At 33.2% G+C, this 72,089-nt stretch overlaps 2 protein-coding genes and 3 long non-coding RNA genes across 10 annotated transcripts in view; all 5 read left to right on the forward strand.

The window, feature by feature from the left end:
- Positions 1 to 5,033: 5,033 nt before the first annotated feature.
- On the forward strand, positions 5,034 to 8,932 carry LOC140016306 (uncharacterized). Its single transcript, XR_011822685.1, has 2 exons — positions 5,034 to 5,495; positions 8,608 to 8,932. It is a non-coding gene; the product is annotated as an uncharacterized lncRNA (long non-coding RNA).
- A 4,218-nt stretch (positions 8,933 to 13,150) lies between these two features.
- LOC113713413 (uncharacterized) lies at positions 13,151 to 17,064 on the forward strand. The gene is made up of 2 exons (XR_011822551.1): positions 13,151 to 13,612; positions 16,034 to 17,064. It is a non-coding gene; the product is annotated as an uncharacterized lncRNA (long non-coding RNA).
- A 13,148-nt stretch (positions 17,065 to 30,212) lies between these two features.
- LOC113714358 (uncharacterized) lies at positions 30,213 to 33,240 on the forward strand. Its single transcript, XR_003453693.2, has 3 exons — positions 30,213 to 30,486; positions 32,299 to 32,376; positions 33,067 to 33,240. It is a non-coding gene; the product is annotated as an uncharacterized lncRNA (long non-coding RNA).
- A 17,428-nt stretch (positions 33,241 to 50,668) lies between these two features.
- LOC140015633 (protein ILITYHIA-like) lies at positions 50,669 to 56,098 on the forward strand. Of its 2 annotated transcripts, XM_072068357.1 has the most exons (7): positions 50,669 to 50,847; positions 52,044 to 52,179; positions 53,030 to 53,145; positions 54,420 to 54,571; positions 55,134 to 55,182; positions 55,328 to 55,687; positions 55,769 to 56,098. In XM_072068357.1, exons 3-6 carry the CDS (start codon positions 53,076 to 53,078, stop codon positions 55,420 to 55,422), a joined length of 366 nt encoding a protein of 121 aa, XP_071924458.1. In that variant the 5' UTR covers positions 50,669 to 50,847; positions 52,044 to 52,179; positions 53,030 to 53,075; the 3' UTR covers positions 55,423 to 55,687; positions 55,769 to 56,098. The 2 variants fall into 2 exon arrangements, with proteins under 2 accessions (XP_071924458.1, XP_071924457.1); XM_072068356.1 differs by lacking the exon at positions 53,030 to 53,145.
- A 12,869-nt stretch (positions 56,099 to 68,967) lies between these two features.
- Positions 68,968 to 72,089, forward strand: part of LOC113715137 (uncharacterized) — a 12,959-nt gene continuing 9,837 nt past the window's right edge. For all 5 annotated transcript variants that reach the window (XM_072069019.1, XM_072069022.1, XM_072069018.1 and 2 more), the window contains exon 1: positions 68,968 to 69,343. The gene's annotated coding sequence lies outside the window, so the exon portion shown is untranslated. The remainder of the gene's footprint in view (positions 69,344 to 72,089) is intronic.

Genomic DNA, 72,089 nt, shown 5'->3' on the forward strand with positions numbered 1-72,089 from the left:
TGTGATTGAAGTAATATCATCTGAAGGTCCTTCAATGAAGGACAAGACCTGCTGCCTCTTTTGATTTTCCCCCCTAAGGGTCAACTTCTTTTGTAGACAATTTTTCAGGTGATGACTGTGCTAAGACGTGGTTCCAGATGCACTCTTGACGAACATCTCCTTGCAGTGATTGCAGTGCACATTGAATGTTCCATCAGCCTACTTCACTACTATCATATCCTCCCATATCTTTGACTTCTTTTTTCTTTGCTTTTTTTTTTTCAAATGGTTTTGCTCCTTCATTAGGACCTTTTTGCACCATTTCTTCTCCTTCATTTGGCTGGTCCTCTAAGATTTCTAAATCCAATCCTTTTTCACTCATCTCATCAGTATTTTCCTTTGTTCTTGATCTGCAACTTCATTACCAACCTCCATAACATGACTTGATGATGATCCTTGATGCGAAAGAAACGGAGGATTGTCCATACCTATTTTTTTAAGGGAAAAAACTAATCAATTTGCTATTACCATTACAAGATTCATTAGTGTATAACAGCACAAACCCAAAGGCAAGAAAAACATGAGCCAAAAAAGAAAGGAAAATAGTTGTGTATTACAAAGCAATAAAAGTTCTACTCCTACATTAGGACAAAATCAAAACAGTTACCAAAATTTTAGTGATCATAGTGACTGTGATAATAGATAGCATTAAGAGTTAAAACTAGCCAAATCTTGAACCTATAAATCTCTAAATTGTAAAGCTAATTTGCGTTAGACCAAAGGAGATATGTAGCCAAATTTTTACAGCCAAATTTATCAAGTCGGATTAAGTGTTGTATCATACAGCCAAATTTAAAGACATATTTGGCCTACCTGCCCAATTAACAAAGTATTGTATGTACTTTGGGTACAAAGTAGAGGTTAAAAATTAATTTTAGTAATGCTAAAACTAATAAACTTAGCTAATAAATTATGGGTTAATCACATTTTATCCCCTTAAAAAATTTTCTATTTCTCAGTTTACCCCCTAACCTTTAGTTTTGCTCACTTAACCCCCTTTAGGACAAAATTGCCCTTATATTATTTTGACTTTTCATTTACCTTGTTTTCCTTTCTTTTATTTTTTTCTCTTTTTTCTTTATTTAATTATTCCTCTTTCCCACAAAATTCTTCACCTTAATTATTGAAATTAAAAAAGAGGAATTGCAGAGATTTATTTTCTCCTTAAATGATTAAAAAAAATTCAAATCACTTTCCTAAAATACAATTTTTTTAGCATTTCAATTCTTTTAATTTTGGGTTTTACTCTTTCCTTTCTAGTTTCTCATTTTATTTTCAAAAAAATATCATAAGATGAAATTGTTTTCATTTCTATTATTTCTTTTTCTCTTTCTTCTCTCTTTTATCCTTTCCAATAGAAATTTCATTTCAACGAAAATTTTTGTTTTGAGTTTGTAATTGCATTTTTCTGGGTGAAAGTTTAAAAAGTATCAAAAACTAATTTTTATTTTTTGTATGATGCCACGTGTCACAAATTTTAATTGATGATTATTAATCAAGTCACAATTTCATCTTAAGATATTTTCTTGGGAATAAAATGAGAAACTAAAAAGGAAAGAGGAAAACCCAAAATTAAAAGAATTGAAAAGCTAAAAAAATTGTATTTTAGGAAAGTGATTTGAATATTTTTTTAATTATTTAAAGAGAAGATAGATCTCTGCAATTCCTTTTTTTTAATTACAATCATTAAGGTGAAAATTTTTGTGGGAAAGAAGAAGAATTAAATAAAGAAGAAAGAGAAAAAGAAATAAAAGAAAGAAAACAAGATAAATGAAAAGTCAAAATAATGCAAGGACAATTTTGTCCTAAAGGGAGTTAAGTGAGCAAAATTAAAGTTTGGAGGTAAACTGAGAAATGGAATATTATTTAAAGGGATAAAATGTGATTAACCCATAAATTATTTCTAGACATGTCGCCAATTAATTATGTGGGCAATAATTGCCATTTCAACCACTAAAAAATTATGAATGGGTCTAACATTGTTCATCAAATACTGATTCATGAACATGAACAGACCAAGTCAATGCACTTATCAACATCAAGTCCTCACTTGGTAAGCTCAAGAGATCTTAAGTTCTCTTTTAAAAATTAAACTATAAATCCAATTTTATTGTAAAACTAATAAAATAAACTATTATCATAAGAATTGAAATATTAGAGAAATGAGTAGAGAAATGGAGAATGATATTCTTATGATTCCAACTAATACAAAAGGTCCTTCCAAAGGGGGTCAATGTACCTCTATATATAGGTATTACAAGATTAAAGGAACATCAATCCTATTAAACACCCACTATTACAAGAATATGAAGAAACTTATGAAACGGTTTTTCCACTACATGAGTAGATTTATGGATTGTAATTTCTATACATAATATAGTCATAAATCATGAATTAATCCTCTTAGAAATACAAAGGGACATCCACACTTTAAATTGTTTCATAACACTCCCCCTTAGATGTCCATTACACAAAGAATATGCTTCGTTAAAACTTTACTAGAGAAAAACCTATCGAGACAAAAACCCTAGTGAAGGAAAAAGAGTACACTATTCCTGTGTATTAATTTCTCCCCTTGATGCAAATATCATTTGAGATCTTTTAATCGTCGCATTCCAATATTCTTCAATTGCACTGAGGTATGGTACTTCAAGACAAAGTGTCTCTTCATCTTCTTCTTGCGGTCTAAAATGATTCTTATTAGGATCTAATGATCTGACGACCATTGGAGTACTTAATGTATATGTTTTATCCATATAAAATCACTTTAATACCTTTTGGATATATGCAGTTTGGTGGACAAAAATTTCACTCTTCAAATGTTCAATTTGTAAATCAAGGAATTTTATTTTTCCAAAATCTTTGATATCAAATTCCTTCTTCAAATATTCAACATTATTTTGAACCTCTTCAGGAGTTCCAATCAGATTTAGATCATCAATATATATAGCAATGATCACAGAATTTGATCCATTTTTCTTGATAAAAACACATGGACATATTGGATCATTTATATAACCTTCTTTAACTAAACATTCCTTGAAGCGGTTATACCACATATGTCCAAATTGTTTGAATCCATACAAAGACTTTTGTAATTTAATAGAATAAATATCTTTAGAATTTGATTTGCATGCTTTAGGCATATTGAATCCTTCAGGAATTCTCATATAAATATCATTTTCAAGATTTTCATATAAATATGCAGTAACGACGTCCATTAGACGCATATCTAGTTTTTCATGTACTGCAAAACTCACAAGATATCTAAATATAATAGCATCCACTACAGGTGAATACGTTTCATCATAATCAAATCCAGACCTTTGTGAAAATCCTTGGGGTCCAAGTTTTGCCTTATACCTCACAATTTTATTTTTCTCATTTCTTTTTCTCATAAATACCCATTTATATTCTACTGGCTTTACACCTTCAAGTGTTTGGACTACAGGTCCAAAAACTTTTCTTTTAACCAGTGATTCCAATTCAGATTGGATCGTATCTTTTTACTTTGAACAATCATTTCTATACCGACATTCATTAATCGATATAGATTAATGATTCTCATCAACTTTTATAATATCAAGTGTTACATTTCATCAGACTCCAATTAAATTTTCTATGATTTCATTCTCTTCAGGAGTTGGCTCTTCAGGAGGGATCTCTTCAAGAGATTGAATTTTGTCATGACATTTAATCACCGGAGATATTTGAAATCAATTTATACCTCATTTAGGTAGGCCGGTCTTAAATTTATTTGTAGCACTTGTGCATGTCCTTCAGGGACATCAATTTTAACCAGAGTATTTTTTGCAGGAATAGTTGATTTAATGATTCTTCTGGGGTCGATAAATATATCTGACAATTGATTTGCAACTTTCAACAAATGAAGAATTTCTTGAACTTCTAGTTCACATTATTGAGGATATAGGAAATCCAATTTTTCAGATGATTTCTTTTCGATTGATTTCTTCCTCCCCCTAATGTTGGGAATCGTAACTCAGCAGAATAAATAAATCATTCAATAGATCACCCATCAATATTTTACGATATTTAATCGTAAAAAGTGATTCATACTCGATATAAATTTTAAATTTCTTTTGGAGCCATATATAATATAAAGGGGGTATGTACAAATACTTGTCAGCTCTCAAATATTTTCACTTTCGTCAGATCATGAATTCATTGGGATCAGTAAACTTCTAATTTACTGCAGGTGATGATTATAAATCAAATGAGAATGAAGACAACTGTGAGAACCCTGAAAATAGACATATAAATATCAGTGCATATTTATTTGCATTTTAATTCCTTAATAAATTTTAGCACGAAGTCCAATTGTTTTTAAATAAGTATGTGGAATTAAACGTTATGTGCAAAATAAAAGAATTGTGCTAAACTACTAAACTTCTTAGTTTTGTTACATTAACTTCATATTTCGAAGGTAAACTATTTCATTGATCTAATAATTAATTTCTTTGAATTCTAGTGTTGTAACTAATGGTTTTGAAATAAAGGTGTAAAGACAATTTCTATGTAATAAATAATATAATTGTGCCCAATATTGAATTATTCGGTTTTGCTACTAAATTAATATTTCTTGAGTTAGATTAATTTATCGCCTTAAAATAAAATACTAAAATACATAGTTTTCTTAATGTTGAAAATTAATGTTACCTGAGCAGATTAAGTATATAAAATTTCTTGAATTCCTATAACTAATTCTAAATTAGTGAATAACGTTAAATACTAATAAGGATGTTCACTATAAGACAAAGCCTATAAATTTTAGATAAACATGATACTAGTATACTAAACATAATTAAGGTGTGAAAAATTCGATAATTAAAGCCTTGCAAGATTAGCATATTATTAGGCGTTCAAATCACTCTTGAGGATAAATCTTAGAAATTTAAGTTGAGATTAGGAAACAAAGTGAAAAGACTAAAAGACCCTTACAATTCCATGCGAAACCAAACGACCCCTATGACAAAATTCCCATCACCGCAACTTCGACCAATTACATTTTAACCAATTCGATACGCAAACCTTTCGTAAACCGCGGCACCACAAAACCACTTGATCAGATTCACACTACATCTCACAACCATTTCAGCCGACTCTTTCTCTGCACAAGCCAAACCCGCAATCCATTGCACTCCAAATACCACGATACCAACCACTCTACTCTTTCATTTTTGATTCACAACAAAACCTCATTTGTTCCCTGCCTTGTCCGAGAGCATCCGAGAGAGTGAGAGAGCTGCTGGAAATTTTTGGTCCTGCCGTGAGTAGAGCAAAGCTAGGAAGGAGAATCTGCAGGAAGCTACACCATCTCACCTTCATCCGCAACCCAATTCCAGCCGCAACTCAAACCAGGACCACGTCTGAACTTGGCCGAGAGTGAGGGAAGACATTTCTGGAAAATTCGTGTGAGGGTTTAGCTATTAGCTTAGGTAATTTCTGAACTAAATAAGTTAATTGCTAGTGAATGAAGCCATATCAGAGGTAGATTAAGCTAACCGTGGTCTTGCATGTGTTAATTTGTGCCATCGGATGTTGAAATCAAAGCTGTGGAAAATTCTGTTTCGGCTAGATGGTTCTGCCGAGGAGCTGAGCTGATAGTGCAACTTTATTTCTGTTTTTCTGGGACAATCTGAGCACCCAAGTGTACTTAGCTGAATGAAAACTGGATGATTAAGACCATGCATGTTGATTGTGCTTTCGGATGATAATGGTAAAGCTTAAGAAAATTCTGTTTTAAGAGGAAAATGTCTTAGCCGAGAAGATGATTGGAAGGGCAGCTTTAATGTGTTTTTCTGAAGTGATTTGAGCTGAAATGGTGATTAATTAACTGGAATTTGGATGATTATTGTGATTAGGGCCTTGCATGATCATTTTATATAGTTGGATGATGAAATCAAATTGTTAGAAATTCTGTTTTGTTGAGAATGATTCTGCCGAGAGAATGGTTTGGAAATGCAACTGAAATTCTGTTTTTCTTGTGATAACCTGAGCACTCAAGTGGAATTAGCCGAGTAGAACTTAATGTTTATGATGTCTAGGACCCTGCATGTTAATTCGATGAAGTTGATTGATGAATTAAGGAACCTAAGAAATTCTGGTTTAATGAAAACCTTCTGTCGAGACTAATTAAGAAATGATTTGCTTAACTTGCTTAAATAGGACAAGCTGTGGTTACAATTCTAACTCTCCAAGTGAAGACAAAATGCTTAAGGGCCTGCATGTTGAGTTACACGATTGGACAATGAAACTAGGAACTTGGAAAATAAAATGAAAGCCAAAAAAATTGGTTCATGAATGATCATTCGAGAATAGTTGGTAAAATTTCTGGATTTGTGTTAGATGAGTATAATCGTAGCTTGAACCTGGATTTGATTTGAAAACCTTTACTAGCTAGCTAAGTGTTTACATGTCCTAATAGACTACCAAAGATTCTGTTTTAACCAAAGAAAATCCTGTTTTAGAACCATTGTTATTGCCAGAAATTTTGAGAAAGAGCCGTGAGATTTAAACCTGGAAATTTTGGGGTTTGTAATCCTGGTTTAATTTCAACTCCTGATCTGGAAATGTGCATCGTTTTGCTAAGAGATTGCATGAGGAAGCTGAGAGTTTTAAAGCATATTTTAGCCCAGAAAAATAAAATGATTACAGAACATTTCTTCATGCATGTTCATCCGTGGCTAATGGACAAAATTTCTGGATTTTTCTGGATGATTTTAGTTGCCGAATGAATCTAGTTTTGAAGTGGACTGTTTTGCATGAATGATTTGTTTCATTGTGAAACTAAGCTTGAATTCGGATTGAGCTTTTATCTTACTAGTGGTTCAAATTTTTGACTGAATTATGGTTGGAAGTGAATTGTTGAAATTTATTTTTCCTTGAGAAAACAATGTGTTAGAATTGTTGACAGTGGGCTCTATGAATTCCCACCCTGCATGGATAACTGAATTGCTGAAATTGTTTAGAAATCTGTGCTACTATTTTGTGAAACTGTGAGTTGATATAAGTACTGATTACCAAGTGCTAAGTATTGACGAAGCCTTGGTAAATTTTCCTGCTTATGCTTAGATATAAATTTGTTGGAACACAGGGCTAAGAATTGACGAGCCCTAGTGTTATTACTGTTTAAATTCTAATTGTGCAATATTGAGGAAATGTGATTTTTGGATTGGAATCGAAAACGTGAGAAGTCGTACCGACCTTATGAACCCAAGTAAACGCTTGACTAAGTAAATGGAAAATATTTTGCTTCAAGTTTGGAACGGTACAGATCTAGCATCGTACTACTAAACATAGTATCTACTATTTTTGCCTTAGAAACTTGGGCAACATGACTTTTACCCCTTAAGCTAGACTAGCCTTATTAATTTGGGAAAATGTTTTCCCCGGACTCAAAACCTTAGTTTGATTCAAATTCCTTCCTTATAAATCGTTTAAGGCTAGTCGGAACTAAGGAAATTTAAAAGGTGAAACTCGATCCCTTTGGTTTTAAGCGTAGAAACCTGCTCGGCAAGAAAAACCTTATTTTAGCAACATTTTTCAATAAACCTTACCCTAAAGCCTTAGCAAAGATTTTTGTAGGCACAACCACTCCAATGAACTTTTTCCAAGGTATATTTTTTTAGCCCTGATATTAAATATCTTGCCGACTTATTTTAAGAAAATAATAATAGTATTTTCTTCGAAGAAAAAGTATTCCAGGATTGGTATAAGAAATATTGTACGGTTCTCATAAGCTCGATTCCAAGTAAAATATTTTGAGAATAAGTAAACTAGCATCATGCTAGAAAACTCTACATGTACAAGCCAAAAGTTCCAATAGAAAACTTATGGCTTAAATTCTGATATTCTAGGATTTTACGAGGACGCAGAACTCGATCCTCAATCCAATATCTGAACTCCACTCTTGGTGAGTGTCCCTGCTTGTTCTATGTTATGTGGTTAAGCGCTTTATCAATTCGCTATGTGATAATTGTCAAAATACAATAAATGATTTTGATCCATCGAAGTGAGCAGTGTGTACTTTATCGCACTAGCCGTTCGAGTGGTGATGTGTGTGAAATATTTTCTATGAATCTAAATGTAGTTACGTTGTTGGGTGAATCCCTCGACGCATGAATCTGACTACTATGAACCTAAATGTAGTTACGTTGTTGGGTGAATCCCTCGACGCATGAATCAAACTACAATTACGTCGTTGGGTGAATCCCTCGACAAATTTATTACGGGTATATCTCGAGTATACTGCGTCGGTAGAGGAAGTTTGGGCCCAAAGCAGAGGTATGAATGGTGACGGGTTAGGATTAAAATAAGTGGATCTACATGGACTATAAGTAGTGAAAGTTGAAGGAGGGTCAACTACGATAGTATCTAATCAAGCGTGGAAATTGGCTCCTGAGAGCCCTGTATCCTACCCTGTGTTGTTACTCGCTTTCCTACTTGTTTAATGCTGCAAATTTCTACCTGTTAAATGTTTATTTGGATGCATGTTTTGGGGCACCACTGAGCTTCGGCTCATCCCACGTTTATTTGTTTTCCTTACAGGTTTTGAGGCTTGAGAAGTTGGATGCTGTTTTTATTTGGTTATACGTGTGTTTGGACAATGTGGTTTTTAAGAATTGTAAATTTCAGTTTGTAACGTGTAATCCTGCTTGCGTACTTTCGCCTTGTGTTACCACTTGAAGCTGGAAAATGTGTGGCTCTCGTGGTGACCTATGGCTGGGGTATTTTTATGTTTCCGCTGTTTGGGTTTTTGTACGTTAGGATTATACGACTTTGTTCTTGTAAAGCGCGTGAACGATAGTTTTAAGAGCCGTCGAAGGGCTGACTTATGTCACTGCTATCCCTGAAGTTACTGTGGAGTTATAAAGTTTTACTTGGAAGATTTGCTGATGCAATAGATTAGACTTTTCTTCGGAGGAATTCAGGTTTGAAATGCGTGCTTGAGTCCTGGCGAGAGCTGGGCAGACGATCCGCCAACCCTTTGGTTCGCCTCAGGGGAAGGTGGGGTCGCCACAGGTGGTATCAGAGCTCTTATCGAGCTCAAACCGGGAAAAGGTTCTCGGACCGTGGGGAAATGGCCTATTAAGTGTTGAACTAATTGCTATTGCTAAAGGAATTAGATATGTACGTTGGGTAGGAATCTTAAATATAGGTGATTCATGCTTGGGACTGGCCAGCTTGAGTTGTGAATCATCTCATTTTCGGATTCTTGTACCCGAGTACGAAATATTTCATTTAATAGAGTTTTGCAATTGAAAAGAATCCAGTATACTGCATTACGATGTGACTAGAAACCATGATTAAGTTTGGAAAGGAAGAATTAAAGAGACCAAGGTTAGCTTTTGAAAGTTAAAAGTGAAAAGGCTTTATTGGTGGCCTTACTAGCCTTTATGATAGTAAATGAACTTTTTACCATCCCTTATCCTAACATGTGGCTTTAGACCTAGAATCTGAGTGAAACGGCAGTTTAAGTAAGGGCTACGCAGTTGTGAGTGGCTTTAGACCTGGGGAAGGGATAAGTTTGATGAATTTATCATGTGGTTAGTATGCTACCATTTGCAAATAACTAAAGGTGAGTTCTAGATGACATTGTGGTCTTTAAGTTTTATTGAAATATTATTGGGGCAAATGTTTGAAAGGATAAAGATAATTAGTTGTTAGGATAGTAGAAAAGCCAATGTATGAAATGTTTGAGATCTTTTAGATTACTTAAGAACCACTGATGTACTTAAGAAAGGATCATATTATTTGATTCGATATTAGACGGAGTAGATCTACAATCCACTAAGAAAATTTGATTAGTGTTACTAAGGGAATCCAGTGGGATTGTCCAAGACTAAACTAATGAAGGTTAAGTTGAATCTACACTAAAAGTTGAGCTATTTGCTATGTGATTATAATAATTTGTGTATTGTTGTATTGTTTCCTTTCATGCTTATGATGATTGAAGTTTGAGTTATGTATGAAAATATTGAATGTATTCGTGAATTATCTAGCTTTTGAAGTTGTGTGAATTTGGTATGCAATGTGACTTATATTGTGAAGTATATAATTTGATGATTACGTGTTTCATTTTTTTTGTAGCGCTGCAATATTTATTAGCCCCGGGAATTGAATAATTACTAACCTGAGTGAAATTTTGGTAACCAAAGTGGTGTATAGAACTATGAGATTAAGAAAAAAAAAATAAATAATAATAAACTGAACTTTTTTGAATAAAGGTAGGAATTTCAAGGATTTACCAACCCTATTATGGATAGAAATCAATAGGATGGGATGTTGGAGTTGGAACTTTGCCATGTTTGGATATTGAATGCACTTTAAAAAAAAAAGAAAAAAAAAAGAGATTTGTTTGATTTCTGATTAGTGTACTTGAGCTTGATATATGTTGTAATTGACTTTGTTCTGTGATGTAATTAAATTGATCATGGTTTTGCTGGGTATTAATAATATATATGGAGTGAAATTAACCGCAATCAGATGTATGCATAATTGGTTATACTTATTTTAAATCAACCGTTGTGAGAAATATAAAGCTTAGGGAGCGATAATGTCAGATTGATAATGCTATCTTGGGTGAGAATTTTTAATTGAGTATGACGCGCAGATAAATTGTAAATTCAAGTAGTTGAACTTTTATATACTTTGGGAAGCAGTCGATTCGACACTTAAATTACGGGGAAAACACTAAGACCACAATTTTTCCAAATGTGTATTTAATATCCTGTTATTAGTCAAAAAAGGGGCGTAAAATTTTGAAAGTTGAGCCTTTAAGGATGTTATAATTGTTTCAAGAGCTAATGGTAGACAGACTTCGACAAAGGTGCTATCAATGGGAATTTAGAAGGAAACCGCCCACGTAGTTATCCTATTGACCATATGACTGATACCTTAGAACGGTTGGTGGAATACCAAAGCTCTAGGCCAATCAACTAACCTAGGAACCAAAAGAGTTGCGAAAATGGAGTGACTCTTGAAATTCGTCTATCTAGGTTCCATGGGGAATCTAACCTCAAAATTTTAAGAATGAATCGAAGGAATACAATAAGGCCCTAGTGAGAATAAGAAGTACGACTTTTGTTTCAAACAACTTTGAAGGTAAATATTGAATAGCGCACTAAGACATGAAAATTTTCCTTGGGATAAGGCTTCCTTATTCTGTCGTGATAGTGATTAACGATGGTAATCTCGGTTATACTTAAGAACTCGCTGGATTAGGCAGGAAGTAGTAAGGTTTATATTTTGGAGTAACCATTCGTAAAAAGATGAAAGAGCATTACGGCTCGAGCTTCCAGTATGAATAGTTGCTTACCTTGATCCTATGATTTGTCTGGCAGGCTAGCTATTTGACTTAAGCCAACTAGTAAGATGACAACTTTGGAAGAAATGCGTAAGGAAATAGACATCCTCCGAAATGAGGTAGAATTTCAAAGGAAATTGGCTGACTACTGGGAAGGACGATGGAAACAAGAATATGCCGAGAAAATTGAGCTACTACGCCAGAATGTAGAACCACAGAAGAAACATAAGAAAAATCCCCGAAATGTCCAGGCCGCCACTTTTCGAGCAAATTGTGGGTATTGTAGAAAAGCTGGTCATACCGAGAAGGAATGCTGGAAAAAGGGAGGAAAGAGCTTGAAGTGCGGTAGTACCCAGCACAAGATTTCGGAATGCCTTAGAGCATTTAAAAAGAGGAAGTATTCAGCAGACAACTAAGTCCGCTACAGAGCGATTAAGTGCCAGATGGAAGTAATTCGTGTTAACGACCATGAACGGGGTCCTAGTAGTGAACGTTTCACAAATCAAGAGGGTTTGACCTCACTCGAGGAATAGAGGTTATAGTTACCCTAAACTAGAATAGCACTTTTGGAGATTGTAATCTTCTGCTATAAATTATATGTACGCTACGAATTGTATGTACACTATAAATATCCTTTATTTTAGTTACTTTGCTATTAGAAATATTCTAGAATAGTGTAATATATATATATGAATCAAATATACACGATAGGTATATTGTAAATTGAGCAATTTGAATACATTATACAGTTGAATAAATTACCTGACTAATTAATTCTCCTTAAAGCCAAACGTGTGGAAACCTACTAATTGATATAAGCAAAATTTTTCGAGGTACACATAAATTAGAACCAACGAAATTTTGAGGCAACGCATGAGACAATAATAAAAAAAAAAGTATGGCCTTGTAGCAAATAAATGATCTAAAACTAAACGACCGCACTAATCTTGGGAACTAGAAGAAGAGATGCAACAAGTAACCCAACCTATCTCTTGAGAAAGTAAGAATTTTGAGGACAAAATTCATTTTAAGGAGGGGAGGATGTGAGAACCCTGAAAATAGACATATAAATATCAGTGCATATTTATTTGCATTTTAATTCCTTAATAAATTTTAGCACGAAGTCCAATTGTTTTTAAATAAGTATGTGGAATTAAACGTTATGTGCAAAATAAAAGAATTGTGCTAAACTACTAAACTTCTTAGTTTTGTTACATTAACTTCATATTTCGAAGGTAAACTATTTCATTGATCTAATAATTAATTTCTTTGAATTCTAGTGTTGTAACTAATGGTTTTGAAATAAAGGTGTAAAGACAATTTCTATGTAATAAATAATATAATTGTGCCCAATATTGAATTATTCGGTTTTGCTACTAAATTAATATTTCTTGAGTTAGATTAATTTATCGCCTTAAAATAAAATACTAAAATACATAGTTTTCTTAATGTTGAAAATTAATGTTACCTGAGCAGATTAAGTATATAAAATTTCTTGAATTCCTATAACTAATTCTAAATTAGTGAATAACGTTAAATACTAATAAGGATGTTCACTATAAGACAAAGCCTATAAATTTTAGATAAACATGATACTAGTATACTAAACATAATTAAGGTGTGAAAAATTCGATAATTAAAGCCTTGCAAGATTAGCATATTATTAGGCGTTCAAATCACTCTTGAGGATAAATCTTAGAAATTTAAGTTGAGATTAGGAAACAAAGTGAAAAGACTAAAAGACCCTTACAATTCCATGCGAAACCAAACGACCCCTATGACAAAATTCCCATCACCGCAACTTCGACCAATTACATTTTAACCAATTCGATACGCAAACCTTTCGTAAACCGCGGCACCACAAAACCACTTGATCAGATTCACACTACATCTCACAACCATTTCAGCCGACTCTTTCTCTGCACAAGCCAAACCCGCAATCCATTGCACTCCAAATACCACGATACCAACCACTCTACTCTTTCATTTTTGATTCACAACAAAACCTCATTTGTTCCCTGCCTTGTCCGAGAGCATCCGAGAGAGTGAGAGAGCTGCTGGAAATTTTTGGTCCTGCCGTGAGTAGAGCAAAGCCAGGAAGGAGAATCTGCAGGAAGCTACACCATCTCACCTTCATCCGCAACCCAATTCCAGCCGCAACTCAAACCAGGACCACGTCTGAACTTGGCCGAGAGTGAGGGAAGACATTTCTGGAAAATTCGTGTGAGGGTTTAGCTATTAGCTGAGGTAATTTCTGAACTAAATAAGTTAATTGCTAGTGAATGAAGCCATATCAGAGGTAGATTAAGCTAACCGTGGTCTTGCATGTGTTAATTTGTGCCATCGGATGTTGAAATCAAAGCTGTGGAAAATTCTGTTTCGGCTAGATGGTTCTGCCGAGGAGCTGAGCTGATAGTGCAGCTTTATTTCTGTTTTTCTGGGACAATCTGAGCACCCAAGTGTACTTAGCTGAATGAAAACTGGATGATTAAGACCATGCATGTTGATTGTGCTTTCGGATGATAATGGTAAAGCTTAAGAAAATTCTGTTTTAAGAGGAAAATGTCTTAGCCGAGAAGATGATTGGAAGGGCAGCTTTAATGTGTTTTTCTGAAGTGATTTGAGCTGAAATGGTGATTAATTAACTGGAATTTGGATGATTATTGTGATTAGGGCCTTGCATGATCATTTTATATAGTTGGATGATGAAATCAAATTGTTAGAAATTCTGTTTTGTTGAGAATGATTCTGCCGAGAGAATGGTTTGGAAATGCAACTGAAATTCTGTTTTTCTTGTGATAACCTGAGCACTCAAGTGGAATTAGCCGAGTAGAACTTAATGTTTATGATGTCTAGGACCCTGCATGTTAATTCGATGAAGTTGATTGATGAATTAAGGAACCTAAGAAATTCTGGTTTAATGAAAACCTTCTGTCGAGACTAATTAAGAAATGATTTGCTTAACTTGCTTAAATAGGACAAGCTGTGGTTACAATCCTAACTCTCCAAGTGAAGACAAAATGCTTAAGGGCCTGCATGTTGAGTTACACGATTGGACAATGAAACTAGGAACTTGGAAAATAAAATGAAAGCCAAAAAAATTGGTTCATGAATGATCATTCGAGAATAGTTGGTAAAATTTCTGGATTTGTGTTAGATGAGTATAATCGTAGCTTGAACCTGGATTTGATTTGAAAACCTTTACTAGCTAGCTAAGTGTTTACATGTCCTAATAGACTACCAAAGATTCTGTTTTAACCAAAGAAAATCCTGTTTTAGAACCATTGTTATTGCCAGAAATTTTGAGAAAGAGCCGTGAGATTTAAACCTGGAAATTTTGGGGTTTGTAATCCTGGTTTAATTTCAACTCCTGATCTGGAAATGTGCATCGTTTTGCTAAGAGATTGCATGAGGAAGCTGAGAGTTTTAAAGCATATTTTAGCCCAGAAAAATAAAATGATTACAGAACATTTCTTCATGCATGTTCATCCGTGGCTAATGGACAAAATTTCTGGATTTTTCTGGATGATTTTAGTTGCCGAATGAATCTAGTTTTGAAGTGGACTGTTTTGCATGAATGATTTGTTTCATTGTGAAACTAAGCTTGAATTCGGATTGAGCTTTTATCTTACTAGTGGTTCAAATTTTTGACTGAATTATGGTTGGAAGTGAATTGTTGAAATTTATTTTTCCTTGAGAAAACAATGTGTTAGAATTGTTGACAGTGGGCTCTATGAATTCCCACCCTGCATGGATAACTGAATTGCTGAAATTGTTTAGAAATCTGTGCTACTATTTTGTGAAACTGTGAGTTGATATAAGTACTGATTACCAAGTGCTAAGTATTGACGAAGCCTTGGTAAATTTTCCTGCTTATGCTTAGATATAAATTTGTTGGAACACAGGGCTAAGAATTGACGAGCCCTAGTGTTATTACTGTTTAAATTCTAATTGTGCAATATTGAGGAAATGTGATTTTTGGATTGGAATCGAAAACGTGAGAAGTCGTACCGACCTTATGAACCCAAGTAAACGCTTGACTAAGTAAATGGAAAATATTTTGCTTCAAGTTTGGAACGGTACAGATCTAGCATCGTACTACTAAACATAGTATCTACTATTTTTGCCTTAGAAACTTGGGCAACATGACTTTTACCCCTTAAGCTAGACTAGCCTTATTAATTTGGGAAAATGATTTCCCCGGACTCAAAACCTTAGTTTGATTCAAATTCCTTCCTTATAAATCGTTTAAGGCTAGTCGGAACTAAGGAAATTTAAAAGGTGAAACTCGATCCCTTTGGTTTTAAGCGTAGAAACCTGCTCGGCAAGAAAAACCTTATTTTAGCAACATTTTTCAATAAACCTTACCCTAAAGCCTTAGCAAAGATTTTTGTAGGTACAACCACTCCAATGAACTTTTTCCAAGGTATATTTTTTTAGCCCTGATATTAAATATCTTGCCGACTTATTTTAAGAAAATAATAATAGTATTTTCTTCGAAGAAAAAGTATTCCAGGAATGGTATAAGAAATATTGTACGGTTCTCATAAGCTCGATTCCAAGTAAAATATTTTGATAATAAGTAAACTAGCATCATGCTAGAAAACTCTACATGTACAAGCCAAAAGTTCCAATAGAAAACTTATGGCTTAAATTCTGATATTCTAGGATTTTACGAGGATGCGGAACTCGATCCTCAATCCAATATCTGAACTCCACTCTTGGTGAGTGTCCCTGCTTGTTCTATGTTATGTGGTTAAGCGCTTTATCAATTCGCTATGTGATAATTGTCAAAATACAATAAATGATTTTGATCCATCGAAGTGAGCAGTGTGTACTTTATCGCACTAGCCGTTCGAGTGGTGATGTGTGTGAAATATTTTCTATGAATCTAAATGTAGTTACGTTGTTGGGTGAATCCCTCGACGCATGAATCTGACTACTATGAACCTAAATGTAGTTACGTTGTTGGGTGAATCCCTCGACGCATGAATCAAACTACAATTACGTCGTTGGGTGAATCCCTCGACAAATTTATTACGGGTATATCTCGAGTATACTGCGTCGGTAGAGGAAGTTTGGGCCCAAAGCAGAGGTATGAATGGTGACGGGTTAGGATTAAAATAAGTGGATCTACATGGACTATAAGTAGTGAAAGTTGACGGAGGGTCAACTACGATAGTATCTAATCAAGCGTGGAAATTGGCTCCTGAGAGCCCTGTATCCTACCCTGTGTTGTTACTCGCTTTCCTACTTGTTTAATGCTGCAAATTTCTACCTGTTAAATGTTTATTTGGATGCATGTTTTGGGGCACCACTGAGCTTCGGCTCATCCCACGTTTATTTGTTTTCCTTACAGGTTTTGAGGCTTGAGAAGTTGGATGCTGTTTTTATTTGGTTATACGTGTGTTTGGACAATGTGGTTTTTAAGAATTGTAAATTTCAGTTTGTAACGTGTAATCCTGCTTGCGTACTTTCGCCTTGTGTTACCACTTGAAGCTGGAAAATGTGTGGCTCTCGTGGTGACCTATGGCTGGGGTATTTTTATGTTTCCGCTGTTTGGGTTTTTGTACGTTAGGATTGTACGACTTTGTTCTTGTAAAGCGCGTGAACGATAGTTTTAAGAGCCGTCGAAGGGCTGACTTATGTCACTGCTATCCCTGAAGTTACTGTGGAGTTATAAAGTTTTACTTGAAAGATTTGCTGATGCAATAGATTAGACTTTTCTTCGGAGGAATTCAGGTTTGAAATGCGTGCTTGAGTCCTGGCGAGAGCTGGGCAGACGATCCGCCAACCCTTTGGTTCGCCTCAGGGGAAGGTGGGGTCGCCACAACAACTATATCGATAACCATTTCTCTCTCGAATGATTATTATATATAATTAACCTTTATCTCATTTGATTTCTAAACACGATCTCTATTATTGCTTCATTTAATGTCTCAATTTGATATCCATTTCGACGGATATTCAAATTCAATAAATTTTCTGAGACATGATAAAAAGTAGTGTTTTATTTATCATAAACTTTTCTACTATAGGGAGAAATATAACAGTGGCTCTTCTGGAATTTTTAATCACTTAAGCACTACCACTGATTGTGTTTCTTTCTTTTGTTGGAAAATAGTGTATATAGTAGCATTTATTAGCGAGACACATATCATTGTCACCATAATTCTTATGGGACAAATATCATCACTATAATCCTTTGATTCCAAATGTTTAACATCCATTTCTTTTTCAGGAAGAAAAGTTAATTACTATCATAAATTAAATCAATCATCATACACCTTTAGGGCGTTTAAAGAAATTTGCCATGCGAAAATGCTATTATAATTTTGATTCGTCAAATGTACTTCAGGACATTTATCTTCAAGATTCTTACTTTCTTGTCCTTATCATTATTATCCCACTTCAAGTGGTAACTTTTTCTCTTGTCATGGTAAAATACATATTTACCAAAATCATAGTTATGGTAGCAACCATAACTAATAAATTGAAATTTAGTCGCATGCACTTCTGGGAATGGACTAGAACTAGTATGCAATAAGTACAGAATACATCTCAAATTTTCTCTCAATATTGCTACTACAAGAGCATATTTGACAAATATGTAGAGAATATTATTTTCAACTAAGAAATAATTCTAAACATAACAGAATTGTGTACTTGCACCCATAAGTAAATTTATCATACTAAGTTTTGAAATAATCACCATCTTCTAGTGGCCAAATATTTTTGTTAAAGAACGACCATCTTCAGGAGGTCGAATCTTTTTCTTTAAGTACTTTAAAGGACAAGTGAATCCTCAAACATAATTGATTTTCTATAATAGCATCTCTAAAACTCAATGCATCAGAATATAAGTATTTATAACAAATAATTATAAAGATAAATAAGTAGAATTAAAAGGAGAAATATTACCTCAAAAATGTCAAACAATATATATTTGTATTTAGTGGTTGCTCAACAGTAGGTACTTGTATTTTGTGATAATTCAAATATTAGCCATAAGAAATTGAAATAAGTTTGTGAGTCAGAAATTTACCTCAGAAGTTACTTGAAGAAATGCAGGCAGAATTTTGGCAAAATCTCCTGTTTCACTTTTGTTCAAGGTAGAGCCTCCGTTTTCACCTTTTGCTCAAAAGTAGAGACTCGTGCTGATAACGTATTGTAAAACTAATAAAATAAATTATTATAATAAGAATTGAAATATTAGAGAAATGAGTAGAGAAATAGAGAATGATATTCTTATGATTCCAACTAATACAAAAGGTCCTTCCAAAAGGTGTCAATATACCTCTATATATAGGTACTACAAGATTAAAGGAACATCAATCGATTTAAACACCCACTATTACAAGAATATGAAAAAACTTATAAAACGGTTTCTCCACTACATGAGTAAATTTATGGATTGTAATTTCTATACATAATATAGTCATAAATCATGAATTAATCCTCTTAGAAATACAAAGGGACATCCACACTTTAAATTGTTTCATAACAAATTTTAATCATAAGAAAGAAAATCAAGACAGAAATCCGAGAGGTGTGGAAGATGCACCAATGATACAAATAGAAATCTGCTCCTCTTTATCTTAAGTTAAATAGCAAAATTTGCCAATTTGAAAAAATAGTAATAATTGTTTTATCATCAAGTAATTTAGACTAACTTTACATTCATCCCAACCATGTATTACAATTTGCTACAAGCAAGAAATAACATTTTGTCATTTTCTCAGACTTCAAAGGACAGAATTAGTAATAACTAACAATTATGAAACTTGGTAATTTGCCAACCTCCACTAAAAGAAAGATCCAACAAGTATGTTGTCTAAACAAATTTTTATAATAAGTAAGAAAAATTCTATGATATAAGTATTAGTCAACATTCAACAAGAAAAAAAATAAAACTACATAGTATGCTGGTAAGTCCTACTTACCAGAAATCATGATGGCTTTGCAAGACCAGCCAAATTGGACTAGTCACTAATCAATGGCTATTACAATAGATGGAATGATAGCAGGTCTACTAGTCTTGATCATAAAAAATGAAGAAGGTCACGGTCACGAAGATTTGCATAGTGGTAGTTGGCCATGACAAATGGAGAAGCTCCCTGCAGTGGTTTTTGGTAGAGAAGAGATGGCAAGTGAAAGGTGGTTGAGTGAAGAAGCTTGCAGTAATGGTTGAAGATGGCTAGGTTCACAATGGCCAATGGTTCAGCGGTAGTGCGAACTGTGGGCTATGGTAGAGGGATTGGAAATTTGGGATTTGGGAGAAAAATAGTACGGTAATTGATTTGGTTGAAGAAGTGAAGATCGAAGAATAAAACCTAACCCCTAAATCCTATTTCTATTTCCTTTAAATTATGAAATGACATATATGCCCATTCTTCTCAAGCCCAAACGAGCTACTCGAATAAGATATGAATCGAGCTACCTTATCGAGCCGCCTATTCTGCAAAATGAGCTAAATAGGTCTACCCATCATCTTTGCAAAATTAGGGGCAACAAATGAATGAGTTGAATCAGGTCCTAGAAGTATTTTAGCTATTTGTTGGCAGGCTAGTAGCGCACCTTCCATAACATTGGAAGTCTCTGCAATCTCTTTCCCTTCCATGGTAAAAACTTGAGCTTGAATCCTTACCTTATTGTTTGAGTTATTCTTCTTCTATTCTTCAGAGGAATCATTTATTGCCCTCATTCTTAGACAATGTTTAATATAGTGTTCCTCACTTCCACATTCAATACGTTTTTCAAATTTTAGCCAACATCTATCCTTTCTGGTGTCCTGATCTTTAACAATACATACAAACATCTTTTTGTCCAACTTAGCTACTAGAACCAGACTTTCCTAGATTAGCTTTATTCATGACTTGTGCTTGAAATGCTAAGCCTCGTAGACCTCTTCGTTGAATTTAACATTTCCCTATCTGTCATACCTTGTTGCCATTGTAGGGAGATAGGTTTAATTTGGATTTTTATTTGTTTCCTAATTTTGCTATATTCAACTTTGAATGCTAGCTCTCGATTGTTTTTGAAGAGATCTCCATAAATTTTCCAATGCAACCCTTTAAGAAATCATTTAACATGATTTTCCTTGTTGCAACTAACAATGGTGTAAATTTAGAAAGTTTCATAAACTTGGTCTCATATTGAGCTACATTTATCCTATCTTGTTTCAAGCTAAGGAATTCCTCTTCCTTCTTTTCCTTAAGATGACGAGGGTAATATTTATCATTAAATTCTCTTAGAAAATTCGTTCATCTAAGTAGAGTTTTGTTTGTTCCCACCTAAGGGAAATGGTCCTCCACCATTTCTGAGCTATGCCAAAGAGTTGATATTTGGCAACTTAATTTTACTCTTTTTTGGGTAATTTAGAACTCCAAATATTCATTCTATCTCCTCCAACTATAATTTAGTTTTCCCGTCACTAAATTTTCCATCAAATTTGGTGGGCGGAACTTAAGAAGCCTTTCCAAAATTACATCATTAGTGTGAAACCCCGTATTTTTCTGTAAATAATGTTAATAACTATTTTACTAGTTATTTACTTAGTTAATTTATCTCTATAGAGGATGATGTTAATGTCTTATCTTATCTCAACCACCAAGTGATAGTAAGAGTCATGATAAGAGAGAGTAGGAATCAACATGAACTTGTAGATATTATAGGCGACAAACTAGGAGATAAAGTAGGAAGAGATGGAAGTTAGTTTGAGTTGGCGGAGTTATTTTAGGAAGAAGTGGTGTGAACTAACTCCAACTATAACTAGTCTAATAGCAGTCAATTTTTTTCTTTTTTGCAACGTTACAAGAAGAAAGAAGGGGTCAACAAAAGAAAAAGTTGAAACCAAGGGAATGGAACCTCCTGGACCTAGGCTTGGAAAAAAAAAAAAGAGTACGAGAAAGGGGTAGAGCAACGAAGGGGGAAAACCAGTCTTCAACTTTGTGCCTTGAACAAGTAAGCCATTGTTTTCAATATATATTCAATCAAGTAACAGGTTTTGATATATCATGGTTACCCCAGGGACATGTGTGTGTTTGGTCTAGTATGAGTATTAGAACCATAACTCATGAATTTAGGTAGGAATTTCTAGTCGAACTTGATAGTGAATATGCCTAGGTGGAATTGATGCACTATGCTTCTATATACAACCTTTAAGGCAATTTAATATTATTACTAGCAGTAGTGAAGTCATCGAAATTTTATATTAATACTATTACCACCAATACCTATGGTGATTAATTGGTTAAATCTCAAGGATGAGTATTACTGTGGCCATGATCACTACTTCAGACGTATTTTATTAATTTTGGATTGATAAGTCTATAGGAAAAGTAAGGAAATAGCTTGGGAGAAAAGATAATTTAACTAAGAAACAAATAGCAAACCTTCCTTTTTACTTTGAGGTTTAATGCATAAGATTTCCTTTAGTACTTTTCCGCCGCTACCTTGCTGGACTTGTATAGGAGAATTACCCAAGAAACTTCTTGTTTGCAATGGCTGACGTATGGTGATAATTTTTGGGAAAAATAAAATAAAATAAAGTGACTAAGAGATTAATCAGGCCATGGGATTTTGAACTCAGTCCAAAACATTTTAGAGTTAACCCAACAAAATATAATAATATAGTGAAATGCCCAAAATAACTAGACCAAGTCATTTTCATAAATTGAGTTATTTAAAAAAATCCAAATTTTTAGCAATAATGCAATTTTAATTAGACAACTCGAAGTATTTATATTAAAAGTCTAATGTTATTATAAAACCCAGATTTCATTAAATGAACTCAAAGACTCTTTTAAGTGTTCAAGTGAATCATAAACCTAAAAAGTAACAACACATAAAGAATAATTTAAGTGAACACAAATATGCTGATGCCGTCCATTTTTATAATTCGACCTCCACTAATACATGCCTTTTTTTTTTTACAAAAGTGAATATGTATGTATATATATATAATAAGTTAAATGAATAAATAAATCATACTTATTTTATGGATAACCAAATTATGGCAACTTCTAAAAAAAAAAAAGAAAGATACTTTCTAACTTAGAAAACTTTCTGAAAAGAAAAACCTTCCATTTTAGGAAACTTATCAAATACTTTTTTAGGGTTATTCAAGATAGAAATAAGAACTTTAAATTAGGATGTATGAGCAGATTAAGACATACATATGTTATTCGTTATAGGTTTGAAGCAAGTTTAAGGGTGCACTAAGAATCTCTTCAAGAGAGCAGTTTGAGGTAGGTACTGCTCACCCCTCTATATTTTTGAAATGTTAAATATGAATATTTTTCCAATAAGAGCTTTATTTTGGTATATGAAGAAATGGATCATGTATGCCTATTTCAAATGTTTTGCAAGCATGAAATTACGAATACTTGAAATATTTTGCTATGCAATATTTTATGGAATGAGTGGCATATTTTCATGAAACGAAAGAAAGGTGCATGTGATGCGTGAAATGATTTTATATTACAGAAAAGCTCTACATAGTCATGGAATAGACGGTAGGAGCTATAGTCCTGTCTAATTGTCATGGTAGCCTGGTATAAAGTCTGGTCGATTGACAAGGTCATGGTAGTCTGGTACAGAGAGTACAGAGTCCGGCCGATTGACAAGGTCATGGTAGTCTAGTATAAAGTCCGGTTGATTGACCCATGTATGTAATGAGACCAATCGGTAGTCATGAAATCTATTAGTCGCCCACCTAGAAGGGGTTTAATCTATAGGCTGAGTACTCCGAAGTCGGATATTGTATGTGCTTGTTTATGAGCTATGTTATGAAATGAGATGACATGATTGATATAATTTATGATTTGCAAGTATGTTCAATGAATACAATCATGTCATATCATGTGTATTTCTAAACTATGTTCGGCGGGGGCCACCTTTAGAACCTATGAGACTAAGTGCTATGTCAGACAGAGGCCACTTATGTTTAAGCCACTCACTTTCAATGAGATATGTTTATGTAATATATGAAATGAGATGACAAATGTGTGTAATTACTGTATGCATGTGGTATGGTGTGACCGAATTTGCAAATATATATAGTATGTATATAGCTACATGATCCAACAGGGGAGTAAGTACTACGTACTGGGCATACATCGCTCAACCCTCGTCCATTTATCTTTCTTGCAGATCAAGGAAGTCAATTCGTGTATGTTTAGAAGATAAGTGAGAAAGGTATATAGATAGATGTTTAAATTCTGAGGAGTTAGAATAAAGCATTTTGTAGATATAATTTATTGAAGTGTATACGTCTCATTGGTATATGTAAGATTTAAATTTTAGTGAATTTTTGTAAGTTATGGTTATGATGCCTTGTATTTATGGGAGTAAGGTCTCATAGATACGGCATGCCATGTTGCAAATCCAGTCCAGGGACCCGATTTGGGGCGTGACAATTAGCATGGTCATTGTTTGATGGCAAATTAGGGTGCATTTGTGGGTTTGCCGTATGATTCATTTGTTGTCCCATGATTTGGCTAACTCTATCTAGAGTAGCACCAATTTTATTTACCCTTTCTCTTGACCGTTTTTGTTGATTTCTGGTTCTAACCACCCTATGTACATAAAAGAAATTTTAATAAATATGCACAGAGATTTAGTATTTATGTGACGGCCCCACCTCCCCCTAGGGCGTACCCCAGGGTTCGGCGGACCGCCTGCCTAGCTCTCGCCAGGACTCAGTCGCTCACTACAGTCCTCAACCCAATTACAATATAAATCTCAAAATTACATCAAATTCTCCAATGATTACATATTACAAATGCAACGGAAACTGATTCCAATCGTGGAACGTATACTTACATCCATATCAATTTCAAATATTTATACAAGACCAACTCGTACATAAAATAGATCCAAGCTTAAACTGTACACGATATAAGCCATCCAGTCACGTGAATAAGCACTCCAAGCTTTTCTTCGCCTTGAGCCCTGTGGGGGGGGAAATAAAACATTTTTGGGGTGAGCTAGAAGCTCAGCGAGTAACCATTAAAATCAGTAATCAATTCAGTTTCACAGTCGTTCATTTCAGTGATGTCATGATTTCAAGATCAACTGTACATTTATTGCTCTCGTGAGCCAGCGAAATCGTTGTACTGAAACACCCAACGCTCCAAACAAACATTAAACAGTAAACAGTCAGTGGGGGAGCCATTTGCTCCAGATGAACAGTACACAGATGTGGTGACGTTGGTGTTCGGCACACGAATTCCAAGCACTCATTTAAGCCAAAACATGTCATGGACCACATGCAAGCACTCATGATATGCAATCAAGTAAATAGTGCAAGAAACGGTTCATAAGAAGCTTTAACAATAGTTTGGGGTCACTCACCTCCACGGCTCAGAACCCATCCGTCATATACCATTATCTTGTTCGAATCCAAGCCCTAAACCCAAAAACAGATTTGATGTCATTTAGCGGTTTTGGCACCAAAGGCTCTACGATTGTCGGATGAAGGTGCAAGACCCACCGTTTCGAAGCAAGAACCAGGGCTACAACAATGTAGAAGGCCATTCAGTCCAAATCCTAGCATAACTAGGTCAAATATGCCAAAATACCACAACCTGAACCGTAATTGCAGGTTTGCAAATCACTCAATGTTGTAATCAGCACAACTCAGTCTATATAAGTCCAAATGCATTGATTCCAAAGGCATATGGTAGCTAAGACATCCAGCTACACTTCATTAGAAGACACCAACATCCAAATCCAAAGCAATTCCAGTCAAAATGGCCAATTACAAGTGCAGTTTTCGCATTCTGATCAACCCAGAACAGCAACAGTAAAAACGCCATATCTCACTCTACACTAATCCAAATGACCTGAAATTTTGCAGACACCTCAAACACATCAATACCTACAACTTTCATGTTTTGAGCAAAGTTCAATTCGGCCTCTAACCCTATGATCTAAAATCGGACAGAATTAGGGGTTTATGAACCCTAACTTTTCACAATTCAACCAAAACTCAAAATTGATTGCAATTATCAACAATTCACACCTACTAGTGTCATTATAGGCCATTGCCAATCATCATAAACAACCACACCATCATAATCCAATTAAACCATAAAAATCATCAATAAAATAAAAACTTCACCAAATCACTTCAAACCAAGATAAAAACCAGAAATTTTAGCACTTTAATCACTAATAAGCATAACTTAAGCTTCATTAGGTGTAAGAGGGCATTCACACACCACTCACCTAGTAACCAAGAGAGGTAGAGATGTTGGACACCTTAGCTTTTCAAACAAACTTCACTAAACTACTTACTAGCACCCAAGGGAGGAATTTTATGGAGTGGAAATAGATGGAAGCAAGTATTTTTGGGTGATTTGAGCTAGTTGGGACTTGAAAATTGAAGAAGTTTTGTCTTTCTTCTTGCTAGAGAGGGCCGGCCATCCAAAGGTAAGAAATGGTGATTTTTGGGCAATTTTTCAAGATATTTACTCAATTTGGTCAAAAGTCAAAATAGTGAATAGTAAATCTTAAAGTAAAACCAATAAGAGGGTGACACTTGTCACCTCATTAATGCAATCTTATCACTTCTTTTTCTCTCTCACATCAATCATTTCACACACTCTACTTATCTCTTAACACCCAATAAATTTTACACAGTATCCGAAACTTAACCTTATTGGCCGTATTTTTCCGAACTTTTCGTACTAGTGGGTCCCACGTCCATTATACACTCTTAATTTTCTAAAAACTCTCCAATACTAGAAAAATTATCTAAAAACTATAATTGCTCATAACATCCACCAAGAAAATATTTCTAAGCCAGAAAACGCAGAAAACATGCTATTCAAGGGGATAAAACCCTAGGAAAAATTACCAGGGGATTTACGGGTCCTCACACTCATACTTTTCGGGGCGTCACAATTTACAATGTCACATTCTATATATTAATACAAGATTCATACAGGACATCATATTTTGCATAACAAGTAAAACATACTTATACAAGTAGGTACCCAAAGTCCTAAAGTACATCATCTATTTTATTCAAATTGTTAGCACTATAAAGATGTAGATACCATATTTACATTGTTATTTCGTTAGTAAGAAAGAAGTCTACGGTTCATTAATCAGACCTAGGTTTATATCTGATTTTTCCTAAACATAAGAAAGAAGTCTATGTTTTATATCTGATTTTTTTTAAAACCTAGGTTCTGACACCACTAATTATCACATCCACCCCTAGCAAGGTTTCACTAATAGTGTACTGGTTAACTCTTGTTAAGACTCACTTGACTAACACAATAGTTTATTTGTTGAAATATAAGTTCTTTTATTAAATTTTACAATGGAAAAGTTACAACACATAGCAGCAGAACAAACCAAACAGTCTTCACTCCTAGTCTTTTTACATGAGATTCAACAAAAACTTAATCTACTGATTCCTAGTCACCCTATGGCATCTCAACATCTAAATCAGCATCTACAAAAGCTGTTAATATTGGGGTGAATTAACACAGTTCAGTGAGGCCCATATGTTTAAGTTTTAACTATATAATAGACCTGATATAAATAATACCCGATAAGCAAAGGAAAAATATATAAATAAATCACAACACAATAAAGGATACGGCATTAATTGCTGGTGATGGCCCGGTTCCACTTTATACCACCATCATGAGCTTAGCCTTTTACTCTCAATCAATAGGTCAGTTCCAAAAGTACTTTTCACTCCCAACCTAATAAATAGACAGCTTCCTGTCCAAGTACTAGGTTATGGATTAGTGTGTGCAATGACATTCAACATAGTTCTTACTTGCTTGATGGATCAAGGCACGACACTAAAATAACCAGTAGTATTAGTGCAATAAAGTACATAACTGATACAGTAAAATACATGCAATCACGATTTCATTTTTTGGCCAGACAAATTCATGAACATTTTCTAATGCAATAAAATCACAACTGACAAATGATTCAAATCACTTGTAAACTGATTCAATGATCAAGTATAATCATCATGTATTTGATATAATAATTGTACATTAATCATATATGGTCATTTTTCACTTAAACAAAATAAGAGCGTGGGTTATGGAAGTATTTAGACACATAAGAGTAGTAATCTTAAATTTCACTTGGTTTGGTTTTAACATAATTACTATATGGAGAGTAGATCTAAAACTATACACTTATAATACAACAATATTTGGGCATTATAATATGTATATGGACACAGTATATATCTACATGAATGTGAATAGGCACTCACTTAGATATTTTTATTGTTAGGTAACGTTGACCTTTTTCTAACACTATTTTCTTATTATGACCTTCTTTTCATATCTTTTAGGACACTCTATCCTTTTTATTCTGAGATTACTTTCTTACCCTCTTTGAGTATAGGTAAGTGCTCCTAGATTTCGATGTACAAATGAGAAGAGGGCTATATATATTTGTTCATGAAAAAGATGAGTCAACGCCAGAAGATGATAACACGTTTCACCTCAGTATGTCACACGTGTTGTGCTGGTTGACAAGTGTCATCACAAGATGACACGTGGCAGAGAAGAGTTGCATGACCTGACACGTGGTAGATGAAAGACAAGTGTTTGGATATGTGGTAAAATGTTTTAACTAATTGTCTTTGGGTACTTGAGGTTTGAATAAATTGTATTCAGACTTTAGATTATCAGCATTCAGGACTTATTTCCGTGTAATATCATTTAAGTAAATGGCATTTACCTAAATGATATTGCATGTAAATAAGGAAGTACCCTATTTGGATTCAATAAAAATAGTTTTAAAGGCCAAATTCTTAATGGGTAATAAGTCAGCTTTCCTCCTGAACAACAAATTTCGAGTTTTTAAACCAAGGTTTAATTTTAAGAGTCTAAGTTAGTAGGATTGTATGATTAGAAAAATTCTAAACAAAAGTAGACTTAGCATAATTTAGTCATAGAGAACAATACTGAGATTTTTTATTCTAATTTTCTAAGTATTTTAAATACCTAAAAATTTTATGGCATTTAGTCTACACAAACTAGTCACACTTGGGCACATATGTTCCCAAACCCTATCATGTATTATATAACTATAATTATGCTAGTGGGATGAACTGCATTTATTGAGTGCTTTATCATGCCAAGAAATCCTCCTTTATAAATAAGACTAGATTATCCAATTGTGGGGTCTGACACAGGATCTAAATTCCTTAAAAACTTTGTAAGATAATTAGATCAATTTTTAGATTGTATTACTGTTATGATATCATATGATTATACACTCATAGTGTGATCCTACAAATTACTTAAATTTGAATCACAATCAATGTTGTAGCTAAGTTTGAGCTTGAAACCTTCTTATTATGTTTGACAATAATATATCTATATTCAAGTTACTTGTCTATAAATTTAAAATTCTGACATTGATTGTCCTTTTTTTATATAAAAAATAGTGTGGTATTTATATAAATATATTATTAGGCATCAAAATAGAGATCAGCACTATGTGCTGTATTGGAATAAGTTCTATAACTACTAGTGACATTAATCTTTTAAATATTTTTTAATAGAAAAGATCATTTCATTTAATAAATTTGCACAAATGACAGAAAATACATCAAACAAACATGATACAAATATATATAGATCTGAAATCAATAGATATAATCAATTTAAGAAATCAGCACAAATAAATAACATTGATACTCCTACATATCTTCTATCCAGATAAATTATTGTAACTCAATGCATCTGTGCATGTTTTCTGACAGTCAGATCTGATTAAAATTGGTTCAAATCCAAAAAAAATAGATCTAACAATAATGGAGAAATTGTACATCTAAAAACTAGATCTTGGATTTACAAAATCTCAAATTTCATTAAAAAAAATAAAAATAAAAAATTCTCACAATGAAAAAACTAGGAGAGAAAATAAATTCTCACTAGAAGAATTTATGAGAAAATAAAACTCTCACTCATAGATCTTAGAAGAGAAGAATCTCCCATTAAAAAACTTTAAGACTGAATTTATTCACACAAAAAAAAAAAACTAGAAACTAGAGAGAGGGCTCCCTCCAATGGAGAAACACCAGATTTGTTCTTTCTCCTATGGAGAGAAAAGATATTTGACTAAAAGTGTTCTAGAGAGAAGGAGTGTGAGAACTCAAAAATTTTCTTATTTTATCTTATTTTATTGGCTTGTTTAATTATTTATTCACCTATTTTCTCCGAATAATTTATTTCAACCATTTTACATCCATTTACATGGAACAATGCCTCACTTATATTTTTAAAACGTCCCGTTAGCAAATTTAATTTTCTGCAGCTCGTCTAATAAGGAATAGCGAATACACATTTTTCGAAGCGATATTCAATCCGAGAGTGCAATAATCATGGAGAATTAAGAATGATCAATAGTAGGCTAAGAAAAGTTAATGGAGGGATTAGAGGTGAGTGAGTTTAAGTTAAGTTTTTACCGCGCGCGCGTCGATAGTTTCCCAAAAGTCGCGCCAGTACAAACTAATTGGAGATTTGAGAAATTAATACTTGTGAGGATTCATGTTTTATTCTTAAAATAATTATTTTTATAATTATTTACCCTAGTATTAGTTAATTGTATTGTCGTTACATGAATTACTCCTAAATTTCGCCTTATCGCGCGCGAATCGAAAGTTCGCGTATTTCGTGTCAAAACGGTTAAGTGGAGATTTAAAAAACTTATACTAGACTACTAAGAGTGAATAATTATATTGTTAAAGAAATTACATTTGAGGATTAGTACACAAGTGAAACAAACAAGAGAGAAAACGGTGGTACGACACCCGCGCGCGACACTATTCCTAGTTGACTTTTGTTAGATTTTTTGCCACAAATCCCTCAAGCTTCCAAAGGAAGCTTCACAACACAAAACCGTCTCTCTCTCTCCTCTCCATAGCTCAGCCAAAACAGCAAGGAAAAGAGGAAGAAGTGCTCCACTTCATATTGCACCATTTAGCTTCCATTTCCTTCACAAAACACCACCCAACTCACTTACTACTTGGAGATTAACTTGAGCTTGGAGGAAGGCTTCGTCTTGGGGGATTTCTTGGAGCTTTAGTGGTGGAAATTTCTGGTTCTTCAAGGGTTCAAGAGGTAAATCCATCAACTCTTCAACCTTTCCGTTTCCTTCAAGATTTACGGTTGGATTTGCAAGGGTTTGAACCCTAAGCATGAAATTAGGTAGAGGACTTGAGGAACTCACTTTATCTTCTTTTAATCTCTAAGATAGCGGCCTTGAGGAGACTTCTAGGTAGCTGCCCAGAGGATTAAATGCTTGTTTAATATTGGTTATGTGTTGTATGAGATGTATATGGTTAAAGAGTGAAGAAAAAAAAAAACCGAAGGAAGTTGGTGTATGAAACTGGCCGAATCTGTCCAGTGAATTTCGTGCATGCCTTTCAAATTTTTGTTGGTTGTTTGGCTGTGAAATTGGTAGATATATGTTGGATATTGTGTGTAGAAAGTTTCTACCAAAAATCATTTGATTTGGTTGAGTAAAACTTGAAATTTAGAAATTGGAAGAAATTTGGAAAACATGTTCAGGCTGTCTGAACAGTGTACCTTTGATCGAGCCTAACTCTTTGTACAAAAGTCGAAATTGAGTGCCGTTTGTGGAATTTGAAACTATACATTTGTAGCTTTCCAACAGTATAAAATTTACCCTCTAGTTCGAACTGAGTGAGCCGTAGTGATTCGCCAAATTGCTGTTCTGTTCTGATGGTCTGTTCGAGAGAAAAGTAGAAGCTTCATTTTGTGGCTCTATTTTCTCTCACTTGTGAAATGATTTTGAAAATGACTTGTTCTGATGAAATGTAGAGTTTTGAATCTAGTTTCCAACACCACTAACCATTCTCAATTTCAAGATGGATTGAGTGAGATATGGTTCAATTTCCAAACTGTGACAAGGCTGGAAATCTGGAAATCTTTCTCTTAGTCGAATGGTTAGGTTCGGTTTGGGATGTTTTGTTTCAAAAATTTTGGTGTCAATTACCTACCAATTACTTATTAGATGTTATAAGACCTTAGCTTCACAATTGAACTAAATTGGAACTGATTTCATGGTGCAAAATGTTTGAAAAAGAAAAAGAAAGCAAGAGGACAGATTTGCTTTAAGAATTTCCTAAATTTTGGTAGTTTTGTTAACTACCTTCCCACGTGATTTTTTACATGAAATTTGATATACAAGTAGTCCTCATAGGGAAGTTTAAGTGTATGGTGTTATTCGAAGACCATGTCGATACCCAAATGATGTTCCAAAGTTTGCTTTTCAAATCTGGAAATTTCACTGTTCCAGTGGTGAAAGTTACCGACTTTAAGCTGCTATATCTTTACTCTCAAAACTCTGAATTTAGTTCCGTTTGTCCTGTTTGAAACTTTGTTAGGAACTCATATTGTGTTACAAATTTCAAAGGTTAGTTCACTTTCTATGAATTTTGCCGAATTTTCAAAAATTGCCAAAAAACATGATTGAAACTGCCTTGCTTGTTCAGATCAGCCACTTTGAGTTAAAAATTGAATGCCTTCCATTTAGAATCTTGGAAAAATGTCTTCTAGGAACTTTAATTGATTCCAACGGTGTAAAGTTTTCCAATTTTGGACCTATTGAGTGCAAGTTCTGATTTTTTCTAAATATGACGCGTAAAACTGAAATTTTCCGACTTGATGGGAAATGAGTTTTGGGAAACTTTTCACTAATCTTTGATATTGATTGATTGTTTTAAAATCGATTTCACGAAGGAAATCAGTTTCTCTTTTGTTATTAAACCCTCACTTTTGAATCTCAATTTTCGAGATATTGAGATTTTTCGAGACATTGTTTTAATTGGAAAACGAACGTACATTCTTCCTTGTTTGGTAAGGATTTTGTAAGTATTTATGGGTAATAGTTAATTGTTATATTTCCAGGTGCTCAAGAGGATCTTGAAGAGAATCCCGGAGCCGACCATTAAAGATCTTTTGCACTTACTCCCTTATTGTGATTTGGTGAGTTTCAAGTGCATGATTTGTTGCAATTATGTGAATTGCTTATTATGGATTGAATGGTTTATAACTGTTGAGTCGAGTGTGTACGTTATCGCACTCGTTTTTTTTTAACCGATGGTACAACTGAACTGCTCATAACTGATGGTACAATTGAACTGCTCCTAACTGAATTATGTTTGGATGACTGGATGTCGTTGGAGTGAATCTCCTCGACCTATAACTGAATTGGGGGACGCCCAAATCTCAATTGGCCGACGTTGCGACTCGAGCCAACAAGGGCTTGGTCGAGAAGCTCGATGAACATGAGATAACTGTAATCTTGATCTATTAAGAGATCTCGCTTGGCCTACTCGAGTAGTAGTGTCTTTTATAGAAGTGCGGGCCCGGGGCGGTTGTAATGGTGGACAGAATTATGAAGAAAGTGGAGTTCTACGGACCTAATGCCGCTCCGGTTGACGGAGTGTCATCGCGGGGAGGTATTTGATCGAGTCTTGGCGTAGCAAGTGGAAACTAGCTCCTGAGAGCTCCTGTATGCTCATTGAATGTGTTTAATTGAAAATCGTGAATTTGCTTAAATGTCATAGCTTTATTTCTCGCTTAAATGCTATTGTTACTTGAACTATGTGTTTGCATGTTTTCTTAGCCTCACTGAGCGTTAGTTCATCCCATTAGATTTGTTTTTCTTAACAGGGGCCGAATTGGAAAGAGTTATGGAGAAGCCGACTTGAGGCACTTTTGATCAGAGTTTTGAATGTATTTGACTAGATATCTTTTGGAAGTTGTATATTTTGGGAAAGTGGATGTACTTTGAAACTTATGAGGTAAGATTGAATATTCATGTATGGAAATGACTTCTTGTCTTTATTTCGACTTTCATTATTAGTCGTTATCCTTTAAGTTTGAACTGGAATTGTACTGAGTCCTGGCAAGAGTTGGGCAGGCATCCTGCCGATACCTTTTGGTTCACCTTAGGGAGAAGTGGAGACATCACAAGGAGAATCTTTTAAGTATTGTAATGCACGTCTTTAGGAGCAAAGTCAAAAAATCAAAGGAAAAAGAGAAAAATGTCCCTCACATCTATTCTTCAACTTATTTTCCTATCCAAGAATGTGGCATCAATTGCTTTTGGCTACATGCTATTGGTGTTACCATCAGCCACAACTACTGTTTATCACAAAATTTCACTAAAATTCAACTCTTCACTCAAGTTTTTTTGCGTAGAATCTAATTTTAATATTAAATTTTCAAAAAAAATGAATAAAAAAAAAGATTGGCAGATAGAATCTAACATAACTAATATCGAAAAAAATGTTAGTGATTTTTCTATTAATTGTATGATTTTAGAAAAAAAAGAAACTAATATTGAAATGAAATTTTATTCACCAGTGTTTTTTTTAAATATTTTTTGCCCACATTCATTTATTTTTTATAAAACTAATATTAAAATCATATTTTACTGAAAAATTGAGTAGAGAGTTAAATTTTGGTGAATTATTGTGACGAAAAGTGATGGTAGCCAATGACTACACCACAAGCACAAGGGCGAAGGAACTATGACAGGTGTCATATTCTCGACTATAAAAATAAGACAAAGTAGAAAGAAGTGTGAAGGGCATTTTTCTTTTTTTTTTTTCCTGTGATCTTCTGATTTTGACCCTAAAGTTTGTAAGGCATGAGATGCGTATGATTTATTTTAGAGAAGAATATTTTTAAAAATGAACCAAGGGACTAAAAGTATACATTTTTCATTTGTGAGGGACAAAAAAATCATTATTTCATATGTGAGGGACGTAAAAAGTACACAGTCAATATGTAAGGGACAAAAAAATTATCATTTTGTATGCGAGGGACGTAAAAGGTGCAAAGTCAATATGTGGGACTATTTGTATAATTTTCTCAAATTCAAGTTTATAAGTAAACTATACAAGCTACTTGAGCTTAACTCAAACTCAGCTCTAAATGTTCGGTTGAATCCGATCCGATAAATAAATAAATCAAACTTAAACACAATTCCAAGTTCGTTAAAGGAAAAATTGCACCAATCGACCCTCACATATTAATAATATGAAATTTTTGTCCCTCAAAATCAAAATGAACAATTTTAGTCCTTAACAATGTAAAATGCTCACTTCTAGTCCCTGGTCAATTTTTTGTTTGAATTTTGACCGAATTCTATCAGATTCCATCATTTTTCCTAATAGGTTTTGTAGATTTTCCACCCTAATTTGTTGGAAAATTATTTCAACAAATTTTACAACTTGAATTTGGCATCAATCAAGTTCTCAAATCATTTCAAGCAAATCCCAAACTTCAAATCAAATTAAAATCACCATGCAAATACAAATCAAAGGATCAAATGAGAAATCCAAGACTCTAAATTTTCTACTCTATTTTTTATCATAAAATATGAATAAAGTTGCAATCAAATTACATCCAATGATTGTTAGTGGTTGTTTATATTAACCTTACGTGAAAACCATCCCCTATTAAACCCATAATCTTTATGGTGATTACTGAGAAATAAATCAACAACAAAATTGTGAAAGCATACCTAGGGGTGCAAACTAGTCGAATTGATCCCAGGCAGTGCTATGCTAGAGTTCATACTCAACTTAATATAGCACTGCTCAAGATCGAACTAGACTCCATTGAGTTCGAAATTCTATAGATCAAGCTCAATTCGAAACTAATCGAGTTCGATTAGAAAACAAGGTATTTTGGAAATTTGTAAGAACTTAGTACCTATATATGTAATTTACTATACCCTTATATATACGCGCGCACACACACACATATACACATATATATTATAAATATATTTTTTATATATAATACGTACTACTATCGATACTCGACTCGTTCAGTTAAACGAACAATTCACGTTGAACTCGAACTCGGTCAATGCCAAGTCAAGTCAATCATTTGACTGATCAGCTAGCGAGCAACTTGTGAACTGTTTGGTTCATTTGCACCCCTAAGCGTACCTAAATTCATGTTGATTGAGTGGTACTTGAATCTTTAGACTCTTGGGATAGCCTGCTAGATCAATACACATTAGTTGTTCTTTTTAGAGAGTCCTTTAGTTTCTCTGGTATCTCCCTTGATGATAAGATATCAAGAGAGAGTGATTATATAGTACTAAAAAATACGATCTTGGATTTCATACTATCTTGACATCTGGTATAATCAAAATCAGTATATCTAATGATCTTGGATTTATCTAACCAATCGACCCTCACATATTAATAATATGAAATTTTAGTCCCTCAAAATCAAAATGAACAATTTTAGTCCTTAACAATATAAAATGCTCGCTTCTAGTCCCTGGTCAATTTTTTGTTTGAATTTTGACCGAATTCTATCAGATTCCATCATTTTTCCTAATGGGTTTTGTAGATTTTCCACCCTAATTTGTTGGAAAGTTATTTCAACAAATTTTACAAGTTGAATTTGGCATCAATCAAGTTCTCAAATCATTTCAACCAAGTCCCAAACTTCAAATCAAATTAAAATCACCATGCAAACACAAATCAAAGGATCAAATGAGAAATCCAAGACTCTAAATTTTCTACTCTATTTTTTATCATAAAATATGAATAAAGTTGCAATCAAATTACATCCAATGATTGTTAATGGTTGTTTATATTAACCTAAAGTGAAAGTCATCACCTATTAAACCTATAATATTTATGGTGATTACTGAGAAATAAATCAACAACAAAATTGTGAAAAGCATGCCTAGGGGTGCAAACTAGTTGAATCGATCCCAAACAGTGCTATGCTAGAGTTCATGCTCGACCTGCTATAGCATTGTTCAAGATCGAACTCGACTCCATTGCTTTGAAATTCTATAAATCAAGCTCGATTTGAACCTAATCGAGCTCGATTAGAAAACGAGGTATTTTGAAAATTTGCAAGAACTTAGTACCTATATATGTAATTTACTATACCCTTATAAACACACACATACATATATATACACATATATATATTATAAATATATTTTTTTATATATATAATACGTACTGCTCGACAATGCTCGTGAGCTATCGAGATTAACTAAAAGTGATCGATACTCAACTCGTTTAGCTAAACGAACATCTCAAGTTCAACTCGAATTCGGTCAATGCCAAGTCAAGTCGATCGTTTGACTGATCAACACACATTAGTTGTTCTTTTGAGAGAGTCCTTTAGTTTCTCTGGTATCACCCTTGATGATGAGATATCAAGAGAGAGTAATTATGTAGTACTACAATTACGGATTCAACAATCTGTCATTTGAACTATATATATAATTTTATAATTATACTTTACAATTAACCATGTGAACTCAACTTTACTGTCATTATGAAAATATATCTACAACCAATTCAATTCGTTAATGACCCCAACATAGGATCAAAGTGACTTTTAATACTATTTCGTAGCTCGACCTATCAATGGTCGCATATGTTGATACAATTGAATAACATGAATTATAATGTGGATGCATAGTAAGAAAATTTCATACAATATGATCTTAACATGCCTCTATTTAACTAGTCCACTTGAAACCTTTTGTGGGATCAAATCATACTAAAATCGGAGTGCAAATAAATTTAAACTTTATTTATGCATAAGATATCCTTAAAATATTAACAACCAAAAAAAAATCAATGTTATAAGAACATTTAGGATAACAAACTTTCACTAAAATTAAACATCACTTAATAACTTGATACCCATATAAACAATATGCTTATAGAATACTTTGAGTGGCAATCTCTCAGGAAGCAGATTTGTAACCATAAATTTGTTTTAATATTATATATAGACAGCTATTTGCTTTGTACTTTTTCTTTAATAGCCAAGAACTTGATATCGATATGTTTTGATTTTGTCGAGATCCTGTTATTTTCATAATATTAAATTGTTGACTTATAGTCATAAAATAATTTGATTGATCTTTCGATACTATCCACTAGACGTAATTTTGTTACAAAATTTTGTAATTCAATTCCATAATTGGATGTCTCATAACAAGTTATGAATTCTATAGTCATTGTAAAAGAGGTTATAAGAAACTGTTTAATACTCTTATAAGATATGGCACCCCTAGCCAATAAGTAGATTTAGTCTAATCTTGATTTCATGCTATCTTGATATCCAACACAATCAAAATCAGTATACCTAATGATCTTGGATTTTTCCAACCTTTGATACGTAAGCATGTAATCTTTTAGTTGTGTAAATATTGCAAGACCCATTTAGTTGCTTTGCAATGATCTAATGCTAGATTACTTAAATATCTATTCAATATCCTAGTAACGTAAGTAATATCCGAACACGTATAAATTTAAATATACATTAGATTCCTTACTACTGATGCATAAGAAATCTTTTACATTTTCTTTTTCTTAAAAGTATTCATGAAACATTAATTGAGACTAAACTCGTTTCTTTTAGTCACAACGGTGTCATTTGATTTACAATTTTGAATGTCATATTTTTAAAAAACTTTTTTGATATAACTTTTTTGTGATAATCCAATAATACTCCAAAAGTAATCCCGATGTATTTATATGTCTAGTACAAAAGATGTGTCACCAAAATCTTTCATATCAAAATTTTTAACTAGAAATTTCTTAATCTTATGCAATAAGTCTATATCATTACTGACAACTAAAATATCATCAACATGTAACACAAGAAAAATATACTTGTTCCAACAAAACTTATAGTATATATAATCATCAACTAAATTTATCTCAAAATCAAATGAGAGGATCACTTGATTAAACTTGAAATACTATTATCGAGATGCTTGTTTGATTCCATAGATGAATCTTTTAAATTTGTAAGCCATATTTTTTGAATTTTTTGATACAAAGTTTTCTAGTTGCACCATATAGATCGTCTTATCAATATTATCATTGTAAAATGTTGTCTTTATATCCATTTGGTGTAACTCAAAATTGAAATGTGTTACTAATGTCATTATGATCCTAAAAGAGTTCTTCTAAGAAACCAAAGAGAAAGTTTCTTTGTAGTCAATGCCTTTGTTCTATGTAAAGTCCTTAATGACAAGGTGAGTTTTGTACCTTTTTAGATAATCTCTCGAATTCCTTTTGATTTTAAATATTTCTTTACAACCAATGAGTTTCGCTCCTTCTATCAATGGAATAAAATCTCATACATCATTATTTTTCATGGATTTAATCTCTTCATTCATATATCGATTCACTTTTGAGAATTTAAACTTTCGAAAGCATGACGAAAGTTGATTGGATCAGTTTCCATCATTCTAGTGTTATCCTAATATTCTTGAAGAAATACGATATAATCATCTAGCACTGTACTTCTTCTTTCTCAATAGATATTTTTAGTGACACTAATTCTTGAGGTAGTATAATTCGTTCTTCCATAATAGTTTCTTAAATGAGAGATTTTTCGACATTGTCTTGATTTGTTATATTATGAACAAGGTTAAGAATAACATCATGATCAAGATTAATGATGCCTATGAGAATATTAATATATTTTTTTTCAATGACAAGATCCTTAAATGTATTTCCTCCTCCAAACTCGATATCCTCAAAAAATCGAGCATTTCAGTCTCAAAAATTGATTTAGTAATGGCATCATAAAATTTATAATTCTTGGATCTTTTAGAGTATCTAATAAAAAAATTAACTAACTATTTTGAATTCAGTTTCTTTTCATTTGACCTATTGGACCTTGCCTTAATTGGACGTTTTCAAATCTGTAAAAGTTTCAAACTATGTTTCTTCCCATTCCAAAACTCATAAGAAATTTTAGTAGTTCTCTTTGTTATAATTCTGTTAAGAATATATGTTGTAGTCTTTAGTGTTTCTCTCCAAAATGTGTGATAATTCGAGAAAATCTTGAATAGACGTAGCCATTATTACCTTTATTTCGGCATTTGAAATATTATAGATAATAACTAATTGGTCAAATTCAATTATTCTATAAATTGAGAATTTAGAAATATCCTAGAATGGTATAAAAGAAATTAAAATTATTAGGAGTCAAATAAACATATAATATGCATAATGTAATTTGTGTCATTATAGTTGAATCAGTTGCACGTTAGTAAAATTTCTTTAAAATCAAAAGTATGAAAATCTATGTATGTCACATGGGGAAATTTTTCAAGGGAAGAATGTGAGAACTCGGAAATTTATTTCATTACACTTAATCTGTTATTAGAAATATTATATGTAACAAATGAATGGTTAAATTAAATCCATAATTGAATTCCTATAAAATTTAAAATTAAGGTTGAATTTCAGATTTAGTAAAACAGATGAAATAATGTTAAAGACTAAACTAACCTAGAGTTGAGAGGGATTTACCATGCAACCAGCTAACTATCCGAATATTAGAAGCAAGAGTTGAGTGGAGGAACTTGGAAATTATCGTCCACCGAATGAAGAGGATTTGAGTGATCAACCGAGAGAGTGAGCGAGAGAGCTCCGCATTTTCCTAGGCAACTAACTGCTAAATTCCAAGCGGTGGCTGAGGAAACAAATAGAAGGTTGCTTGCAAAGTCCAAGCGGTGACCGATCGAAAACAAGGAGAAGCTATCTGCCAATGTCTTTGGGCGGTGGCCGAGAGGAAAACAAAAACTTCAAATCCTTTACTTTCCAACCCAACACCGAGAGTAAAACTGAGAGAGTGGGAGAGAAAGGTTAGCTAGCTACATCACCAACTAACCAAAAACAAGGAGGAGTACAACGAGGAAAGCAGGAGAAGCTCGAGCTAGGACCTTGAGGAACCGAATCAGGGAGAGCTAGAGCAGTCGGCAATTTCAGATTCTAAGCAGGAGGATTTTGTATACCTCCTGCTTATTTAGTGTAATTGAATGTTTAAGCTGTGTATAAACTTTAGCTAGGAAAAAAATGAGTTCTTGGTTGGAAAAAGAAACTTTGTGCAGAACCGAATGGCAGCTGGAAAGAAAATTGCAGAAATGGGGAATGGAAACTAGAAATCGTAGCTTGTTATCAATGTTTCTTTGGAGAATAATGATAGGAAATTCATGTTATGCATTACCTTAAGTTTTATAAGAAGTTTAATCAGCTAAACATGGGCTTTATACGTTGGGTTAGCAACGAAATGAGTTCTGGTTCAAGGAAAACATTATACATCAGATATAGTAATTAAGAGCAGAAATGAGCTATGGTTCTGTTTAGCTCTTGAAATTAGGCTTACGTTTTGTTTAGTCTTGAGTTATACCTTACATGCTAGCTGTAACCTGAGATTGAAGGGAATCCTAAGGAACTTACAAATGATATCTTGTTGATATACGCGTGCGAAAGCAGGCAAATCTGATGCATGCATGGCTGCACCAGATTTGCAGCTAGCTGCAGAAGCGAAACCGAACTCAGTTTAGCTTAGGATAACGTCGTTTAGCTGCACCAGATTTGCATGCATGAGCGACCTCGTTTAGCTTAGGATAACCTGCAACAAACAAGGTTAAAGCAAGTGGAAAACTGAAGTGAACAATGGACGACTCTTGACTGCACAAAAAGACCTCATTGCTCCTGACCTGTTTTCATGTGGTTCTGGTTGTCCACTTTAGACCCTGAAAACGTGACAACTAGGTATCGATATCTTCATAAGAAATGTAGGTCTATATCTTAGCTTCTAAACGCTATAAAATTTAACTCAATCCGATAAGTGTAGCTCTAGTTATGATCGAAATACCAGAGGATGGCAAAGCTGCCTTTCTCGTTGCCTTTCATTTTGTTTCCGAATGCACTTGCTAAGATGCTAGCCGTGAGGAACTAGTTTTAACCAGCATTTCTTCTAATTTCCAACCTGTAAGGTTTCATAAATGATAGCTACGATTGTTCTGAGAATTAACGACTATACCTAGTTCCATGAGTAGAGTTAAACTAAGACGATTGAGTGAAAAACTCACGATAGTTATATACGTAAAGTGGCCTCTAATTACTTAATATTGTCTTCACAACCATTTTAAAGACTATAAAATTTGAGAGGCTAGTGTAGTGAAATAAAATTTAAAAGTGCACACAACTTAGACCTTGGCTTGTTAAAAGGAGAACCAATAGAGTGTTTCTAAGCTTATATCTTAGGATTTTGAGTGGAAAATATGTTACAGTTAATGTAAATACCTATAAGATTATAACCATAGAACAGGTGTATAATTCTTGGTTTAAATGATAAAATTAATAATTTTCAAAATAAAATGTAGGATAAACAGCAAATAGAGAATATATTTGTATTTCAAGGTCAAACTTGATTTTAATAGTTTAAATAATAATATAAGAATGATAAATGATCATCTACAGATTATATATTCACCTTGAAATTATTAACTTGTCCCAGGAAATAGCCGTGAGCCGGGAAACAAACCCAAGGCTCGAGAATAAAGTATTTGGATAATTGGTGAGTGTTTCCGAATTTATGTGTTTAACTGTTTATGTGCACTTAAGTGAAATTATGTGACAAATGTGTGTATTATGAAATAGGTTCATCTCTGATCTTATAGGATATCTATTTGTGGAACTAGTAAAAATGTTGATAGATTTGGCTTGAAATGTTGAAAGAAAGCTGCTGAAATTTTTCAGCATGGCTGAGAGAAGGAAACAGAATTTTATCCAACTTTCCCTTTTGAATCTTTGGCTGTAAATTTCATATTGTTGCACAAGATACACCGTAGTTTGATAACCAACTCTTGCATGTGGAATTAAATGAAGGAAGCCGATGCAATCTGTTGAGAGAGAGAGAGAGATAGCCGAGAGGAAGAGAATAAACGTAGGATCAGTTTTTCTTTCAAATTTCAATTCTGTGAACTTTCATATATAATATTTGATGATACTCTGTAGTTTAATCATTGTATTGGTTTAATAAGTTGGAGTTAACTAGATGAAATTAGGGAGGAAACTATGAATTGTGATAACTTAGAGGGAAAGTTTCGGACCATTTGTAGGTCATTTAGAAGTTAGTATATGTGTGCAATTGGTTAGGAAGCTTGCACGAGAACCATAGAAACGGACCATGCATTTGCGGTGCGCGAAACCGTTCAATCGGGAAAACCAGGCAGCCCAGAATCTGAATTTTGGCTCTATTTTTCTCTATGTTACGTATTGATTCAGGGTTTGCCCAAAACATGAAAGTTGTAACCTCTGAAGTCTTTGTTGTGCCTGCAAAATTTCAGCCCAATCCGATCAGTGTAGCCTGAGTTATGATCAAAACACTGATAGCTATGCAAAATGTTGGATTTTGTGACGATTGTGGTTTTGCTTCTGACCGTGCTCAGTTCACCTTGATAACGTGTGAACTGGGTGTTTAGGTCTTCATAAGACTTGTAGATCTTTGTTTCATCCGTCAAAACGGTATAAAATGCGTCCAAATCCGAGATCTGTAGCTCCAGTGACGCTCAAAACAATGTAAAGTGCCAGAACTGCCGTTTAATCAGTCAGTTCTGTGCACGAATTTTGGACCCATTTTTTCCCATGCTCTGTATTGATTCAGCTTTTGGTCCAAACACAAAAGTTATATCCTTATAAATGAGCTTTTCAACACCTCGGGAATTTCTTGATTCTGATTTCTGAGTCATGAGTTGTGGTCGTTCAAACAGGGCCTGTTTGGTACCCTGAATTGAAACGGCTGAGACTGTCTTGTGCATTTTTGCCCTAGTTTCGTTGAGATCTGGTTTGAGGTGTCTTCATGAAAGTTGTATCCCTTCTTCTTAGCTTCGCAATGGTACTTCATAGACCTTAATCCGACATTCCTAGCCCAACTTATGATCAAAACAGTTTGGAACAGCAACTATGCCCGTTTCCGTTTCCGTAAGCCGTTTCCGCGCATGCATGTGCCAATTTTGCCATTTTGCTTGATTTATGCATTCTAGTAGCCGTTTGTGGAATAATGTGATACAATCTTCTATTTTCAGACGGTGGTGAGTTAGACGGAGCTAGTGGGGCCTACTAGCTATTACACGTGACTTGATCTCCGCTCTTTTGCTATACTTGCTTTTTGTGTAAGTATTCAGACCGTTTTTGTGTATAAGTTGCTTATGTGCTTTGATGTGAATGAGAGGGTACTTAGACGAGGGTGTACTTAATCACACTCGACTTAAACCCTAATTTGCACCTGTGTTTATCGATGACATGTATATATATGAATTATTTTGATATTGAACCCCTTGAGCTTGTAGTTCGAGGTGACGTTTGTGGGGCCTGATCTCAAGCCCTAGACGGACTATTCGAATCGGCCGGGGCTTGGTCGAAACCAGTCCAACCTAGTCTTGAGGTCATCAAGTTTGTGAACCAAGTTTGTGAATCAAGTTTGTGAACCGAGCTTGTGAATCAAGCTCAATTTCGTTTGCTCGAGCCATTTTGTGAGGTGACTGGCCAGTGAGGGTGATAAGGTGTTAGGTGGGAGTACAAGTGGAGTTCTACGGATCATTATTTGTGGTCGACGGAGTGTCGATAGGAGATCACACGTGGCACATGATTTGGCTTTGGAACCAACATGTATCCTTAACTTGTGTTGTTACTTTTGTACTTGCGATTTGATATCGTTGTGACGAAATTGTTTGTCTTAATGTGAAATTTATGTTTTTACCCCTGTTTACTTACTAAGCATATAGCTTACCCCTTTTAGTTTTGTTTTCCTTACAGGAGTCAGAGATTGAAGAGTGATAGGATTGAACTAGAAAGTTATTTTGGGAAGATTCATTATTCTATGTATATAGTGTAGGCATGGTCTCTTTTGAATTTTGAGACGGTTGAATTTTTGTTTGAGTTGGTGTGATATTAGAAATGGATATTTAGAATAGATATGTTGTTTTCTTTTATTGGGAAAATTTAGGTTTTAAACTGATTGGAGATGTACTTAAGAGCAGATGTTCAGTTGTCCAATGGTAATGTTATCTCTGAAGTTAATGTGAGTGAGTAAGTCCTGGCGAGAGTCAGACAGGCGATCCGCTAACTTCTAGGGTATGCCCTAAGAGAAAGTGGGGTCGTCACAAAATGACTCTGAAAAAGTAGAATAATAAATCATATTTCTTTTCATGTCCTTAAGCGTCCTATTTCATTTTTCAATAACACCATTCATAGTGGGTGAATTAGACATAGTATATGATGAAACGATACCGTATTCCTCTAACTATTTAGCATATGATTTTGGATGTTATTTACCTAAACTGTTATATCTATTATAGTACTTACAATCATGATCAGATATGACGTTTTTTATTCTTTTGTTGAGTTGGTTCTCAATTTTAGTTTTAAAAATTTTAAACACGTCTAATGATTATGACATTTCAGAAATGAAATATATGTAACCATTTTTGAAAAATCGTCTATAAATATTATGAAATATTATTGACCATTTCAAACAGATGTACAAAATTAAATGACCCACAAATGTCTCTATGTATAAGTTCTAAGATGTCCAAATTTTTGTTGATTTCAAATCTTCTTTTATTGGTTTGTTTCCACTTTATATAGTTAACACAATCGTCAAATTTTATAAAATTCAAGGGATCAACAATTTCATTTGACACAAGTCTTTTATTTCTCAATCTGGAGATATGATCCAATCTCTTATTGATTAATTTTCTCTTTGCTCTTCTAGTACTCAAATGCAGAGATTCATTAAATGAAATAATTGTATTAATTAAATATAGATTATCATAATATAATAAAGAATCAGAATCAATCAATTTTAAATCATGAAACAATTTAAACTTTCAAATTTCAAATAAACAAAAATAATTGAATTTGTCCAAAATGGAAAAAATTAAATTTTATTGAAAAGACAGTACAATAAATGTTTCATTAAAATTCAAATAAAATTTAATTTTTAACAATAATTTAAAAACTACTATTGTCTCAAATTGAACTATCTTGCCATTGCCCACATAGATATATCTTTCACTATTATTAGGTTTTCAGTAATTTAGGCAATCATGCATAAATACACCATTGTGAGTGGTTGTAGCAGAATCTATCCACCATATGTGTTTAGATACTGAAGTTAAATTAATTTTTAAATAAACTAAATTAAAAAACATACCTTTTTTACCACGTCAAACATGCTAGTTGGTGTAATGCTTATTTTTATACCCTTCGGTTCCATAAAAGAAATAACCATTCTTTTTCGATTCAACTGGTCTCTTTTGTTGTTTGTTTTGAGGTGCCAAACCTACAGTTTTCTTATCCTTCTTTCTCTTATGTTATTTGCTTTTATTATTAGTAATTGAGACCAGATAAACTCTCTCTGTCTGATCTTACTTCAACCTTTCCTCTTCCTCTATATAGTGTGAAATGAGTTTATTCAGAAATCAAGTCTCTTTATAACAGTTGTAACTCATTTTAAATTGATTAAACCGTGCAGGAAGAGTTATCAAAATCAGATGCACTAGTAACTTCTTGGAGAGTACTAAGGTAAGCACATTCAACTTAGAAACAAGATGAGACATCTCTATGATATACTCATTGATATTACCTTTATCACTATATCTCATTAAAATTAGATGTATTAAGAACGTAATTATTTCAATTTTTTTTTAATTTTTAACAAACCTTTTTTTAATGTCTTGAAGGAACGCCTTAGTTGTAAATGTCGTTTTTAACATTGTTCCTCTGAATACTTTGAGAATGACCCATTTCAAAATACTAATATTCCATTAATATTTCATTTTTGGACAAAAATATTAACTTCTAAGTGATATCTTGGTGCTGTAATAAATACTGACAATAAGAACATGTAAAAAAAAAAATTTTCCTCTGGGTCGATTTATAATTTACATGTAAAATCTGAATAATCACTAGATATTTATTACCACAAGTGCACATGTAAGTTTGTTAAATATTGATTTTTTTTTTGGTTGATCAATATTTACAAAATTACAAGTACCAAAATAGTTATATTTTAAAATAAATTAATTTTTACAATAGAGATCACTTTGATAGTATATTATTTTAATTAATTTATTTCGATATATATAATCATACCGATATTTAAATTTAAAATTACACAATTTTAGATCAAAATCAACCTTAGTCAAACTAATCAAATCAGTCAATTCTGGTCAAACCAATCAATTGGATCAAAGATCCATGTTCATAAGTTGACCCAAAATTTATCACTTAAATCCAGAATCTTCTTGAAATCCATAAATGCCTTATTAAACTATATATTTAGTGGGTTAAACTTTTGGAATTTGTAAAGCTTAAATATCTTGTTTAACTTTATTACAGTTGACTAAAACTAGAGAAATCCTAATTACCTTAACGTAAATATAGGCATAATGACTCTTAAACAAGAAAAATTTAAGTATTAACCAAATTAATATTCTTGATCTCATAATTCTAAAGGTATACCCACAGTTTTAATAATCAACAAAGAAAGCCATGTCCATAAAACTTCCAAAAAAAAAATAAAACTAGCATATCTACAGATAGTCTAAAAACATGAGAACCATGAACATGAAAGTTAACTTTTTGTCTCAATACATGAGACAGTAAAACCGTGAACATATTGACTTTATTTCTCATATATTTTATCCACAGTTCAGAAAAGCACTGGATCAAACGAATCCAATACAAACGAATACTAGTTATGCAGGGGCGCAACTTGTTTGGTAGTAGTCTTCTGGCCACTAAAACAATAAAATCAAAATTAAAGGCATAAAACACAAGAAACCTAAAATAAAAGTAATAAAAATGAATTGGGTTACCTCCCAATAAACGCCTTTTTTTACGTTTTTGGTTAGACATTGGCATATTTATTCAAGGAAGATAAAATCTTGTAATTCATTTCAGTATTTCATCCTCTATGTAATCTTGATAATTTTCGTAAGCAAAGTGATCATTAAGTACAAAAGTTACTTTTTTTCATTGATTAGTAGATACTGCTAAACAAGTAAACAATGACATTAATTCTTCATTCACTTCTCCATCTCGAGCAATTACCAATTCAAGATATTGGCCATCACAACTCCTAACTTATTTTTGTCATAAAATTTAAAAACTTTTGCTTATAACAAGGTCAATTTCACTAACAGAAATTATAGAATAAGAATTAGGAGAACATTGGCTAGAAAATGGAGGGGCATCACCACATTTGAAAATTGTTCATTGAATTCATTTATTAAAGTGATTTGAGGTTAGGGTCTCATTTCTTTCTTTTCAATTGTATCTTTGGATCCTTCTCCTTGAGACTCTTTTAGTTCCTTGTCACTTGTCGTGATAATTGCACTTTCATCTTTCTTAAGATTGATAATGATTTGTGATGACAATTTTGCACAAAATAGAGAAGCCAATTGCTTCACTGTAGATATCAATAGATAAATTTGATCCTCCAGATTTCTAATTCTCATTTCTGTCTCCTGTTGAAATTGAAATGTTTTAGTAACTAGTAATTCAGCAGTTTTTTCAAGAGACATCTGGTTGGATGATAGTTGATATTTATGTTGAAAATCTATTGGCCTTGCTGCATAATTAAAGTTGGAGTTGTTTCACCATCCTTAATCATACATGTTTGCATAAGAGTCACACCATATTGGAAACAAGGTTAAAAAATCTCAAAATATATTGATTGAGGCACTCAGGTCATCTTAAAATGCGGGGTACATGTCGGTTGAATGACTTGAGACATAACAAATTCTATAGATTGCAATAGCCAATTTTTCTACAAGAGAGACTAGTGTATATAAATGTTGATCATTAAAAGAGACACAAGTCTCATTAATCCTATTAGTAATAAAATCCAGTCTATCACCAAAACATTGAATATTAATAGCTATAAACTAATAAAAAATAAAATAAAATAAAAATAAAAATTCAAAGAAAATAAATAAAAAAGGCACTAGTCCGTGACAATGGCGTCAAAATTTGATGGGTATCAAACCATCAAAATTTAAATTTCTATTCTATAAATTTAAATTCAAGTATAGCGATAAGTAGGGTCATCTTCTCAGGGATTGAATGATTTATTTTCTTCTAAAGCAAAAATTAAATAGGGATTTTGGAAAATTAAAATAAAAAACCAATTTAAGTAAAAGCAATCAAATGAAATAAAATTTAAATTAATTCAATAATAAGCAAGCTCTAACCAAGGAAAAAACTTCGAAAATGGTTCATACAACTGCTCATTGATGCAATAACTATTTTATTTATTAATTAATAAATAGGTTATAATTGTCAAACAAGCGATAACAAGTTGCGCCCCCGCGTAACTGGTTGATGAGTTCTAAAGATATATGCAAAAATTTTAAAAGACTACTGGTCGATATGTCTACGTCTATGAGTCATGTTAAAATTGGCGAGTTGAAAATTTTTTATCTGAAAACTCCATATATTTTAGGTGTATCTGCATCTAAAATGATTGAAAAATTGGAAACTACTTTCATCATATTGAATTCACCCCACCTTTTGTTTCACATCCTTAGCAGTGCGATACCCTTTTCCATGTTCAGGAAAGTTTCATTGTCCTATTTTTTTTCTTTTGTTCTTTATTCTTATATTGAGGATAATGTAAGGATTAAATGTGGGGGGTAGTATATTAGAAAAATGCAAGTGTAGACATTTTTATTAAATTTTTTTGTTTATTTTTTCAAATTTTATCCAATTTTTGCCATTTCTTGTGCATTTTTGTGGTTATCCTTGATAAACAATGGTTAGATTCTCAAATCTGGCTATTGTTAAGATTTTATGTGCTAATGTGTTAAATATGATGTGGTAAGATCTAAGGGTATATTTTTTATGAATATTTGAGATTTCGTAACTTTTACAATTTTTGATTAATTTTTAGATATTGTAAATATTTTTCTAACATTTTTTATATAAATTGGTTCAACTATTAATCTTACTCCTCCATTTTTAAAAAATGAAGCGGGCTTGTGTGGTCTTTACTTTTTTTTTGTGCTTATTTATGAAAAGCATTTGGCTATATATGCTAGTCATCGCTACTTAATAATCGAGAGTTTTCACCATAAGTGTCGACTTTCTTATCAAAAAATGGTGATAACTATGAGTATGTGATTCTTAAACGATAAGAGTTGAGTAATCAAATTTCTTGATTTAGTAGATGCCGGAATTCGCATCAAAAGACTTATTTTTTCCTAAAAAAGCAAACTCAACTTTGAGGAACATTTAAGAAAAGAAAATTATTGTGCTAATAGTGAAAAATGAAAAAGTGCATATGAATGTGGAAGTATGTGAATAATTGTGCTAGCCTGTAGATTCGAGAGTTTTAATATCGAGATTTTGTTTAATAGTCAAACCATTTTACTGACGAATGCTTCTTGAATATCTTATATTCTTAAATTAAGTAGCCAAAAATTAGAAGAGTTCTTGATATTGAAAACTAATCGGAGAGACATCTCTTGGAGATTAGCAATTAATGCTTGACATTTGTTTTAATTATACTGCCTATAGATGATTTGAATAATAATCATTGTTTGAATTCAATTAATTAGTAGTACTTGATTAGCTACTCTGGTGCTTAAGGACAAGCACGACTTAGGTGTGGGGAGAATTGATACGGTGCATGTTGGTTAGTGAAATTGCTAATATTTTCTTGTGATTTTGATCAAATATTGCATTATTGTATTAATTCTACTCATATTTGACAATTAATATTGATTGTAGGAATACGTCAAGAAAAAGAGTAAAAAGTGATTTAATAAAGATATTTTCAATAGATGACTCTTAGCAAGTTCCATGTGGGCCCAGCCAAATCCTGCTGTCAAGTCCGGATGACTTGGAATTTGACTGAAGATTTGAAAGTTATCTTTATTAGTTATAGTATTCAATTAGTAAACATAGGATATTGTCTTTAGTAGTTTCTTTTTCCAAGTAGAAAAGATGCCATGTTTCTTTATTTTTTTTAATAGCTACAATCTAGGAGAAAAAAATAGGAAGTAGGGCCAGCTGACTATATAGATATGAAAAATACAATCACTAATTCATTATTGTGCTTGTGCTTTTTTTTTTTTTTTAGAAAAAAGTGTTACTGTATTAAGTGTAATTAGGAATTTAGTATAAATGTATTCGTAAATTTAGTATAACTAATTAATAATTTCTATTAGTAGAGATATATAATTATTAACATAATTGATAATATCAATTATATTACATATATTAGTATACATTATACAATACATATAACTAATAATATCATTATCATACGTTTGTGACTAATTAAATTAAATATTATAGATATAATTGTATACATATATATTTATATATTTATTTTTTCTAGTGAGTGGCAAGGTGGGGGATGCGGCGAGGGTATACTCCTCTGCCCCTCCCCCCCCCGGTTCCTAAACCAGGAAAAAAAATTGACCCTGCCCCACCCTATTAGCCCCCCGCGAGGCTGGTGTCTGCGGCCACCCATCCCTATTGCCATCCCTAGTGATTACTACTTCTGAAAGAGAAGAACTTTGGTTCGTGATTGATTAGTCTCGGGTATCAAGCAAGAAACAATGAGGTCTCCTCTTCGCTTTTTCTTTTATTTTCTTATTGTCAAACGGTTATGCGACTTTCGTCAATAAAATTGCTTGGGTTATTCTTAATGGAGAGCAACTAATTTCTCATTCTAGTCAAGGGGTAACAAAGGATTTGGTTCAACTACAATTGTGAGATCTAATTATTTTTATCTGTTACTTTTATTTGTTAGTATTCGTATGTTTTTTTTATTTAATTTCTCGTGATTGTTTTATTGTTTGAATATTAAGGATCCGATATTTAATTCAACCTAACAATCTAATGTCAATTAAGACATTTAAATCCATAATTGTTTAATTATCTTAAATTGGTAGTAACTACCATGATTAGTTTCATGTTAGGGAAATATATGATCTAATTTAAATAAACTCTAGTAGCATGTTTATTGATTAGAACAGGGATTTTCTAGTTTATTAATTAGAACATGGCTTCTCTAAATTGTTGGTAGCGTGTATCTAGAGTTATTTCTTGGTTAAGAAAGTAATTAACAGCGTACCTTAACCATCAACACGGTAAGAAAAAATTGATTGTCGTCGCTTGTTTGGCAATTATAACTGATTTATTACTGAATCAATGAAATAATTATTGTATCAATGAGCACTTGTATAAACTACTTCCAATGTTTTCTCCTTGATTAGAACTTACTTATTATTGAATTAATTTATCTTCACTTTCTGCAAGTGATATGGAAAAACATTGACACAGTTATCCAGGTAGGAAGACTTGTGTTGTCCTGTCCCTCCTAGTCTTGCTATTCTTATTTGCGTCAAACACTTTACTACTTTGGCTGGGTTTGCTTAGAGTTTGACATGATTAAAATGGGATAATTTCTCTCAATGTGTCAAAAGGTTTGACATTCAGAAGTAACTTGAGAATTTCATTAATGCTTAAGAGGCATGAGAACGTCATCACTCTTGGCTTTGTACAACTTGGGTCGGGGAAAGATGGTGGGCAAGGGCGGGAGGAGGAGGAGGGAGGTGGCTAGCAGGGAATGGGAGGATTGCGGGGTAGGGGGGCGAAGGATGTTGAGTGGGGAGGGAGAAGAAATCTTCAAAATTTTTAAAAACACCCCAAAAGAATTTTAAAATTTTACAATGCTACATTAAAGTTTTTGAAATACCAATGCTACCATACAGTTTTTGAGAAATACCTAATCCATATAGACCCTTAATTTTGCAGGATTCAGTTCCAGTGGAAGCTGCCAATCCAATGAACTCACTTGTGTCCGTTGCCGCCATGTCATCCACTAAACGCCGAATCCAAATCTTCAGCAGTGAAATTCCATTCCTTCTTACTGATATTCCTAGTAATTCAGGTGATGTTTACGTATATCTGACATATACATTAGCGCAGGTTATTGAATTGCTATTTATCATATATATTTTGCAAATGCGTTTTCCTAGCGCATGTCTGACTTGGACCATCGGAACACTTGTTATTTGGATGGTGAATTGCAATATCTTTCTGATAATTTGCATTCGGTTCTGTTAAAAACATTCGCAATAGTTTATTTTATTAATTTCAGTATTATGAAATCCCTAGAATATCTGTGGATGCTTTTATTTGTTTGGATACTTTGGTATAGAAGTGGGACATTGCAGCAGATAGCATAACAGGGGAAAGAAAATTCTTTGGATAAAGATTATTTGAAATTTTTTTGTGTCATTAATTGTAGCAATATTTTTGATATTACGATGTATGTGAGAGGGGTATCTAGAAAGGTAGAATGTGGTTGCAGAATGCATTTAGGAATAATAGAAAAGTATCTCTTTTCAAATAACGTAACTTTCAGTACTCGCCTTTGATTTCTGAGTATCATATTCTGCAGACATGATTGCTAGTTGGCTGCTAACGTTGTTCTTCCTCCATTTAGAAAATAGAAGCTTTCTTACGTCTGTTTAGACCTTGATCTTCTATTGGCGATCTTCTCTTGACACAACCAGTCCATAGTTATGAGATGTAATCAGGGTACTCTATCAATTGTCGCGGTTTATTTTGGTATTTTGCCCTACTATTTTTTGTTTATGGGGCTTTGTTAAGTCAAAGAAACTGATAATGCGTGATAATTGATGTAATCAGTAAGGCAAATCAATGGCACATTTGGAGAATTCAGAATTTATGGTTTAGAAATTTGATTAGCTATTGATAAGTTTCTTTGGCTTTAGGGATCTTGAAAGAAGGGGATGGATGTGAAGAATGCTTCAGAACTGAATGTTGGTTTCTTTAAGAATCAGACTTGGCGGGATAATCATGAGGATATTTGACGCAGCACGAAAGCTTGGTCGGCATAACAACTTTATAGAAAAGCTTAGACATTGAATTTCCTCCAAACTTATAATAGCAATTTGGAATAGGATGAGAGAACATGCTTAAAAAGGTGAAAAATTGATTAGTAATTTTAGAAATCACTCCTAGGAATCTTTAGGCATCACACCTAAAGTTGGGATGTATCACACAACCCTAAGAAAGACCTTGAGTCTGTAGGAAAATTTTATTAATGACAAAAATCTGACTTCTATTTGTGGAGAAGTGGTTATTTATAGACACTAGAACAAAGCCAACTCCAATCCTAATTAGGACTTCTAACTAGAATAGAATTATAGTAGAAAGCTAGAAAGCTAAGCTTTCTTATTTCCCATACTAAAATACTAATTACCAAAAATTATTGCTAAACAAAAAATTTCCATAAATCTAAAATTCTTGCAGCTAACCAAATTACTAAAATACTCCTGCTGGTGAAAATCAGAAAACACACTCCATAGGATTCAAACCAACTTCCAAGTTGGTTCGTTGTCATCAAAAGCATGCCAAATCAATGCTTAGGCATTCGACACATCCTTCTCACGCCTCCTATAAACCTTAGTGGATTTTTGCCACTTATCTCTATCAATATTGCAGAACGAAACTTTAAGCATCCTGGGCTCCTTTGTTTTGACTCATATGCAGTGAATAATGATCTTTGTCATTTGTATGGTTGGAGTATTAATTATCAAAATCAACTTGCAATTTTCCAGGGTAAGTAGAAAGCCTGGCGATGAGGGTGCTTTTGTGCCTTTGTGAGCAAACATGATCTATGATGATCATATTTATTCCACTTGCCAAGGTCTTTTTTATTTTGGGCAAAGTAGATAGTAGGTGATAAACTATGTACAATTGTAGATGCACTATTGAAATATACCAATTCTTTTTTTTTTTTTATCACTGATTCCTCAAAATAGTTCGAAAATGAGGGTGAAATGTTGCAAAAAAAATTCTTATTGGGCTTTATACACTAGATTTGTTGGCAATGTGCTGTAGCTTTCTATGTTCTTGCTGGGACACATAAGGCTGACTGAAAACCAATTTACCGCAAGAGTTTGCTGTTTTTTGTAAAGTGTTGTTTTCAACTTCTTAGAAACTATGTTGTATAATTCTAATATAATGAGCAAACAAAAGCTCATACTTCACTTTCGAATATTGACTTAAAATTCTAGTGATAGATATACTTTTAAATCATGCAGATTTGTGTTCTTTTTGGGGATCACACATGCTTATATTCTGATGTATTCTTTTCAGGGAATGAAGAGGTTCAGATGGCTTGTTCGTCTTCTTTAACTTCTTGGGTTGCAAGATCTGCACGTGCTTTTCAGCTAGATGTGATTTCATGTATTGCTTCTGACCTCAAGGAGAAAGGAGCACTTAGGATGGGTTATCTTCACTTTCTGCAGGTGATATGGAAAAACATTGACACAGTTATCCAGGTGGAAAGACTTGTGGTGTCCCGTCCCTTCTATAGTCTTGCTATTCTTATTTGTGTCAAACTCTTTACTGCTTCATCTGGGTTTGCTTAGAGTTTGACATGATTAAAATGGGATAATTTCTCTCAATTGGGTCAAAAGATTTGACATTTAGAAGTAACTTTAGAGTTTCATTAGCGCTTAAGAGGCATGAGAACGTCATCTCTCTTGGCTTTGTACAAATTGGGTCGGGGGAAGATGGCAGGCAAGGGCGCGGGGAGGAGGATGGAGGTGGCTGGTGGAGAAAGGAAGGACGGGGGGCAGGACATTGAGTGGGGAGGGAGAAAAATGTTCAAAATTTTTAAAAACACCCGAAAAGAATTTTAACTTTTTATAATACTATATTTAAGTTGAAAAGGTTGGGTTTTTGATATCATTGAATGAACCTGCTCTTGTATCACTTTCTCTAGTAAATATCTTCTATGATTGGATTTATGTTTGTATGTTTCGCCTTATTCTTGGGGAGTTTATTTTTAATTTTTTTTGCTAGCAGCCGTCATCTTTTCATTGTGTTCGGACCTTTAGGAGAAGCCTCCCACTGGGTATTCTTCTTCTTCTATGCCTTCCTATTTTATTTGCAAATTTTTTCCATTCTTTTTTTTTCTGATTTTTTTAAAGATGTATTTGGGGATAAATTGGTAACTAACGTTATTCCTTTCCTTTTGTTTTTTATGGTTATTCTTGCAGTTTTTATAAGCTTAACACCGATGTCACGTTTGATTCCTCAAAAAATAGAGGACAGGGGTATGGAGTTCTTAGAGATAGTGGGGGAAGGGTGGTAACAACCTTCCTGAAAGATTTTGAGGAGGCCACAGTTAGTGATGTGATGCTACTCAAATTGAGAGCCATGGCCCACTTTGTAGAGCAAGCATATAATCACCTTGTAACCGAGGGAGAAAGCAACATAAAATTAATCCTCGAAGGTGATTGCTTGGATGCCTTTGTCGCTTATTAGAAGTACAAAAAAAGTTTGACTGAGAACAAGAAAAAGACAGATATGCGGAAGCCGAAACCAAAGACACCGACTCACTTTGTGCCCTTCTGCAGGTAAAACAAGAAAGATATTGTAAAGTTTTTAAATGATTTGAACTTTTTTTAGTTGATGATGATTTTCTTGAATTGTCTTAGACGGATACATCAGGTAGAGACCCGATATTCCCAGTTTCGTGCCGTCCATGTAAAAAAGACGCGCAACGTACTCGTAAATTTGGAATCAAAGCATAGGGCTGACAAGTTCAAGGGGGGTGAGGAACTATATGTCAAATATAGGCAAATATATTACGAGGATTCGAGGAATGCCAAGACAATAGAGATGTAGGAAAGGAGCTATTGCTATAGCAATTTATTTTCGAAAGGTATTGTTCTACTGTTCTATTCGGAGCTTGCCCTACAATTTCTTGGTGTTTTGCAAACTTTTGAACTCTTTCAAGTTTGTATCCTATTCTTTAATTTTTTTCAGTTTCTATCTTTATTCACATCACAGCGCTTTGTAGTCTAATTGTTTATGTTAAATCTGGACATGCTAACATGAAGCATAATTTTCTTTAATTCCACAATTTTCAAGGTGCGGTGCATTTTGATGTTGTCACAACATGAGCATGTAAAATGGCTTTCACTTACAAAAGGGAAAAAGATAGAAAATAGATTTCTCCCCAAATGGCACTCTCTCTCTTCGCACTTTTTCTTTTCCACAGCTGAACTCACCCCTAAAGCAAAAAAAATCAATCTGCTTTTGTTTAATCTTTTCCCATCTTTCTAGTAGTTTTCATCTCCATCAGATTTTTGAAGAAATTGGAAAGCAAATTCTATATCTTGGCTTTTCCTGATCCCATCCGATTCAAATGGGAGGTAATTAAGCTTTCTTTTGCCTACACTTAATTTGTATGGAAATTTTAATACATAGAAGGAGATCTATTGTAAAACTTGCAGTATAAGATTCTTACTGTGTTTTCACATTTTTTTTTAAAAATATAATGTGATTTGAAGTGGAATTATGGAACTTTGGTTTCAAAATTCAATCTGCAATGTCTTTTGATTCACACATATGTGATTTTAGCCCACTCTTCTAGGTTCTGAAATTAAACTCCGTTCATTTTTGTGGTTTTTTTCCATAAAAATTGGCACTATATCTGTAGATACCATCCACATTTACATGAAAATTTTCTATCCTAATTGTCAAAAAAAAAGATGCTAGGCAGTGTATTCTTATTAAAACTCCCAGGTATATTTTTAGTGAATTCTAGGCTAAGGAAATTCGTAAAATGAGTAAATCAGAAAATTATGAGTTGGAGCCTTGCTTGTTCAAGGTGTGAAGATGAAAGATTTTTTTTTTTGGTTTCCGAACCGAAGAACCCATTGGAATAATGCATGACAAATTCATGTTTACAAGTCTCGGTCAATCTGGCTTTTGACAAATGTATGGTATTAGTACCAATATTAAATGACAAAGAGTCTAATCATTCCAACTAGAAGTATAACATATAGATTTCATATAGTCAGCTGTGAAGCCAATCAAGTCTTGATTGTGAAAAGAATTTCCAAAACCTATGTAAAACCTACCTTGGTCTAGACATGCTTAAGGCTTATAATGATGAATCCAAAACCTTGAAAAATAAAATAAATAAATAAGATAACTATAGAAATAATAATGAAATCTGTAGTCTTACATGTTCACGCCTTGAGGATGTTGCATTCTGTCTTCTCTTTGAACAATTGCTCCTTTCATTTAGTATAACTATCTGCACACAACTTTCTTTCTTTTGGGTTTTGGTCTTTGACAAATGGACTTAGGGAGAGAAATAGATTGTTGAGCAGTAGTTTAATATCTTGTCAAAATCGTTTTGTTTAAGGACTCCCACTACTACTATTTTATCCAAGAGCAGGTTAGTTTGAGTAGATGTTTTTGTAACTTAGTGGTTGAGATAAGATAGGATACCAATAAAAACCTCTAAAAATATAATTGATGTAATTAAACTCTCGAAACTTCTTATCCATGCGGAGAAAGACCATATGTACAAATTAGGTCTAGTTTGAGTAATGCATATATGACCAAACTCTTGTAATCTGCCAAGCCAATTTGATATATTGTGGTGATAACAAAAAAAAATTATCATCGTATTCGTATTGTTATAAAACTCATTGAGATGCTCAAAATCTTCTGCATAAATTATTGTCAAATATTCATATTACAATATAATGACTTTGTCATAGCATTAGTAAAATATTTAGCTATGTCTCTTCTAGCAAAGAAAATTAGATTTTTAAAAGCTAACAAGGAAATCTTCTGAGAAAACCATTGTCGAATTCTTTTCGTGAAATATGCTCACTTTTGGCTTAACGTACAGGGCACATTAAGCTAAAACGTCGCTTTTTCAGTCTTTTTATACAACTTTTACACAAATGAAACATACTACAAATGATAATATGCTTTACACTACTAGAAACTCCATTTTGAGAATGAAATATTTCATAAGGGATCACTCAAAATTTCTAGTTAGAAGATATGCGAAAAATCAATTAAAGTCAAGTTTTATAGATTTTCAAGCTTAATTCAACCAAATTTGGGGACTTCGAAAATCTGACCCAAACATCAAAGGAACTACTACCATGTTTATAGAGGAAGCCCATGTGGTCTAGCTTCAAATAATCTAAACTACTTGTGAAATTTTTTTTTTTTTTTTTTTGGTGCTGGGGAAGGCAATAGGTCTTTACTGAGGAACTAGATGAGGTGATGAGACACCTTTACTATCAAAAGACAGCAATTACTTAATTGGTTAATTGAACTTGGTGGACCATTGAAATTTGTTAACCCTTCAAGCAAATTTAAGCTCATTTTTTGCAAAGTGATTTGTGCACGGGTTGCTCTCCCTCCAAACATGCACCGACATTCCCAGTCCTATGGTTTACAGGTTTGAAAAACTCGTAAGGATACGCTTCAAAAACTCTAGGTGTTTAAACTCATCTAAGGTCAAAGGGATCATTCTTTTCATCCTCTAATTCATGGGTTCAAACAAGATCTTTAGTTTCTAACTAAAGGCTTACTTGATTCTTAGAATCAACTTTTGAACCAAAACTTAAGAAAATTTAACCATAAAATCCTTAATTGATGAATAGCTTTTCATGGCAATTGTTTTAGTGTATTTCTAAACATAAATGCATGTCAAATTCCATCACCAGTGCCCATTAAGATTATACAACAAGCTTTACACATAAGCTACCAATAAACAAGCGCATACCTTATCATGTGTATTCTAGCAAATTCTCCAACCTTTTGACCCTTTTTGAAGCCTAATTTCTTGGATACATAATTATGGTGGGAGAACAATCATTATTCTTCATATCCTGTTTTCAATTCAATAACTAACTATTAGTCCCTTGATTTCTATCCTATCCATGGCAAATCATCCAAAAGACAAGGTACAAATTAGCACCCAATTTTTGGACTTGGTATCATGTGTTAGCCTTAAATGTCATATCTTTCTAATGCATTTACCCTTGGCAATCTTCTATGAAAGGATTACTACCACTTGGTTATACCCATTGATTAGTATGGGGTTAGATCAAACTTCTATTAGTTATTGCTACTAAGGGTAGTAGTTCGACCAGAGTAATATAGTTGCAGTGTTAGCAGCAGTTTAGTTAAGATAAAAGAGAACTATTCATAGAGCTCTTGAAGCAAAATGGCCCCAGTGTGTTTCATTCTTCTTTCCTTCAATGAGGTTTCATCCTCAAAACCTAAGCAACGTAATACTTAAGCTGAACCAACATGATTAGCAATGTCTTTGCAATTCATCTTGCAATTAATCTTGCACTGCCAAGATTAGATCACCTCAATTAATTCATCACGCTTCTGCTGCGTACTCAAATTTCCATGCCAATTTACAATTTCTTCGCAATATACCTTAAATGAACATAATATCACTCATAAGGCTGAGATTCAAAATATCGGCCTAGAATGCACTATAGAGATCATATCCTATAAAAAAGCGAACACCATAAACATCATCACTATGATTTCAACTTAAGATATGCTTACAATCACAACTTCATCACTATTGCAAAAAGTGAACATTATCTCGATAAGTGGATTCCTTCCCAGCATTCATAGCTAGTCACAAAAATCTCTTATTTCCCTTTAATCCTTTATCCATTTCATCCCAATTTTCAAGATCACTAATATTTCAAACATTATTTTAAATTCTTTTAGATCATATAATCTAGGTTTTGTTAGTATTAAAAACAACGAGAATCTCTTATTTCCTTTAATTCTCTTCTTTTTTAATTTCAAATTTCAAAATCACTAAAATTTCAAACAATATTCCACATACTTTCAAATCATGTAACTTAGGCTCTGATACCATTAAATGCCACGCCCCAAATCCGGGTCCTTGGGCCGGATTCGCAATGTGGCATGCCATATCTATGAGACTTTACTTCCACAAATATAATGCATCATGATCATAACTTACAAAATTTCACTAAAATTTAAATCTTACGTATACCAATGAAATACATACACTTCACTAAATTGCACCTACAAAATGTTTTACTCCAACTTCTCAAAATTAAACATCTATCTATATACCTTTCTCACTTATCTTTTAAACATACACGAGTCGGCTTTCTTGATCTGCAAAAAAAAAAAAAGATAAGTAGACGTGGGTTGAGTCGGATGCTTAGTAGATAATACTTACTCCCCTGTTGGATCATGTTGCTATATACATACTATATACATTTGCAATTTCGGTCACACTACATCACATGCATGCATCAATTAAAAATATTTATCATCTCATTTCATATATTACATAAATATATTTCATTGAAGGTGAGTGGCATGTACTTAAGTGACCTCTGTTTGACGTAACACTTAGTCCCGCAAGTTCTAGAGGTAGCTCCCGTCAGACATGGTATAGAAACACACATAACATGACATGATTGTATTCATTAAACATACTTGCAAATTATAAAACATATCAATCATATCACTTCATTTCATAAACATAGCTCATAAACGAGTACATGCAATATTCGGCTTTTGAGTACTCGTTCTAGATATTAAATCCCTTCTAGATGGGCAACCAATAGGTTTCATGAATACCAATTGGCATTATTACATATATGGGTTAATCGGCCGGACTCTATACCGAACTACATGACAGTCAATCAATCGGGCTCTATACCAAACTATCATGACCGTCAATTGGCTAGACTCTATTCCGAACTACTATGACCTTGTTAATCGACCGAACTCTATACCAGGCTACCATGACCATTAGACAGGACTATAACCCATATCGTTTATTTCATGACCGTTTAGAACTTTTCGTAACATAAAATCATTTCACACGTCACATGCACCTTTCTTTTGCTTCATGAAAAAATGCCACTCTTTCCATAAAATATTGTATAGCAAGACATTTTAAGTATTCGTAATTTTATGCTTACAAAACTTTTGAAATAGGCATACATGATCCATTTCTTCCGACACCAAAATAAAGCTCTTATTTGAAAAATATTTATATTTAATACTTTGAAAATATAGAGGGGCAAGTACCATCTACCTCAAACTGCATATTGAAGAGATTCTTAGCGCAGGTGATTGTTTCAAAACTCAAAGATTTAAGTGTTGAAATTTCAGAAGCATTTCAAGTGGGCGCTATTATTGTCAAATTGCCTCCTAGTTGGAATGACTATCAAAAGAAATTGCTCCATACTTCTGAAACTTTAACTTTAAATGATGTTTTAAAACATCTAAGGATTGAAGAAAATGCAAGAAATTTTCAAATGAAAGATGTGAATAGTGAATCTAAAGTGAAGGTGAAGGATGAATCTAAGGTAAATTTTGTGAATGAAAGAAAGTCTTCCAATTTCAAAAGGAAGAAACTTGAATATACTATTTCTAAGGACAATAGAAAGAAGAATAGAAATTACTATAATCATGACAAGAAAGGCCATTATAAATTTGAATGCAGGTATGACAATAAACAAAAGACTAGTGGTGCTTCAATTGCAAATTTTGTTGATGAAATTTTAGATATCGTTGCTATGATTTCACTTGGTATGGTGACTGAAATGAACATGACCACACCTAATTCTTTCAAGAATTGGTGGTATGATTCTAGTACATCCATTCATATGTGCAATGAGAAGAGTCAATTCAAGAATTATGAAATTCTTGAAGGACATGAAGTGATGATGGCACATAGTGTAAGGGTTAAAGTGCATGGAAAAGGTTGTGAATATTCAATTCACTTCCTGTAATAATTAGTCCTTACTTATGTACTTTATGTTTTGGATATTGTAAAGAATCTTATCTTTGCTGATATTCTTAAAAAGAAAGGGTTGAAAACTGTACTAGAGGCTAACAAAGTGATATTGTCCAACCATGACATATTTGTTGGAAAAGGCTACTCTTGTAATGGCATGTTTAAATTGAGTATCAATAAAATTGATCATGCTTCTCTTTATTTTGTTGATTCTTCTTATTCTTTGTGGCATGATTGATTAGGACATATTAATCACAAAGTGCTACAACACATGTCTAAATTAATCTAATTTCATTTAGTGACAATGTGAATAAGAAGTGTGAAACATATGTTCAAGCCAAGATAATAAGATTCCCTTTTCCTAAAGTTAAAAGAAATTCACAATTGCTTCATCTTGTGCATTCGAATGTTTGTGAGTTGAATGAAATTTTAATGAGAGGTAGTAATAGATACTTCATTGCTTTCATTGATGATTGCTCTAGATATATGCATGCATATTTAATGGAAACAAAAGATGAAACATTTTATATGTTGAAGACATATAAGTCTTTTGTTGAAAGTCAATTAAATAGAAAATTCAAAGTATTGAGAAGTGATAAAGGTGGTGAATATTTTTCTACCGAATTCTCAACTTTTTATGAAAATAATGATATTGTATATCAAACAAGTGCTCCTTATACTTCACAACAAAATGGTTTGGCTGAAAAGAAAAAAAATTTTTGGAAGATGTGGTAAATATATGATTTTAAGTTTTAGTTTGCAAAAAATTTGTGGGATGAATCTTTATTGACTGTGTGTTATGTGTATAATCATATTCCCTCCTTGAAGACTAAAGTGTCTTCTTAAGAATTGTGGAAGGGAAGAAAATCAAACTTGAGTTATCTAAAGGTTCAGGAATGCATAACTTATTATAGAGTCTCAAAAAATTTTAAAAAAAAATTTGAACCTAGGGCACTTAAAAAGTGTGGTCGTTGGCTATGTTGAAAATTCTAAAATCTATAAGTTACTTGATCTTGATTCTAATGTGATTGTAAAATCAAGAGATGTTGAATTTTTTGAAAATAAATTTCTCAATAACTCAAGAGTTGGAAATGACCCACAAAGTGAACCAAGTTCTTTCAATAATCCTGATCTTTCTAATTGTGACAGGCCCACCTTCCTCTAAGGCGAACCAAAGGGTTCGACGGACAGCTTGCCCAACTCTCGCCAGGACTCACTCACTCACTCACTCATAGCTCAAACAAAATAACATACATCCATAGAAAATGAATAACACTTCCACTTCAACATAATATATACATTAATACTCAAATTCAGATACAAAATTTCTACACACCAAAAAAAAACTTCAAAGTGTTTACATTTCGAGTATAATCAACCCTAGTAGGGCACTAGCATTAGTACAAATGTAAAATTCAAAACAATTAGACTACGCTAATCTGTACATGTCTCATGCCTCGCTCGTACCCCCTGTAAAGAAAACAAATGGCGTGGAATGAGTTAAAAACCCAGTGAGGTTCCCAAATAACAAATTGACCATTTTTAAAAGTACGAATATCAACGAGCGAGCTAATGAGCATCAAAAGTTCAGAAAAGTGAACAATAATACTTCAAGTAGCAAATCTCAAAGTAAACGAGCGTAAAATTTTTCAGAAGAAACAATAATCCAGTAAGCAATAATCATTCCAAAGTATAAGGATACGGAGGCTCTCAGGAGCCAAATTCCCATTGCATCACCAGGAGTTTGATCACGTAATAGTTGACACTCCGTCAACTTTCAAGTAAACAAACAAATCCAGTAGAGCACCACTTACACTACTCTCCGTCCACCACTCAAACCCCCTACTGGGTCCAAAATTCTCAATAAACACGGGTGGTAATATTCGAGTATACTGATTAGTCGAGGAGATATCACTCCACTCGACAAAACAAAAGACCCAGGGTTCGTTACCCAATCGACCAAACCCCTTGTCGGTTCAACTCGAGTAACTCGCCACAGGGTTTCTGGAATTCCAGGAAGTGCGCACCATATACACAAATATATCAAATCCATTGCAACAATAAACAAGTGTATCTCATATTAGGGCAAGTGCGATAAAGTACATTCTTACCCAAGCAAACAAATGACATATCATTAAATCACATTGGTCAAGTATTGAAAACAATATCCAGTTCAATCAGGTATTTGGAAGCACTCACCAAAAGTAGTGCCTCTAGTGATCGTGTCTGGGTTGTACTCCAGGTTTAGAGTCCAAATCTGCGATAAAATTTTGTTTAAGAACTTTAAAAATCGACTAAAGTTCGAAACTTAGACGTTTCGTTCAATAAGAATCAAGAAATGAAAATTCATTTGGAGAATATTTGTGAAACACTCGCTCGCTTTTCAAACTATATAACTTTGTAACATTTATACTTGAAAATGCCATTTGACTCGAAAGTACAAGAAAAACGTATTCCTAGTAGTCATGATTGTATCTCTCAAGGACACAAGTTCGGTCAAATCCTCACTGATATACCTCGATAAAAGAAGACGCAAATATCCTAGATAGTTCAAGTGATAATCGCTCTTAACCCTTACTCAAGTTGCAAGTATGTCTACCTAGCCCTTGAACGTAAATTTGGGCAGCACGCCCGTTGTATTTTCCTATTTTCCAGCCATTTATAGTTTCATTCTTTTTCTCAATCAAACCCAAAGTTACACACAAAATAATCTTATTTCATTAGCCGTTCAATAGGCCCAAGGTCATACAAGTACAAAATCAAGCTAGGAACATGTGCGAAAATGAAGTTTGAGTCAAGAAACAAAAGACGGATTTGACGTTGTTTTGCATAACGGACACAATCGATGCTACGCTTATTGGATTGGGGTAAAATTTATACCGTTTTGAAGCTAAGGCAGAGAGCTACAACTTTGATGAGTATTAGCTAATCCAGTTTATAGTGTATCTAGGTCAAAATTTCGAATTACTAAACCAGAAGCGCACAAATAGGTCAGTTAACTGTGCTATGTTTAAACAACAATAACTCAGGCTACCAAAGTCCAAACGAGGTGATTCTAGGGCGTTGGAAAGCTAAGACATAGAACTACAACTTCTATATTTTGGCCAAATGCTAATTCAGTACACATCAAGGTGAACAGACACGGTTAGTGTTGTGAAATATCAAAATTGTCCATTGGACTAAACCTATGAGAGTCAGAGGTATTTTTGTCTTTTTACAGGCTACGTTGCTCCGATTGAGCTGAAATTTTGCAGGAAACTATAAAATATCATTTTCTACAATTTTTATGTTTTGTGCTAAGCCTAATTCAGCCTCTAACATAATGAACTGGAACCAGGCTGAACTGAAGCTACAATTTCCAGAAATATGGAATTTTGTTATATTCAAGCTATAATTCACATTTTTACCTTAAAACTACCACTACTTTCTCCTTTACAAGATTATATACCACATATATACATCATATAACACCCAACCCACAAGAAATATAAGTGAATCAATCAAAACCTTAACTCAAAATCATCACTCCAATCATCAAAACCATTTGAAACAAGCATCACAAGCACAATTCTAACATTAATACCCAACTTAATCATGATTAATGGAGAAAGAAAGGTTGATCAGCCATTATACCTCAAGGCGGATCTTGCAAGAAAGATCCTCCACTTTTTCTTGAAATTTTTGGTTCCTTAAGCTTCCCAAACTCCCAAACTAGTGATTAATCGGTTTAGATTTTTTGTTTTCTCACTTAAGTGGATCAAACTCAAGATGGATTGTGGTTTCTTTCTCTTGGCTTTTCTTCCTCTCTCTTTCGGCTGGTGTACTGAAAATGAGGGGTAAATTGAGTAGTTTTTAGTGATAAAGATGGTGGAAATTAATTAGTCAACAAACAAATAGATGGCCGCCACTTGTTGCTTTAAGATTAACCTTCAAATTTTGTCCTTTTTCCTTGTTTTTTGGTCAAATATTTCGGCCAAGCTTAGCTGAAAATGGGGTGATATTTTGCACTCATATCAATGGTATTGTATGGTAGGAAAGTGGTGGTCAAGTGATGTGTTCAAACGGTAGTGATCGATACCCGTCGGTTTGAACCGATTTTTCTTAAATCGCGTATACTAGGGTTTTTAACTTCTAATCACTAACTTATTATTATCACTTCTAATCATATAATATTTTCTCATCCAAAAGTCACTCTTACCTTCCAAATTTGATTCTCACTCCGTACCAAATAGTCATACTACGGAAAAACGTGAAAACCCTAATTCGCCCTAACTTGAAAATGGACAACGAAAACCCTTAATTCTATATTCTTTTATACCTATTGTGGGGTGATTGGGTAGTAGGGCTATTAGAAAATAATAATGTACAAATAAAAAGGAAATTTTTAAGAAAAAAAATATAAGAAATTTGCAAGTTCTCACACTAATGGTATAAAAAGGAAGGAAATTGACACTCCTTTGGAATTAAGGAGCAGTCAGAGACAAAGAAAAAAAAAGAATCTACCCTCTAGTTTTATTTCTTCACAAGCTATTGTCTTTCTTGTTGAAGGTAATAGAGATTCTCGACTAAATAAACTCCAATTTTATTTAGTTTAGAGGATGATGCTAATACATTTAGTGAAACTATGAAATCTAGAGATTCAGCATTTTGAAAAGAAGTGGTAAATGACGAAATGAATTCATTGTTATCTAACGGTACCTGGATCTTAGTTGATTTACCGCATGGTTCTAAACCTATTGATTGTAAATGAGTATTTCGAAAGAAATATGCCACGGATGGATCCATACTGACTTATAAAGTTAAATTGGTGGCCAAAGGTTTTAGACAAAAGGAAGGCGTTGATTATTTCAACACATATGCATTGGTATTGCATCCATTAGAGTAGTTTTGGCTCTAGTTTCAATTTATAATCTCTGTGTATATCAAATGGATGTCAAGACAACCTTTCTAAATGGTGATTTTAGATGAAGAGATGTAAATGAAAGAATTGGAGGATTTTGTGTTACCCAAAAATGAGAATAAGGTATGTAAACTCGTAAAATCATTATATGGATTGAAACAAGCACCCAAACAATGTTATGAAAAATTTGAATTTGTTTTACTTTCACATTAATTTAAGTCAAATAATGCTGATAAGTGCATTTATTTTAAATTCAATGACAAGTATGGAGTGATCATTTGTTTCTATGTAGACGACATGCTAATTGTTAGCTTTAACTACCAAGTGGTAGTTGATACTAAGAAGTATCTCTCTGTTAAGTTTAAAATGAAAGATCTTGAAGAGGTGGATATTATCTTAGACATTAAAATTAAGAGGCATAGTAGGGGATTTGCACTTTCACAATCACATTATATTGATCAAATTTTGAAAAAGTATCAACATTTGAATATGGAAGAGGCTAGTACTCCCTTTGATCCTAACTTTAAATTATATGAGAATACTAGTAATCCAATTGTTCAGTTAGAATATGGAAGTGTAATTGAAAGTTTTAATGCATGCAATGAGTTGCACAAAATCAGATATTTCTTATTCAGTGTGTAGACTAGTTAGGTATACCAAGAATTCTGGTAAAGATCATTGGAAAGCAGTGACTAGAGTTCTTGGTTATCTTAAAAGAACCAAAGTTTGGGTCTCTTTTACAATAATTTTTTAAATATTTTTGAGGCGTATACAGATGCTACTTGGATAACTAATATTGGTGATCAAAATCCTACTAGTGGATGGATTTTTATACTAGGTGGTGAAGCCATTTCTTGGATTTCAAAGAAACAAACTATGATTACTCATTCCATCATAGAAGGTAAATTCATAACTTTAGCTTCTACATGCAGAGAAGCGAAATAGTTTCGAGATTTATTATTTGATATAAATCTGTGGCCATGTCCTATGCTTGCAATTGCATTGCATTGTAATAGTGAGGCTAATATATCTAAAGCATTGAACAAAGTGTAAAATAGTAAATCTAGACGTATAAGTCTAAGAAACACATATATTAGGCAAGTGTTGAATGATGGCGTTGTCACAGTTGTGTTTGTAAGAACTTGTAATAATTTAGTAGATCCGTTGACTAAAACTCTTGCGAGAGGCTCGGTGAATTTGATAACGTCAGGAATGGGATTAAAACCCTTTGCCTATAATCACTAGCAATAGTAACCCAACCTTCTTCTAGTACTATCCCTAGTTAGAAAGGTTTAAAGAGTAAAAATAAGTTGCTAATAAGTTATTGTAAGTACTATAATATTTGTGTATACTATTCCAAGTAATAGTACATCATGTTACTCTTAATTAAGCAGGTTGAGAAGTAAGAGATTCTCTTAATAAACATATTTCTCAGTGCTTTATTTATTAAAGTTAGAAATATAGTTTATCTATACGATCATAGAAGTGGTGCCGCTTCTAGTAAAAGTTTAGGATATTCTTTTATACATGATCATGAACTAGGATGAGCACATGACCGGTAATAGTTCTAAAATTGATATGTGATTGTTGGATGCAAGTTGATTAGTTCATGTGTGTGATAATTCTATTCTAATTTCAAATCTTGGTTTAAGCAATCTAGTCACCTTGAATTGATTAGAACTTGTGAATTATTTGCACTAAGGAAAAGTTTAAAACGAAAGTTACTTTTCTTTATGCATGATATCACAAGTGTTGGTCTAACATTTCATACTACAAACTAAGTGGGAAAATATTGGAAATTTGTTTGTAGTATGAAAATGATCATGACTTGTGACGTGATTGTAGACATCAAAATTTTATCAATTTTAATATTTTCTTGAATTTTATCTATTTAATGAGTTATTTATTTTCTTGTATTTTAATGTGCATCTTTTTTCTCATTTTTGTAGGTTAGTTTTAAGAAAAAAAAAAGAAGAGAAAAAAAGAATATCAAGATATCAAAAATCATCCTAATCATTTCGTTTTACCAAAACCACCATTAACCCATTTTTAGACTCCATCCGCATTGACCTTTCTTCTCATTTTGGTAAAAATGTGTTATTTCATGCATCTTTCTTGTCAGTTGGTGAAAAAATCATCATTTTTGGAAAATAAAATCCCACTTATTTCTCCCCTATCTCTCGGCCTTCCCTTTCAAGACAAGAGGAGAAAAAAAAAAAGACTCCCTTAACTTCTTTCTCTCCCTCTCGGCTCACAGGCACACGACACAAAACACAGAAAAAAAAAAATCTCGAGCTCTCGGACTTGCTTCTTCTTTTCTTCCAAAACACACACAACAACTTCCCTTCTAATCCCCCATCTTGGCTTTCCTCAGCTTTGTTCCCCTCTCAAAAGAAAAGGGAAGAAAAAGAATGAGATGGCAAAATAACAAAGAAGAATTATTACTGCCATTGAATTTTCCATTGCCGGAAAATAGTCACGAGTTTCTTCAACAAATCTGCAACACTAGGATTCAAAGGCCACAAGCTAGTTGAGGTATTCTTCTCCTTTTCTCTCACGTAGTTAACATTTTGCTTTCCTTTCTTGTTTTTTCATTTCATTTCTTTGTGATAATGGCTGTATTGATTGTTGATAAAAAATTTTGGAAGTTCAAATCTATCCAGGTTTCATGAATCATGTAAATTTAAGTATTGCCTTGTTTGTGTTTGGTAAAATGCTAAAATGAAAAATGAATCAAATTAGTGAATTTTTGTGCATAGTTTCGTTACAATAGATGACCCTAGCTAGCACAGGGCCTGGAAAAGATTTTTGATTGTCCAAATTTAAGTTTTGACCTCAAAAGCAAGGAATGGATTTTTTTTTTAAATTAGGGACTGTTTTGTCTTAATGTAGTCTTTTGTTGTTGTTTCCTCGTCAAACTAAGATCATAGCTATGTTGTAAAAATAATAAGGAGTGTTTTGGTATAAATTTTATAATTTTTAGTGATGATTATAGTGTTTTTAAAAAATAAAAAAATTGGGCTTTTTTTTTTGGATTTTAGTCACTTTCGTGTCTTTTTTTTTCGTAAAAACTAACTTCAAAAACAGATTTTTGGCGAAAAATTGAGTGAGAGGGTGTATTTTGGTGAAATTTTGTGACCGAAAAAATCATCAGCGACTGGCGACTGGTGGTGCTCTGGCGGCAGCGCCGTCACCGGCGCAGCCATGGCCGCCAGGGTTGATGCCTCAACCTGCCGGAGTGGAAGAAGAAAACTAAAGAAAGGAGAGAAGAAAAAAGAAAAGAAAGGAAAAGAAAGAATGAAAAAAAAAAAAAAAGGAGAAAACTTGGGCTTGTTTCTTTATTTTACACTTGGGCTTATTTTTTTGTTCCATGAAGATACCGTGCATTTTCTCTTGGGTCGGATGGCTCTGGCCCAAGCAAATAAAAAGAAATGGCCCGATGGTCTTTTTATCACCCCAATGAGAAACCATAATTTTCACTTTAGCCCCTGACTTTCAATTAATTTCACTATGGCCCAAATAATTTTAAATATTTTCAATTATGCCCTTAATTTAATTTTAATTTGGTCTCCGAATTTTATATTTGTTTAATTTTGACTTTTAAACTTTTGAAAAATATATTTTTGCCCCCAAACATTTTCTAATTGTTGAAATTTAGTCCTTAGTGACTTTTTAACTCTCTCTATTATGATTGTTTCTTTTCTTTAATAGCCAATTATGCTACTCTTGAGTGCATTTAACTCATAATTTTTGGATGTTCTTAAATTTCTTTATATTTAACATATTAATATAAATTTAGTACTTTTACTGTTGTTATTATTATTATTATTGCTTCCAATTAAATTGGTGTCATGATTCTTTTGTTTATTTTGAATATAAATAGGGCAACTTGACTCCATTTAGTCACCACTTCAAAAGGGAGGTACCCCTATTATTATTTAAATGTCAATTATGTGTTCTTATATGCTCCTACGTAATCCTATGTGTTTATGTATTTTGGCATGCTTTGTTATTTATTTAAATTCAAATGTTCATTTAAATTTTCTTATGTTTGTTTAATTAATTTTATAATTATTTAGGAGGTTTTTAAATACCTCAAGATGTAATAGATAGATAATATTTTTGCAAAAATTTTAATTAGATAGACTAATATAATAGATAGGATAAGTAAGTTTATTTTATCATATTTTTCCCACTTTAGACTATAATTAGATTCCCTATTGTAATAGATAGGATAGATAGGTTTCTTTTCTTATATTTCCCTATTTTAGATTGTAGTTAGACTCCCCACTGTCATAAATAGGTTTTGTACGTTTATGTGGCTTATGTTTTATGTGTTTTATCTGCTTTTCTTAGAATTTTTGCATCTAAATATTATGTTCATGTGTTACGTGCTACATGCTCTTATTTGCTTAACTGCTTTAATGTATGCCTTATTTGTTTTACTATATATCATGAATGCATGACGTCACCACACTAGTCCAACACTAGTTGTGTCTTCTCCTTCCGCTTACTTGTTAGTCCAACGCTAGTAAGGATTTTTAGAAATGGGTTAGTCCAATGCTAGACCCTTAAATCGTTCATGCATTAGACTCATCTTTGTGTGACATTCATTATATTTCATGCATATTTTTATTTTAGGATTTTTTCTCATTTGCATGATATTTTCTATTATATTATCCCCTACTCTCTATATGTGTTAATCATATTATTTAGAATTGCACCTCATTTAATAAATTGTAAAAAATAAGTTAGTTTATTTGCTTGTCTAGATTAGGAGCATTACTCTTTGAACATGGGAAATGAGCAATTATAACTTTTAGTTTAAATATCTCATTAATTTCTGTATAAAAAAAACTATGTCACGAGCTTTTGCCCCTCGTACCCATTATATTGCATTCTTTTTTTCTTGATCACTTATATTTATATATAATTTAATTTTCTTTTCTTTTAGATTTCATTTTTGCATACTTGTGATCCTTTTAAGGGATTATTTTGGTCTTCGCAATTAATGCAATTGATATCAATTAAACCCTTGAATGAACATTTTATCCCTTTTGATATTTTCTACAAATTTAGCTTTGCATCCATATAGAAAACATCCAAACGTGATAAATTTAAGGGTTAGATTACGAAAATTTTTACTAAACCTTGCAATTAACTTAGACAAGGTTGAAAGGGTGCCTTAAGTTTGAGTTAATTGAACCTTTGCCTTCTCTTTTTTCAACCGTGACTTTCAAACTCATTTTCTCTTGTTTTCAAAGACCTGGAGTTGTCGAAA

This window comes from Coffea arabica, chromosome 10c (genome assembly GCF_036785885.1).
Source record: "Coffea arabica cultivar ET-39 chromosome 10c, Coffea Arabica ET-39 HiFi, whole genome shotgun sequence".
Taxonomy (NCBI): Eukaryota; Viridiplantae; Streptophyta; class Magnoliopsida; order Gentianales; family Rubiaceae; genus Coffea; species Coffea arabica.

What these genes read in the sequence shown, in the direction of transcription:
- LOC140015633 (XM_072068356.1), top strand. Translation starts at nt 52,074, where the DNA reads ATGAACTCACTTGTGTCCGTTGCCGCCATGTCATCCACTAAACGCCGA. An exon ending in GTTATCTTCACTTTCTGCAG is followed by an intron (nt 54,572 to 55,133) that starts GTGATATGGAAA and finishes TTTTGCTAGCAG; the next exon opens with CCGTCATCTTTTCATTGTGT. An exon ending in TAGGAGAAGCCTCCCACTGG is followed by an intron (nt 55,183 to 55,327) that starts GTATTCTTCTTC and finishes TTATTCTTGCAG; the next exon opens with TTTTTATAAGCTTAACACCG.